At 37.3% G+C, this 72,089-nt stretch overlaps 1 protein-coding gene and 1 long non-coding RNA gene across 2 annotated transcripts; one reads left to right on the top strand and one right to left on the bottom strand.

The window, feature by feature from the left end:
* Positions 1-12,321: 12,321 nt before the first annotated feature.
* On the bottom strand, positions 12,322-67,630 carry tshz2 (teashirt zinc finger homeobox 2). The gene is made up of 2 exons (XM_082145540.1): positions 67,118-67,630; positions 12,322-16,128 (listed from the first exon to the last, which is right to left on the bottom strand). Exons 1-2 carry the CDS (start codon positions 67,155-67,157, stop codon positions 13,109-13,111), a joined length of 3,060 nt encoding a protein of 1,019 aa, XP_082001666.1. The 5' UTR covers positions 67,158-67,630; the 3' UTR covers positions 12,322-13,108.
* Positions 51,673-54,454, top strand: LOC309481054. The gene is made up of 2 exons (XR_014199880.1): positions 51,673-52,709; positions 53,206-54,454. It is a non-coding gene; the product is annotated as an uncharacterized lncRNA (long non-coding RNA).
* Positions 67,631-72,089: the final 4,459 nt, after the last annotated feature.

The following is a 72,089-nucleotide window of genomic DNA, read 5'->3' as shown; positions in this document are numbered from 1 at the left end:
GTTTCCTCGACAAAAACCCAATAGGATTTTCCCATAGGCTTTAGGATTATCGCAAAAAACAAGCTCTGTGATCAACAAAAGTTTATAATACTTACACATTTTGTCCATCAAGATAATTATCACAGATTAACACAACTTTTATGAATTTTGAAACCCTAAATGCATTCCTCTTAAGTAAAAAGTTAAAGATAGTCTATAAACGAACTACACCACGGCCGCGCAACTTCAATGTCACCATCACTAAGCTTCCGACAACCGACAGCTTCCGACAATTTTACCAGAAAGTTTAAGTTAAAATAGTTTATATGAGGACAATTATAAACATAAACGGCATAAAAGCCGTTTAATCTCTTAGACAGCCTCTGTAGTCCCATTTAGCCATTTGTTACCTTGGGAAAAGAGGCCAACTTGGCATGTCAATTTTGTAAATGGAGCTTGAGGTATGTAGTTTTAAGTTTTAGCGCCATATCGCGCCATTTCATGTTTGATTTGCATTGGCTAGTCAGTAGACATATAGGGCAAAGCAGCAAACACAGAGTGAGATGATCATGCTAAATTTAAAATTTACAATTTAAAATTGTTATAAAATAATCTTTACATATAAGCCTATTTTGTTATGCGTTTATATTTTGTGCAGGCAGTTAGCTTATTTTGTTGTGAATAAAAAGGCCAGACAATGTCACTGCTAAATATTGCTTTCTAAAAGTATTGTGGTATTCTGCCACGGCCCCATCTCGTAAACTCAGGAAAATCCTGAGCTTCCCAGTTGTTTTTATGATTTTTGGTGGCGTTCATGTGCGTTCAACATGTAAATGCGATCTTTCTGACATGACTTGAACACACCAGTAGGCTATATGAGCTATATGATTATAGATATTCCATAATAGAGTACATCATTAAAAAAAAAAAAAAAAAATTTTTTTTTTTTTAAATGCAATACAATCACGTTATTTCTGTATTCTACACTAAAAATAACTAGGTCTTCATATGTTCCTGTTTACAAGACCGTTTTGAGTCACAAATACTAAGAAATGTGAGTTACTCATGCGAATTGAAGGATTTGTGAGTTCCCAGCATGCATTGCAGCATGAATAAATTATGTGGTTACTGGTTACATTATTACAGATATTGTTTTTTGTTTGCTGACTTTATTTAAATGTTTGTTGTTGTTTTGTCATTGTTAGTTATTTGCTAATATCTACGTACAAGGTCAATAAAAAATTTGTGGAACAAGAAATGTGTAATTGCCTTGATGAGTTTATTTCCCGAATGAGGCATTTTAGGACTGTTTTTTAAAACAATATTTGAGAGAACCTAAAAATCTAAACAATCCAAAGCATTGGAAGATATTTGTATGGCTCTAAAGATGTTCATATGAAAAATGCTTATGATGTGGATGCTGCTAATACATCAATACTGTATGTTTCAGTCTAATAAGGTCATGTTGACACAAAATATGAATTTTATTGAAAAGTTTTATTAAATTCAATTAGTAAAATTTAAGCAATAAAATGGTTTTTTTTCAAAAACTGTGACTTGGTTTTAATTAATAGTATGTTAATATAAAGATACAAAAACAGAACATTTTTGGTAAAAAAAATAAATAAAAAAATCCTATAGATAGTGTAAAAAGTACCTATAGATTTGATTTGGTTTCTACTGCATTTCCATTTTGAGATTTTATCTGTGGGCTGAATCTCGGTTTTAGGTTTGCAGAAATCTTTGCTGTTCCTCTTCTACTTTCTGTCTTGTTTGCAGTGTCTGGGTGTGGATGAACTGAGATTAAATGAATCATTGTCAGTTAATATGACCACATGTGTGGGAGAAGCTGTTTTTACATCTACGTGATTTTAACACCTCGGCAGATGTTGACTCGGGTGACAGATGAAAGCTCAGCTCTTTTCTGTGAACTAAGAGATCTTCATAATCACAAACAGCTATGTCAATCAGCTATCGTTCTTTCTTCCTCCTGCAAGAAGCTGAAGTGTGAGGTCAAAGTTGAATTAAACCCATTTTATCATGTAAACATCGACAGTATTCGTGGCAGATGTCAGAAAAATGATGATCAATGAAAACAACTAAACATGTTTTACAGTAACATTTAATATTGAAGCAAACTGGGCCAGTTTCGCAAATGATTTAAAAGCAGAAATGTGTTTTGGTGAAGCACTTAAATTAATTATGTAGTAAAAACATACAATGTTCAAGTTGTTTAACTGTACTTTTTGAGTATTTTTCTAGGCAGATGAACTTCTGGTTGTGTGTTGCCGGCGTAATTCATGTAAACAATCTTGTTTTCTTATTCATCTTATGCAAAGTTAACTGGTTTCATGGATGATGAAGAGGAAAGATCGGATAAAACATTACACAAATTAGGTCAGTGATTCTGTCACACTAGTATCATGCAAACATGTGTAAAGTTACATTTTTTGGGATGCAAACTGGCTGTCAAAAATTTGGAATAATTAATATTTTTTTATATTTTTAAAGAAGCCTCTTCTGCTCATCAGGGCTGCATTTGAGTCATTCCACGAAACCGGTACGATTTGGACTTGGATTTTTTACTTATATGTATTACTTTTCTGAACACCCCACACATATCTAACTTACAGAAAAACATATTTTCCAACCTCAGGCATCAAATCCCTATTATTATTGGTAATTATTTTGAGAAATGGGCACTATTAGTCTTCAACCCCGTTATGGACACTATGGGAGCTCTCTGAATATGATTATAAAATATATTTGTAATGAAATCAACATTTTCCTAATAATCAGATGTCCCTCACACTAATTCAGTAATTGTAAATGTAAAATTTACATACATTTTACACTTATGCTATACTAAAGCCTGAAATGGGCACTTTTTGTGACAGCAACCTCATCATTTTTGATCAAAGATGTGGCTTAACTTCATAATTTGAACTAAAATCAGTATTCTTATGATTGCTCGGAACATTTCAAACTAAGTTCAACAAACATTAAATTACTTATTCATAAACTTAAAAAAAGAATGAATAAAAATGTAGGTGTGACGGGGTTGAGACTAGGGTAACAGGGTTGAAGATGGTAACGGGGTTGAAGAGACTGCAGCTTAACATATACATAGTATTTTTTTCTCTAATTTACTGTAAGATTTTGTATAAGCACTGTATTTCATTATGTAACCAAGAAAAACAACAGATATAAATTGCAATTGCAACTCAGTTTTATTAACCCGACTGCAGGAAAAACAACAATAACTTAGTAAACATTAGAACATTATAAACTGACTAAATAGGTCATCAAAATAAAACATATTACTTGTGTGTGTGTGTGTGTGTGTGTGTGTGTGTGTGTGTGTGTGTGTGTGTGTGTGTGTGTGTGTGTGTGTGCGAGCATGTGTTTGTGCACATGTGTGCACGCTTCGTGGCAAAAAAGTAACCGGGTTGAGTGTGGCGGGGTTGTGATTTTTTGCTCGAAAATGGCCACTGCTCTACATGTAGTGAATAACAGGAGAGCACATGGCATGCATGGTATTAAGAAATCATGTATATTGTTGAAATAACAAAGATCATTTTCACAAGTAATAGAATTCTATCTTTATTTGATGTAACAGGGTTGAGTCGTTGAGCTTGACAACCACAATATCACAATCCTAAATAAGTTATAGTTATAAAAGAAGGTGGTAACTTGCCTGTGTCTACACACAATGTTGTTCAGAATACTTCTATGATGTCACTTCCTGTTATTGATGTCACATAGGGATCTGTTCATTAGTTTTATGGGGGAGAATGATTTGTGTAACGGGGTTGAGAGATTACTGGACGGAACTAAATAATGTGATTTTAATGAACAATCATGAATTTACTTAGAAAAAAAAACATTACCAGCAAAAAAGCACAGATCGATATTCATGGGAATGGCAAAATGTATGGACTTTTTTCTAATTTTATTATTCATATCCCAAGTACACTTTCATAGAAGGCCACGAGAGACATGACAAAATAGGTGGTGTCAACTGAAAAAAACAAGATAATTTCTAATAAAAAGATAATATGTATGTCCTTATTTTTTTTTACTTTATTAAAGGAGACATTTCAATTGATACAACAAGCTTTTAAAAATAGATTCTGGTGATCCAATAGATAAAATACACTTAAAAAGGCCAGAGGGACTCAAATCATATACCGGTTTCGTGGAATGACTCATTTATTAGATACGAAAATACATGTAAAAATTTGAATATAGTGAAATATTATCACCTTAACTGTTTTCTATTTGAACATATTTTAAAATATAATTTATTCATGTGATGGCAAAGCCGAATAATAAAATTTTCTTGAGCATCAAATCAGCATATCAGAATGATTTCTGAAGGATCATGTGACACTAAAGACTGAAATAATGATGCTGAAAATTCAGCTTTGATCACAGGAATAAACTACAATCTCAAATCGTATTTATTCCAAACTTTTGACCGCCGGTGTATATCTTTCTGAAAGAGAAAGAATGTAAATATTTAATTGTGTATATCTGTTAAACATTAATTTTGTTAACTTTTAGCAGTGCACATAGCGTATGGATGCCCTCAAATCTACCAGACGTGAACTAAAAGCCGCAAAACTCCAATTTTGATTTCGGATGCACTTCTAAAAGCCTCTCAAAACACTTTAACTATAGACGAGGTGTTTGAAAAATAAAACTGACAGAGATGACAATCTGAAACCTCGCTTTATAAAAGTTTCAGGTAAAGGAACTCTCGCACTTTAAATAGCTCTTTGGCGTATAGAGCAATATCTGGAACAGCCCTCCATCATACCGTGTTCCTCAGACCAACAGACAGCGTCATCATTTTCAGGGCAGTCGCTATTTTCCTTTTTTCCTTTCCATTTCTCTGTCTTCCTTGTGGCAAGCTCAACTTGTAATGGTTGTCTTTAAATATTCATTCTCTTTCATTTCTGTGTTTGACGCTGGGTCGGCCCAGAAAGACACGCTCAATGATTGAGCAGCGTCTACGTTTCCTTTTTACCTGCACGAGAACGTTTGAAAGGTTTTAGCAAAGCGTCACTCACTTCCAGTCACCTTTTTAAAAGGCCGGCTGAAATAAAGTGTTGCACAGTCAGCGATAGAGAGAAGCGCGGAGGAGAGACAGTCGTGCTTTCAAGGATAGATGGGGTGTCGCTCTTCCAAAAAGAGTGATTGTAGACTCTGAGCAACTCAAGTGTTACCCATCAATGGAGATTATACAGTGGCTCTATATCAATAAGCCCCATATGAAACAATGTGTAACATGAAATTTTAATTGCATCGCTGCTGTAGTGAATTTAAAGACGCTTGATCAAACCAGGTTCCTTAACGTTTTGAATGATTGACTGGCTGACGTAGCAAACCTTGTTTTATTAGCATCGCTATTTGGCTCGCTATTGAGAATTTAAAGGGTTAGTTCATCAAAAAATTTGAATTATCCCATACTTTACTCACCCTCAAGCCATCCTGGGTGTATATGACTTTCTTCTTTCAGCCAAACACAGAGTTATGTAAAAGAATATCCTGGCTCTTCCAAGCCTTATAATGGGAGTGAATGGTACAAAAAAAATGTAAGCCCAAAAAAGTGCATCCATCCATCATAAAAGTAATCCATACGCGTTTGAACCGCGAGATACTCTCCGCGTCTACTCTCACCTAAGCTTACGCTACTCCTACATCCTACGTCAGGCGTCGGGTCAGAGGTCACTTTGACGCCGGAACTAGACTTGCGTACGGCCATTACCAGAAGCTAGTGATTATAGTTTATAAAGTTATAAATATGGATATTTTTTCCTACAAAAACGCTTCACTTTGCTTCAGAAGGCCTTTATTAACCCCCTGGAGCCATAAGGATTACTTTTATGATGGATGGATGCGCTTTTTTGGCCTTCAAAAAACAAGGTACCGTTCACTCCCATTATAAAGCTTGGAAGAACCAGGATATTTTTTTATATAACTCTGACTGTGTTTGGCTGAAAGAAGAAAGTCATGTACACCTAGGATGGCTTGAGGGTGAATAAATTATGAGATCATTTTCATTTTTGGGTGAACAATCCCTTTAAGGGGTAAGGGAAGGTTCAACCGTATCGATGCAATTACAGAAATTAATTACAGATGTAATATGCAGGTATTTATTTAAAAATATAAGTACAATGTAAAGCATGTATGGACACAGTAAGGGCATTGTATCACATGATTAATTCAAATGTTAGTACATAGCAGTTAAAGACACGTAATATAAAGTGGGACCGGAAACTCGACACAGGGAGCGCATTAAAAAAGATCCGGCTGCAAGAGAAGCATATCCTATAAAAAGAAAAGAGAGATGTGAGGAATCTTGTTTAGTAGTTATCACATAGTGTTCCATTCCAATTGCTCTGCATTTAATGTTTTAATCATTTTGATGGATGAATTTGTGATATTTTAACAAAGAAAATCCTCAACTGACTGAAGCTGATGATTCTTTTTGTGTCAATATAAAACATGACTTTCTTGTTATTCAATCGCAATCGACTAGAGTGTATCTAACCAATCTATTCCAGTTCTGAATGTGAAGTCATGTGATTATGTTTTTTATCAATTTGCTACTTTTACTTCAATAGAGCCTGTGTGTTTATATGCGAGTTAAAAACTATAATCAAGCTGTGCTTATCACGAACCATTTCTGCACTGCGTAGAGATGCATGAGGTCAATGGCGCCCTTTAATTTTTCTCTTCAAAGGCGAGTGAATGCCAATAGCACATCCGAATGAGAGAGTGTGCACTGGTTTAGGCCTCCATTATGGCCTGGATGAAAGAAGTGTGTCCCGATTGCCGGCGCTTCATCAGTATGTCTCGTGGTTGTGTCACAGCGACTAGCCTGGAGGGACGGAGAGCTGCTTCAAATTGGAGCTGACATCACCGAAATCTAAAAGCAACAAATCACACATTTTCATTGGGCACTGATCTCCTGGCCAGGCCCTCTGCCGGCGTCAGCACAATCCCGGCTGCCATGCTGATTCCTGACGACGGTCCGACTGCTCGCTCCAGCTGTTCCTGGCTAGCAAAGCAGAAATGTGCCGAACGTGGCCTATTGCCACCGACAGCAGTCCCACCCCCATGTGCGCTCCCAACACAACCATACCCGGCAGATTGGGCACTGTAGGACGATTGTACGGGAATTGTGTTAGGAGCAGATACCATCCCAAAGCTATTCAGAACAGTCAGCGGCAATCTTGCCAACGCCCTCGGACAGCTATTTTCAGTCAAGTGCAGCTTCTGTCTGCCTGAAGGGGGGGAAGACCAAAATCTCCAAAAGAGGTTGGCAAGCTTACTTCGCAGTGTCAGGTTTAACATTTTTTGAAGGAAACATGCAGGGTTTGTGTATGGAAAATTCCTCACCATGATGCTATGATGTTGTGGGTGGATCCAGGGCGTTGCTATGTGGTTTCTGAAGTGTTCTGAGTGGTGTGTAGCATGCTTTCATGTGGTGGTCGGCTGCTTGCTATTATGAAATTAGGAAAGAGACCAACAGGATGCAGTTGTAATTTGAATTTGAGATCAAATGCAATGAATTTTTTTTTTTTTTTTTGTATACATAACCCATCTAAATGAAGAATAAAAAAATCATATAAATATACATATGTGTATGTATATATATATATATATATATATATATATATATATATATACATATATATATACATATATATACGTGTGTGTGCGCATAAATTGTCGAAAAAACTTTTATATATATATGTAAATATATGTATAAAATATAAAATGTATATACAATTTATATATATTTTTTTAAATATAAGTAAAAATATGTGTTTTGTGGGTATATATATATATATATATATATATAGACAAATTTTAAAAATCATCATATATATTATATTATATAACTGTGTATGTGTGTGTATAAATTGTCGGAAAACACAGAATTGAATTTAATCTTTAAAATGGGGAAAAAATTATCTTAAAATATAAATTTTTCATTTTTGTATTAAATGCAAAAATACAAATGTTTTATTAAATTATGTTATGTCTGTGTTTGTTCAGCAACTTAATTTTTTGACGGTATTGCACTTAGTTTAATTATTTATTTATTTTATAAATAAAACACGGTAAAAAAAAAATAATCAGGGTGGGCCTGCTAACATTCATGCACATTGTTGAGATTGGACTGATGACTGTGCCAAAAAACATCCATTCCTTTCTCCCATTTCAAGTACATTTTTCTCCTCTTTACACTTTCTCTAACAGTACATCAGCAGCTTTATGTGATGTAAGAGTGATGAAGATTGTGATATGTACATGAATAAAGCATGTCAGTGCTGTACAAATGTGAGCGTGCATCTATTGGTTATGAATTGCCTTTATCAGCGGCGTTCCTGTTGCTGACAGTGGAAAAATGGAACATCAGTTATGTGTTTCCATTAAATGGAGCCCAAAAGGCCTCGGGTTACTGTTGTTGCTACATCTCAATCTATTTTGACAGTCTTGTCTATTGGCATGTGTATATCTGAGCTAATACGTGCACGAGCGAGTGTGTGTGCCAACTCCGAGCGGTCACGTGCGGGCCATCTGTGAGCACGCAAGCCAGGAGGATGTAATGGGTCCTGCTGTCAGGCCGGTAGCCCCCAGGTTATCTGTCACTCATGGAGATATGAATTAGCTGCGACTCCATCAGGATTCAGCCTTCCCCCTCATCCTGTAAACATAGCCAGGGTTCACTGACCCAAAGCTCAAAACACAGCCCATATGCCCAAAACAAACCCTCCCTCCCTATACACACTGCATGCTTAGAACAAGTTCTTCAAAGCCTTGTAAAGCCATAAGGCCCTGTTTACTCCTGGTATTAAGATGCGTTTCGGTCGATCGGATCACAAGTAGACGAGGGAGACACATTCCAGTTTACACCTCGTCTCTTTTGTCCACTTTCAACCACTTCTGTCCTGATTTCTTCGAGGGAAGGGTCTATTGGCGGGTAAATGTATGTTTTTTTTCCCAGATCTTTCAATCTAATGGACAAAATAAGTTCTCGTAATTTACACATGAACGCGACTGGAGAAGACGGAAAAACATACGGAGAGCATCAGCTTTCATTTCTGCTCTGACAGCCACAAGATCACGCCGAACGCTGTGTGTGTGTGTTAGGAATCAGGAATGGTGAGAGAACATTGTGCTTGGTATGTTTTTCATCTTCAAACCAAACTTGGGTCTCCAGTCAACAAAGTTTAAACCCCGTCTGGCTAGCGCGCTTCACATAATGTTTACGCATTAAGTCAGTATGAGTAGGCGGTTTTAGATTAAATTGAACTCGTTCCATAATTGATGAACTTTACAGTTATTGAACCAAACTGAATCAACACTGAATTGACTTCAACTGAATAATGACTGATTGAATCAGTCTTTACAGCAGATTGAATTCTGTTTGCATCATTGAATCATTATTTCCCTGTTTATCACTGTAAAGCTGCTTTTAAACAATCTGTATTTTATAAAGCACTACATAAATAAAGGCAACTTGACTATAATATTATCCAGAGATATTCTCTGCCATATTCCGCAAACAAATTTTTTTTGATATAAATTCACGATCTAATTCATAAATCAGTGACGTCCCAGGTTAAACGACGTGCCCATTTTTTAACCTGTCTTCTTAAGAGTAAAAAAAAAAACAGTGGAAATGTTCCAACACAAGTCATTTTCTGAACATTTCACTCCAGAGTCGCCCATTATTTTGCTGTTCATTTGACATGTGACACTTAACGACTCCCTGACATTTTTGCCCACAAATTTGAGTTTATTTTCAGTCCAGTTAGTGCACTTAAAATGCTTTATTTCTGTGTGGTTTAAAATCAGTGTCTGGATGCACACGGCCCTTTTCCACCGCTGTGACTTAATTAGGCAGAGGACTGACACTTCTCAAGTGGCTGTCTGACAAGATGATCCACATGGGCCTGGAGAAAACGGTACAAGCACATTTGCTAGATTAGGCATTCAGGGGGAAGCTCTATGTAGATGTTTTTTTCCCCCCACCGAAATCTTCCTTCTAAATGACTAAGACTTTAAAATGACAGAATGCAGGGGTCCAAAAGCATTCAGTGATGCGGAAGATGATAACCAGGGTTGTGTCTCAATACGCTCTCTAGTTTAGTAGCAAGTACACACAGTCCTATTTAAAATCGCTCCAGTGCAGAAGCAAATGCTTCTTAAGTCGTCAATAATTATCAAATTTGTGTTCACAATATTTACATAATAGGGAGTGAAATGAGACACATACCAGATCTTTAAAAAAAAGGCCTTTGATAATTGTCCAGGATTACTTTATCATGACAATAATGTAATAATCTCAATAAACGCTTGTTCATTTACTCTCACTATTGTTCTTTTAGCATGCTTTTATTTTTTTTTCACTGCCATCCCGTATAAACATAAGAGACACAGTTAATTAATTGCGGGGTTGTTTAAACCCCTGATTGTGTATCCGATTGGAGCTCGCCTTTAATGTGGCAATAAATCTCAAATGACTTTGAATTATTGTTCTGAATTAATATTAGAAACAGCTAATTTCCTCCCCCTGATTGCAATGACGAAAAGGATCCAGGGCCCTAATGTGAATCTCTGACATTGAGCGGCTACCTCGAAAACCATTTCAAATGTTCCCCCGTCACACGTGCCCATCCAGTGGCAGGGTCATTTCAAATTTCACCATTAGCTGCAAAGGCTAAATGACTCAATTGTGAGTTACCGCGGCCGTGGCACGCTTTCATTTGACGAGACACTTCAGAGGCACACTCTCAATTTTAATTAAGAAACACAAATGACCGGAATATTGCGTTCGTTTTGTCATATTGTTCAGCCTATCTTAAATCATCCTCAGGCTTCCATTTAAAGGAAGTTGGTATTCTGAAGCATAATGGCTCAACGGAGGGAATCAGGAATCCATCGGTGAGGCAAGGCGCTAAATAATTTATGGCTTTAATCTGTGCACTGAGGTGTGAGCTCTATGGCTGTAATTATAAATGCAAGGAGGAATTATTGCGGAATACTTTAACTGCATTAGGAGTCATCTGATGAGCTATCGTGATTGCCTGCTCATTTCCAACAATGGAGGGCACGACTGTGTCAGGATGCGCAAATCACCAGGTTCTTTCTCCCATTTACTATCAAATGTCACTTTCCTGTTATAAAACAGATACGATGGGGAGTGGTTATTGGTGGCTTGATTGCTGAAAAAATAAGGAAAACGCATAAAATGTCGCGAGTTTAGAGGGCAATTATCATTTTTCATCGCTTTGGTACTATGGGAAGATGTTGAGGTGTTTCATATGCGATTCTCTATATCCGAGTGACATCATCAGGGTCAAATGTTATGAGATTGGAGCTAGTTGTCATATTTTTTTGACTCCAGTGAGTATTTCTCAAATTATTTAGTCTTGGCTACAAAAATGAAATGAAAAATTTAACAATTCCACAATTTCCCAAAAAAAAAAAAAAAAAAAAAAAAAGATAAAGTTCATTTAAAACACATTTAGTTGGATGGGGTAAGTTGTGTCAGTGCAATCTGGAATGAAATATTCTTTGAAAAGCTTGCTTAACATTAAAACTACAAAACAATTCACAAAAGCGAGAAAAAAAGAAAAAGAAAAGAAAAAGGTTTAAAGGTTTTTGACCAACACATACTGTACTTAAAATTAATAATTGTGTAAATTTATTGCACCAATGCTACAATTTTTCTGCCATATACATGTTAACAAACAAGTATTCATTACTTCAATGAGCTCATTGTTTCTGCCTTAAATTATTACATTGTTTAAATTAGTACATTTTTAGCTAACTGTGATTTGTACATGTACATTTCTGAAATACATAACTTAAACAGTTACCTTTAATAACAGATCACTCTAAATTGTAATGTGATCTCATGCATTTTGTCTAAAGCTGCTTTGAAATGATGTGTATTGTGAAAAGCACTTCACAAATAAATGTGAATTGAATTGAATTACATTTTAAAACACATTCTATCTTTAGTAGGTTTCATTGTGTTCACTTATTCACTCATTTACGTTGGAGGACAGAATTTGTATTTAACTTTTTACTTTAATTAAATCTTATGGTTTCTGAGACCTTGTGACAACTAGCCCAAGTCTCCTGTACATGGTAAATGTAATAAAAAAAAAATCCCCCCCCCCCCCAAAAAAAAATCCTAAAAAAAAGAAAGAACATACTGAAAAATTACTTCAAAACAATAGTGTAAGTTACAATTCTGTTATGTTCCAATCAATAATAATGGATTGAAGTGAAGACTTGTAGACAGTTAGAAAATGTTAATGCTTTATTTGTAATGGTATAAAAGGTGCAGTGTTCTTTTGTCTCACTAAGCATTTCCCGATGAGACACTTTTTTTCTGCAATGCTAAATATACATTAATGTGAGACTTCCTCGTGTCAAACCTGTCCAAATCTGTAAGCCCACACACTGAATCTGCGCCTAAACGTGATTAAACTTTTATTTAAAGTGCTTTTCTGTTCTATCGTTGCGACACAAACATTTTACAGAGCAAATATACTGTACATTTCAGTAAATGTTTTTAATGTGTGTCTGGCTACCTGTCTGACCACCTGCGTGTTCACACAAGTGCATGATCAGATCTGCAAATTACAGTTAATGCATTGATCAATTTGTTGTTAAACGTAATACAGTTAAAACTTGCCATATCATACAAATAAATAGTAGTCATAGCCAGAGCTATTGCATGCAAACATCAGCATTTATGTCTCAAGCAGTAATACATTTCATTACTGGTGGTGCATTTGAACAGGGTGCAAAGACTTACGTCAATGTATTCTTAATCTTTTTATGATTATTTATTTTCTAACAGTACACTTCATTCTAACCCAGCCAGTGTGTCCATTTAGTCCTTAATATGATGAAATGTTGATTCTGAAGTTGAAGTTTAAGCATTCTACGTAATGCTACTTGAAACATTATGGAAAGAAAAAGGAGGAAGAAAAAAAAAAAGTAGACAATTTGACCCGTGTTTTATAAAAGCAGAGCAATTACAGTTATTTACCAACAAGATAACTACAAGTAGTAAAAATCAACAAAGCTACTCTTTGTCCATTTCCACAAACTGTGAATGATTCTCAGGGGATTTACTGTGAGTTTTACTTAAGTGAAGTTTGACCGCGTGATTGCTGGCAAATGTCCGACTGCAAAGCTTGCATTTGAACTTTGAGTCAGATTCCTCTTCTGTGATCTGCGAATCTGTCGGCCGGGCGTTGAGCGCCTTTGAAAGTTCGGGCTCTTTTATTTTAGTTGGGTGTTCTATGGGTAGTTTGTTCATGTCCTTGATTTGGAAACCCAGGTGGTTCTCAAGATGGGATATAAACCCAGAGGGCGTTCTGAATTGCGATGCACAGTCATTGCAGTAGAAGATCGGATGGCCAGTGTCCATGTTCTTCAAAAACTTGGTCCCTCCCGTTTTTCTAAGCTGGTACTTCACGTTGGCGAGCCAGTGGCTGATGGTGGTCATGGAAAGCCCGGTGAACTTGGAGATGTGCATCCTCTCCTGAGGGCCGAGGTCTGAGAGGAGATACTTGCCCTCCGAAGTTAGAAAAAGGCTGGAGGCGAACTGGGCTTGAAGGATGAGCAGATGTTGGGGGTTCCAGTTGGACTGTCGACCTTTACGCTTGTGAACAGAGTACATCTCACTGGAGACGTCTTCGAATCGTCGCACGTCTGTCTCCAGCTTCATAGCAGGCACTCTCGCTGGTATTGAGGGCTTTGGGGTTGTGGCTTTTGGAAGAACCTTCACCATGTCAGCAATGTCAGAGAGTGCATGCTTCTGGTGCACTGGAGTGGAGGACTGCAGTAAGAGGGAACAGTTTTGTTTGTTTTGTTTGTATTTTGTCAAGTCTATTGGCTGGTCGTCATTTGTGAACATGAAGCTATTGCTGGTCCTGATGGCAGCAGATGCTGAGAGTGCTGAAACTGGTTTCTCTAAACCTCTACTCAGTTCTGAAAAAATGGATTGTGTGCGATGAGAGAGGAAGCTTTCGGGCCGGGGCTTGTTTGCTTTACCCAAATGATTGTTCAAGACAGACTGTAGTGCGCTTAGAGGGTTTATATTAAGGACTTCCTGGGAGTCGTTGACAAGCTCTGAAGAACTGCTGTGCCCGTTGCTGGCAGGGGGGCTAGGTGATGGGTTCCCTCTGTCAGAGAAAGCTGGGCTCAACTTCCCTTTGATTGTGTCATTCTCTTCACTTACGCAGTCTGCATCTAGCTTTGAAGAGGAGGAATCATCATCTTGACAATCACTGTCATCATTCTCCGCCAGATCAAACCTACTGCTCTGGCTCTCTTTGCCGTCAGATGCGCCACTCCTCTCCTTTTTAATGTCTGAATTGTGATGTCCCTGGAAACTTTCAAGTCCTCTAAGACCCTGATAGAACTTTCCCTTGGGTGCGATGGGTCTGTGCTTGTGGTTGAGATTCTGCTTGAGCTGGATGTGAGGAGAAGAGGGAAAGGAGGCAGTCTTGATAACCCCTGATAGCTGGTACGCAGCATGAATGCTTGGGTAAGCGCTCCAGCTGGGGGTCCCTGTTTGAGCTTTATTGATCGCCGAAGCCACCGTATTCGCTAAAGACTTGAGAATGTCACCGCCTCCACTGGACCCCTGCTCAAGGTCTTCTTCTCGCAAGTACGGATACTTAAAACAGGCGTCAGCGGACTTCCGGTCCTCCTCATCTTGTTTGTCGTCCTTGTCTCCATTTTTCTCAGCTTTGTCTGGTGACATATCCCTCGGAGTAGCCCTCTCAGAGTCACCAGATGCTGTGCTTTTTGGAGAAACCTTTTCTCCTTCGAGTTCGTTCACTGCTGGTTCAGCAAGTGTCTGCATTTTCTCTATTGCTAGAGGATCGAGGGCTAGTTGTTTGCCTTTCTTGGAGGCTGAATTGGTCACTTTAATGAAGTGGCCGGTGACCATCATGTGAGTGGTAAGCTGCTGGAGTGTATCGTGGGAGCTTCCGCACTCCATGCACTTAAGGATCTGAGATTTGCATGTCTCAAACTGCCATGTGTAACTAGCACCGTTCTGATAGCCATAGCGGTTGTTGGGAGCATTGGCGAGGCCGGACAATCTTTGTGCCTCACTGTAACCTGTGGTGGAGTCAGGTGAACAAGGCCTCGTGGCTTCAAATGCACGTTTCTTTGCTGGTGGGAGTAATTTTGGAGTCATTACTGGAATAGGTTCTTTCAAAGGCACTTTCTGGTAATGCTTTGTTTTGATCATGTGGACGCTTAGGTCTTGTAGAGACTCGAAAGAGTGGCCACAGAACATGCACTTCAGCACCTTTTGTGCATCTTCCTTGCCTTCCATGTCTTGAAGGTTCCTCTTCCGGTTCTTGGATGATGAAGTGGAGGCGATGTTCTGCCTGCTGTGGTTGTCATCCTGGTAGTGGCCACTCTTGTTCATGTGTACCGTCAAATCCACCAGGGTGTCATACGCTGCACTGCAGTCTTTGCAGCGGAACCGGCTAGCTCCCGTAAAGACAGTGCCGCACGCTTTGCTACTTTGCCTGTACAGGTGGACAGAGCTGAATAGATTAGGCTTTGACATAGGTTTCGGGGACAGCGTTTGCTGCAGGGTTTTTGAGAGTGCGTCCTGGTGCCAGTCAAACTCGCTCTTGGTGCTCCCGTTGGTGCTGTCACAGTTTGCTTTGCTGCCAGTGTTTGCAACCTTCAAATCTAGTCCAATCTTTGACCAGTAGGAGTCTGAAAGGAAGTTGGCATAGGCAGCCCTCATTTTCTCCAGGCTACTGTGCATGTCATCCTTCACTTTTGAGCTCTGGCTCTCTGTGTCCTTCTGATTTCCTGGTGGTGAGGTCTTAAAGTCAGACAGTCTGTCACTGCCATCGCTCAGACGGGATTCCAGCTCAACCTCCTGGTTGGATAGGACACTGACCGGAGAGTTTTGGAAGCTGTAGCTGCTTTTGTTGTCTATGTCTTTGTCTTCTTTGTCCTTGGAAGTGGGCCTCTCAGAATTCTCCTCCTCTGTCTGCATTTCATTTTCGCCCTCCTCCCCTGTGATCGACTCTTGGACACCGACATCATCATCTGGCTCATATGCTGAAAACAGAAGAGACAGAGAAAAAGTGTTATTAGTGCTGTCAACCGAACTGTAATACAGTGATTAATGAGATGAATTCACCATATTTCCTGAGAAAACTTTCCTTCAGTTTGTAAGAATAACTTTTTATTGTATTTTTCTAGAATTAGTTATAGAAATGCATTAAAGGTATAACCTTAGATATAACTGTAAAAATCTAACTTTGAATGTCTTTTTAGTGTATATACAATACATATGTGAGCATTAGAGATTTAAAAGAAGAAGAAAAAACAGGATAATACTGTACAAAAATGAAATTGATGTAATTTATTATTAGAAATCAGTGTGCAGTACTGTCATCCTTCTGTAGCATTGTAATCCTTTCTCACAGAAGCTTGTGTGCCTGTAATCTTCTCTTGGTAATAGTGGGCAATTTGGCAGTATGTGTGATTCATAAGTCACAAGTCACTGACTTAGTTTTCTCAAGGTTTCATCTGTTTACAACAGCTGTATGGGTGCAGAGTAACAAAAGGTGATTTTCTCTAGGTGATGAGCGCTATCACAATAGTTGAGTTGTTAAACTATAATTTGATAGGAGATAAGTTGATTCCTGCACATCTCAAAACCTAAAGCTAAATCTATTAAGGAGTCTGCATGCGATAAAGTTGATCTGAAGATATATTTCACTTTAAAGCATTAAACGGTTAAAATGTGAGTTCACAATGTCTAAAAAGTTATTATTTACTGTCAATCATTCTCATTCAAAACGAGGCAAAAACATCATAAGGCCGCATAAATGCAGATAAGTTAAAAATAGTTAAATGCAACCTGGCATCCTTCTGATCCCTCCTGAATATGTGCTGGCTACAAATTAACCATTATTGACTAGATTCTAAATAATTTCCTAAATCTTTCATCACTTCTTAAACCGTACTGTATTATTTACTTAATATAAAATATACCCAAGTCCGTCAATTACATCAATCGCTGCGGTTACGGAAAATCAAGATCATCTATATTTTATGACCACATATTTGATAGCACTTTGAATTTCAAGTGCTGTTACGCACAGATGTGTTCAGTTAAATATACATAGGACCTAACAGCCCAGGCCAGGCACTTGCTTTTCATGTGGTTAATATTTTTTTTGAGCTGGTGATGCTCAATGAGGGCAACTCTTGAATATGAGGACTGAAAGTGCTACGCTGTGTAGCCCTCACCATGTCCTGTGCCTTTGGATTCTGAAAATAAGACTTTTTATCAATATTTCAAAGGTGCCTCAGGAGGAAGCCTGGAGGTGAACTGATGTCAGCAAATGGATAAAGATGGAGCTGGGATTTAGCCTTCCCAAACAAACCCAAAGAATGGGGTCCCTCAAACAAGGGGTACAAAAGTTTCCCGACATGCCACGACCTTGATCTTCCGCAATGAAGATTTCTCAAATGACTGACTACGACGGACGATTGCATCCCAGAATGCGCTCATGCACTAGCTTTTTCCAAGAGGAGAATAATGTTTTATGTATTGCAATGTGTATATATAGTTGTGACATAAAAGGAGTGAGATCGTGTGGATGGTTTCTCTGTGGTGTCTCAACTGTTTGTAATCACTCAGCCAGTCGACTGGCATCATGACAGACAGCGGTGTAGTCTTTGCTTAGCTTTAGATTGTTTACAGGATGTGTGGGATAAAAAAAAAAAAAAAAAAAAACTACTATAATTTTGAGACTGAAATTAACCTTGTCTTCCTGTACACAATTGCACAATCCCCGTTCTGTTACAATGAAATAGTTAAGTCATGGTGCAACACACTTTTTCAGAGACTGGCATGTTTCTGCATATCTCTTGTGTTTATGAGATTTTTACGATAGCTGCTCCATGAGAGTATTTACAATCTAAACAAGCAAAGTCACCATGACACCATACACCTGGAGGAATCAATCGACAGCTATTTGGAGTGCGGATGAAAGATAGACGGCTAAATGAAAAATGCATTAGTCAACCACACTACATTTTAGTGAACATGTAATACTCTTCAACCTAATAAAAAACCAGGACAGGTCTGAGGAGTGTCTCATTCAGAGCAATTAAAATGGTTTAATGCATGTTTCATAACTTGGGCACGCTGTTGGATCAGCTCAGCCTGGAAACCATGTCCTTACATTTTTCAAAACAATTAAACAAAATACTTGCCAATTTTACAGTATTTTGACATTTTCACACACAATTGTTATGCATAAAATCACCTTTGTCTTTTAAACAACTTAACTTTGTTTCACAATTAATTTAAGCGGTATTTTATTATAGATGTGATAAAATAACTGCTTGAATATATTTTTAAATGTAATTTATTCCTGTGATGCGTAATTTTCAGCATCATTCCTCCAGTCTTCAGTGTCACATGATCCTTCAGAAATCATTCTAATATGATGATTTGCTGCTCAAGAAACATTTCTGATTATTGTCAATGTTGAAAACAGTTTTGCTCAGGATTCTTTTGATGAATATAAAGAACAGCATTTATTTGAAAGCATTACAGTCACGTTTAAACAAATGTATGTGTCCTCCTTGCTGAATAATATGATTAAAATATATTAATTTAGCTCGAACAATGCAATGCAGCATACTTGCAATACTTATTATCCGTCTGATAAAACCTTGAAATGATTTACTTTATAAACCTCATCAAGCTGGAAAAGGCACCGGTTTCATAGATTAATGTGGGTGGCATTATTGCAGTCACTGTTCCCCGGGCTCCAATTTCTCCATCCTCCGAGCATCTGGGATACACATTAATACAACCACAGGCACATGTTAACCTTCCAGGCCCCAGATCTCTCCGAAATCCCTTCAAGAATGGTTACATTTCGCTTCCTTACCCATTTGTAACAGGGAGCTTGTGTTAGCCAACTTGTGATCCCTGCCAAGCGGCAGGATTTCGGAGTACAAGATCAAACACAAGGACACCACTCCCACAGACATGAGATACACCAGCCTTTCCCATAATCCACTACTGTCGACATAAGGACGCAGCCACACGAGCAGGCCAGCAGAAGTCTAATCCCACCCCCCCTCTTTGGTTATTGATGTTTGAGCCAATAGAACAACCAAAGCATAATTTGATCTCCGACGTGGGCCATTTGTATTAATTTCAGTAATATTCAATATGCATTATTTTGATTTGGTCCAAGCAGCGCATACATGAATGCTTTTTGTAATCGTGCAAGTACGGCACCTCATTCATTTAACCTCTCAGAGAAGCGAGGCACAGTTAGCAGGCTGGTACGCCGCAGGCCCGCGCACGGTTGTTGGGCTCTCTGCGCTATATCAGAGCAATGAAAACAGCCGTCGGTCCAACTAGGCTTACAAAACGAGGCACTGGCACGCCTGTGCAGAGATTTAGCATGTCATAAACTTCTGTAAACCCTCCAATCTGTGTCACAACAAATTTATATCTTCAGACAGGGATATTCAAAGGTCAAAAAACCAAAGGTGTCCATCATAAATCAGCCACTAAGTGTTTATAACATTAATCCGTTGGGAAAGACTCCTGGCATAACACAGCGGCAGCTGGATTTCAAAGAGCTGCCGGATTCCCGGCCAAATGGCTGCAGAAGAGCGAAGAGAAACGCGAGCATTAAATGCGCTTTTCACATCTGATTCATATATACAGTAGCGCTATTATTATGCTTTTTTCTTAAGAGTCTGTTCTTATTACTGTAAGTGTGATCAAAGGCTGGAACAAAACCGTTTTTAATTGTAAAAGAGACAGTGATGGATTTAAAGTTTCTTTTTTTGCACAATGGTGTCAGACGTTTTGATGAACCGTATTCTAAACCTACAAAAACTGTAATGAGTTACTGATTTTGCACTTTGATGGATCAAAGTGAGTGTAATCTGTATCATTTCCTCTGGCACCTTCATTTTAATGTACTAGTGAAAAAAATGTGCTGGCTTGAAATTTCATGCACCAAAATGAAGTTATAGGGAGTCCTCTTTTTTTTTAAGGAGTTAATGAAAGACAGTTAAAAGAGTGTGATATTAAAAAAGAAGCGAAAAAGTTGAGCGTTACAAAAAAAAAGCATTGAAAAATGTAATATGCATGTCTAATTTAATACAGTGCTTCAAAATGAGGATCCATCAGACATCTCTGTTCAACTCTTGATTGAACCAGCCTTTAAAACTAACAAAGAAATATTGAAATGACTAAGAAGATATAACTTTTAGACTTTTCATTGGGAATAGGCTCATTTATTATAATTTTTTTGTCTTTTTGAAAGATCTAGTAAAAAGCATCAGGAAGTTATTGAGCACCATAGCTCCAACTTGTCAAAACCAGTGGTTCTTAAAGGGATAGTTCACCTATTAAGTTATCATTTACTCACCCTGGTGTTGTACTATGGTCTTCTGTGCATGGCTACGTGACGCGCGTTCTTGAGACTCTATTAGTGCAGCGTTTCACTCCGACTCGCCCAGAAAAAGCACACAAGTTGTGAGAAATCAAGACTTAAATACATAACATGCAGAACAATCCATGTACCTTCTTCTCTGAGGTGAACACAGTATAACCGATGTGTTCATCGCAACATTTGTCAGCTGTCCTTCTGACTGTCATCAGACAAACAGAGTTTCAGTCCGGAGATATTCAACTCAGTAAAGAAAGTACATGGATACTTTTTGGGGGATTTATAGGCGTTGTATTTAATGTTGTGTTTTTATTAATCTTGATAAACTTGTGTGCTTTTCTCTGAGCGAGAGTGAACTGCGCCGCTAACAGAGAGTCATAAATGCGCAGTCGAGCACAGAAGACCAACGGCCAAGGTCAGGACTTTTGTAAAATAATGTAAAAAAATTTTTTTATTGTATTACCCCCCCCCCCCCCCCCCCAAAAGCATGTGTTGCATTCTGTAATACTTCTGCATGTTCTTTTAAGCTTGATGCCCGTCGCTATTAACTGGCATTAAATGGATGAGCGCGAGCGGGACATTTTGTGAAAAATAAAGAATGGCATACGGCATTAGTACAACACCAGGGTGAGTAAATTATGACTTAATTAAAATTTTAGGGTGAACTATCCCGTTACAATAGTGGGTCACGACCCCAACAGGTCGTACGTCTGTTCTAAATAGGTAATTGAAAACAGGTAAAAAAATGATGCTAATTATTAATTAATTAAAATAAATGACCATTGAGCAAAAGTGAAAAATAACAGATCTTTATCGGCCTCTAAAACATATTATAAAGAGATTAAATGTATCATATATAATTATATATACAAATAAAAAGACAAACTCTGATCATCAAGGCAACAAAAATATGCAAGCCATGTATAATCAGATATTTTTAAATATTACAAATATATTTTATTATTAATAAATATTAATTTATTTAACTTTACCTAAACAAGTGTAAGTTTATTTGATTTTTATAAAAAATATTCATATAAAATATTTTTTTATTCCTCTCTGCCAATTACTGATGTCATTTACATTGTATTATAGTTATCGAGTTTATAAATATAATACATGTAATAGTTAAATTAAAAGAAAATTGTATCATAAAATACAACTAATCATATAATCATACTTAGCTAGCATAAGTGAAATTATGAAAATTCTGCCATCATTTACTTATCCTCAAGTTGTTCCAAACCTGTATGAGTTTCTTCTGTTGTACAGAAAAGAAGATATTTTGAAAAATTTCGGTAACAAAACAATTGATGGACCCCATTGACTTCCATAGTATTTGTTTTTCCATACTATGGAGGTCAAAGGGGTCCATCAACTGTTTGGTTACCGACATTCTTCAAAATATCTAAAATATCTTCTTTTGTGTTCAGCAGAGTAATACAACAAGGTTTGGAACAACTTGAGGGAGAGTAAATGATGACAGAATGTTCTTTTTTTGGGTGAACTATCCCTTTAAGGCCATGTGTCCAATCAAACTCATGCCACCAATGGTAGATTCTAGTCAAATAAGGCCGATGCTAACAGGGACATGAACACAATAAACAGTCGTTCTTGTACTGTGTGTCAGGTCACCACTACAAAAACCAAATCTAGTGGAGCAGCAGTGCTCCAGATCATGTGCGCTAACCACTGCGGCAACAGAATTAGACACAGCTCACACAAATGCAGTGAAACTCACAGTCACAAACTCTCCACTAATACAGGGGTAACAGTAATAACACCATTAAAAACATGGCGTACGAGGCGCTGGAGTTTTCTTGGTGGACGTGTCCTTTTAGCTTGCCACTGCAGTGGGTTAATCATCCCCTTTGAGACGTGTGAGGTTCTGTTGGGGGTAAATCTGTCAGTCAGCATTCAGTCAGGGGTGTGATCTGCATTAGTTCAAGGATTGAACGTAACATTCAGGCAGTCCTTGTGCAAGAAGTTGTCACTCTCTAGTTTTCCATGCCACCCGAATTGTTTGCCGGCTTCCCCGCCTGCCCTAATGCTAATATTTCTATCAGCACATCATCAAACATTTACCCCCGTAGCAGTAACATTTCTATCATCGATCCGTTCAGCGGGCGACCAGGGAGCCAGCTGCAACATCTCCGGCCCTCCGCGAATATGCGAAAGGTAACGCTAGCGTCGCAGGAGACCCTCTAATTCTGAGGCGTTGTTGACAGGTCTGGCGGCCCGTGCCACTTTCGCCACGGATCTCCTTGCCGTCTCAGGCTACAGTTTTTGCCGTGCATGGATCGATAGCTCTTTTTACTTCTCATTGATTGTCTAGCAGCATGAGAGACCTAAGCAGAGGCTGTTATGACATTTCTAGATTTCCCCCTGTCCTTGGAACAATCAATTACACGCGCATGGCAATCAAAACCTCTTTGCAAAATGAACCTGCTCCATGACATTTTCATCTCCCGGATTTATGCCACGCTTTAAAAAAAGAGAGAGGAGGAATCGGAGAGCGCGAGAGAGAGAGAGAGAAAAGGGAAGATTTTCGTGTCCCACATAAAAAGGCTGCACACACACACACACACACACGCACACACGCGCACGCTAACGAAGCAGGTCATGTGAGTGCTGTAATCTCCACTGCAGTCAGAACTGCACAGGCAGGCCTTTGTTGGACACACTGGTTTGGCTATTGATTTTTGTCATAAGCTATGACAGCCAAGATCACTGTGGGTTTACCTAACTGTGCTCTAAATAGAGTTCAAGAGTCTTGCGGCGTGCCGAGCTGCGGCGCGCGAAGCCTTTGATAAATCGCATGTAACAGCAAGACATTCTCATTTACCAGCGCCTGCCACTCCCAACACGTCTGCAGTGTAGCACAGGAAATATGGAAGATGCAAAAGCAACGTGCTGTAACTGTTCAGACTGCGCAATCAACGCCTGCGGGCACGGCAAAAGTTGATGAGATATTTTTTACTACTAGACATTTTATTATAGTACTTTTTTTATACAATTATAGCACTTATTACTGTTTTGAGTTAGCTTTTATTCTTATTTTTTCAGTTTTCATTTTAGTGTTAGTTTGTTTCAGTAATTTTAAGTGCTTATCTACAGTATATTAAATCTAGCATATATGTATATATATATATATATATATATATACACACACACACACACACACACACTACTGGTCAACCGATTGGAAACATTAATATTTTTTATGTTTTTGAAAGAAGTCTGTATTTATTTGATCAAAAATACAGAAAAAAACTGTAATATTGTGAAATATTATTACAATTTTAAATAATGCTTTTCTATTTTAATATACTTTAAAATGTATTTCTTTTCCCTGTGATCAAAGCTGTATTTTCAGCATCAATCCTCCAGTCTTCAGTGTCACATGATCCTTCAGAAATCATTCTAATATGATGATTTATTATGTTGGAACATGATACTTTTTTTTCTGGATTTTTGATGAACAAAAAGTGAAAAAGAACAGCATTTATTCAAAATAGAAATCTTTTCTAACAATATAAATCTTTACTTTCACTTTTCAATTTAACACATCCTTGCTGAATAAACGTATTAATTTATTTCAAATAAAGAATTACTGACCCCAAACTTTTAAACGGTAGTGTATATTGTTAAACAAGATTTCTATTTTAAATAAATGCTGTTCTTTTTTTCAACTTTTTATTCACCAAAGAATCCTGAAAAAAGTATCACAGGTTATACAAAAATATTAAGCAGCAGAGCAGCAACATTGATAATAAATCATCATATTAGAATGATTTCTGAAGGATCATGTGACACTGAAGACTGGAGTAATGATGCTGAAAATTCAGCTTTGATCACAGGACAGGAATAAATTACAGTATAAAGCATATTCAAATAGAAAACCATAATTTTAAATTTTAATAATATTTTACAATATAAAAATTTTTCCTGTATTTTTGATCAAATAAATGCAGGCTTGGTGAGCAGAAGAGACTTCTTTCAAAAAAAAATTTTTTTTTTTAATAGTAATGTTTCCAAACTTTTGATCGGTACTGTATTTACCTCAACTATAGATTATAATAAGCATGCCATCAGACGCTTGGCTATTTAGTAAATCAAAGCACTGCAAGGCACCAATACCCGACTGTGCTGACGCAATGTCAATTAATACTTAACAGGCCCAATTAAATCTTTTCCCAATGTTGCGCCGCAGGCACACAGACAGAGCTGTGAACCTTCTCACATGTCAACATTTACACTAACCAGAAGACAGAAACACCAGATATGTATCAAGCACAAAAACATGTTCGTCATCAACAGCTAGAAAGATTGATAAAATACTTCAATCCTTACAATAACAAAATAAACTCTGATTATCAAGAGAAAGTGTGGGAATTTTTTTTTAAATTTATTTAATTTAAATAAAAAAATGTGGCTGCATGCTAATTTTTACAGAAAAAAATATTAATAAAAATTGTATTTATCTCTGCTATTTTACTGGAGTCATTTACATTTTAATAAAGTTCTCCTTAATTTAAAACTAGATATTACAGTATAATATTAAAATCTATAATATTAGTGACATATCACTGTACAATATTTCAGTGTTTCTGTAAACTCATTGACTGCTCCACAAACCTCTTCCAGGGCTCTGTCTGGAAACCAGGCGGCGGAGAGATTAACGTTAACTTTTTTATGCATGACGGAGATGTTACTTAAAGCACATTACTTCCTTGACTAAACAGGAGCAATTCATGCAGATAAATGCCTTGCTTTCATATACCCACGCATTAAATATTTAATGGTATAATATAATCAAAAAGAGTCTCACAATTCAGGCAGGACACAGGGAAAGTTGCAGCAATTGTGTTTGATTTGATCCGAAGCTTTTGGAGTTGTACATCACAAGACATTCTTTGAAAGGACATATTAGGGAAAACTACAAGGGAACATTGTTGAATATTCAAAAATAATTACAAAAAGCACTTTTTGGCCTTTACGGCCTCATCTGTTATAAACTGATCCTTCGCCGTTTGTGTCATAAACACCTGTGGTCCGTAAACGGCCAAACATTGGTGATCTTCTCGCTGGTAAACAAAGTGCTCCTTTGAGGGCGCTCTACCTCAAACAGACAACGCTCCTGACTCTCCTTCTGCACCAGTACACAAGCTCCGGTTTCCTCTCTGGCCACAGTGAACCAGGTCGTGCTGTACTAGGCTCTCGTCCATGATCCAGACGATGATGATGGATCCTGAGTCTGATAATGAGAGTGAGCAGTGGGAGGGGCTAAAGACTTGGACTCCTCCCCCTCTACTACTAAAACATTCTCCTGCCACGACTTTGTCCATTTACTAGTCGACTAGTCTAAGAAATCCTCAGAAGAGTCAAAAACAGTCTGTAAAAGTGATTAATTTGAAATAGCCTATACTTAATATGAATTAAACAGTCAAATACCATATTGAAGCTGCTGAAAAATGTGTACACATGATGACACTATACATTATTGAAAGGTATTTATTCGTTAGGATGTTGATATACTGTAGGATCTGTTGTGGTTAAGTAAGTTGCATTCATAATGTGTGTACAGTAGTTGACTCTCACATGCATCCCTACTGTATATTCTAAAGAGCCCAAAATGGGGCTCTAACCCAAGATCTTCACTGAAAAAACTGTTCTTAATCGGTATATTAAGCAAAAATAAATATGACCAAGCTTATTGCCTGCTAAACACAACAATGTTCAATAAATAGGGCTACTAATTCAAAATCAAGGTCAAATCTATTTCATTGTATAATATGCAGATTAGTTTACAAAACAAACATATATTTATGTAAATTTAGTAATAAGGTAATATCCTACAATCTTCATTTAAGGGCTTTTCACAGCAAATATTTATTAATTGGATAAAAAAAAAAAAAAAAAAAAAAGGTGTATGTATATGTATATATTGTAATGAATTAATGACAGCCCTATTCATATGATTAATTATTTATTATATTTTTACAAAACATAATTTAAAATGAATGAATTACATATTCAAAATGTTATATATACATATATATATACATATATATATATGTATGTATGTATGTATGTATGTATGTATATGTATATATATATGTATATTATATGTGTGTGTATATATATATATATATATATATATATATATACACACATACATACATACATACATATATATATACATACACACACACACCTAATTTTTTTAATTATAAAAAAAATCCTAATTAATAAATTAATCACATTATTAAATATTTGCAGTGAAAAGCCCTTAAATGAAGATATATATGTAATAAGGACATTTTCTACAATCTTCATTTAAAAGCTTTTTTTTTTTTACAGCAAATATTTATTAATTTGATTAATTTATTTATTGGAATTGTTTTAAATAATTGTCATAAATTATATATATATTGAAATGAAATTAATATATATACACACACACACACATATATATATATACAGTATATATATACAGTATATATATTTATTTTTTTATAAAACCCCCCAAATGAATGAATGATTAACAGCTGACATCCCTATTAATATGATTAATTCATTATTTTAATTAATTTTTTACTAAATATATTTTGAAATGAATTAATTATTTATTCCAAATTATATATATATATATAATATATATAAATATATTTTTGTCATTCCCAATAAATGGAAGCACTTGGAACATTATGACACGGGTCACGCCACTACACTGTCTCTACCTGGACTGTCAGCGGCTCCTCCAGTAAGAGTGTGATGAGGCCTGATGGAGGAGCACTGGCCCCCGCCGGCCCCTCACACTCATCTGAACCCGAGCAGTCAAGCAAGCAGGCTCCGGCTAATGAAAGATCATCAGGCTGTGCTTTAAATTTCCTGATTGAATGTCAGTCGCGAATGTTTACGTGGAGGGAAGAGAGAGAGGAAGAGAGAGAGGGCTGCACTTTTAAAGGAGCACTGTCACCTGTCATCAAGCTCTTTTGTTCAGTCAATAAGAAGTCTGCTAAAGAAGAAACAGGAGAGTTCAGATGACAGTCAGAATGCAAAGACTGCAATAAAACTTGTTAAGTGTTTGCCACTTATTTTCTATCTAAGAAAAGAGAAAGATGGGACAGGAAATTACTTGGAGAAGACCACGAACTGTCACGAACTCAATTCAAACAAATTCAGCTAATTTTGTTTGACCGTATTTTCTTTCTTTCTCGCCATATTACTTTACGGAGAAAGTGAGAGATTTTGAGAGATTACAGGAAATTAAGTGGAGAAGATCAAGAAATAAATAGTAGGGATGCACCGAAATGAAAATTCTGGGCCGAAACCGGAAATACATAATGCATTAATAATCAATTAATTATTCAAACTTATTTAATAATAAGCACACAAGTAGCAAAAACTGAGTTGTCCAAACATTTAAATTGCAGCTTTTATATAAACTTTTTAATAACAGAATTATTTCTACTCCAGTTTGTTGGAGAAATATAAACATTTAAACAACAATAAACTGTAATAACTAGTTTTCATGACAGATTTATTCATGAAGACATCACTAACAGGTTAAGTAAAAATATAATTAATATAATATAGTGCATATATGCTCTTCTCTAGAGTTATTTTGTCTAGCTAACTAATGAGTTTCTGGACATGGAATAGCTTTCTTGAGGTAAATGTAATGTTAAGTGACATTGTATAGCGTATATTGTCGATATTACATTGTATACCGAAAATAGAACATTTTCAGTAGCCGGAATTTCGGTGCATCCCTAATAAATAGGATCAGCAAAGGACAGATTCAAATCTGCATCATCTAAACTTCAACTCGGTTTATTTCAGCCCCTTTTTTGCCACTTTTATTTATAGGGAACATGAGATAGGACAGGAAACTATGTCATATATCAGGAAATAAACGATGATGTCACGAACCGAATCCAAACGCAAGTCTGAATATGCGGTGCGCCACGACTCACCAAGTATCCCAAACTAGATTCAAACTCATGCGCCCACATGAGCACATGCATTAACATATGCATGAGTTAAGTCTAAATCATTTTATATGGCTTCTTGTTATATTGCGCACTAAAAAGACATACAAAAAAAGACTCGCATTAAATCGTAATGCATGCATAATGCTAATTAGACATTCAAAATATCTTGAAACACAGAACAAAGTCGTGACATTAACAAATGTCACAGGACACAATGAGGTGTGAGAGCGTGGAACACCTCACTTCCTCTGAGGTACTGAAGCGCTCGCCACTGTCCTAAACCAAAGTAGAGGGGACGTACTGGTGGAAACAGATCCGCTGGGACACGTTCTCCCGTCCTCTGTGCTTCATAGGAACAAAGCCCTCGTGTGGCCTTTGTCACAGTCACCTTGTCTGACATATATAAAAAGCACTGAACGTACCGATGAATGCAAAGACAAAGAAGTGGGGTATTGGATCAGAGAACACATAACTCCTCTTTTTATCTATTTCCTCTGTCTATTTAGGGATTTCACATTGTAATGGGATTCAGAGGTCCTAATTGATTTTTTCGAGTTTGAGAACATGCAAATACTTAAAGAAGTGATGATCACAACCTATTTTTGTGACCGCACATCATTGAAGACAAACCAAGCCCTTTTTATTTTGACACCGTGCGAGACGATTCATATCTATAGACCGCTTTTAATTAACCACTTCTTAATATGCCTTCAAAAACTGTTGAAGACTTTGTGTAATGGCAAGAGATTTAAGCTGCAGACACTTCTCATCAAGGGTCAAGTTTAACAGATTTCAAACTTTGGATGAGAAAGAAAAAGGGAATGTTTTCTTTTGCTAACCCTCATGTTATTTCCAAATGTTTATGACAAATCAAGTACTTGAGTAAAAGTACAGACACCCTAATAAAATAGTACTCCTTTTCAAAGTACAAAAGTCCTTGATTTGTAATGCACTTAAAGGGATAGTTCACCCAAAAATGAAAATTCTGTCATCATTTACTCTCCCTCATGTTGTTCCAAACCTGTATTTCTTTCTTCTGCTGAACACAAAAGAAGATATTTTGAAGAATATAGGTGATTGACTTCCATAGTATGAAAACATTAATTCTATGGAAGTCAGTGATCAACCAACATTCTTCCAAATATCTTCTTTTGTGTTCAACAGAAGAAAGAAATACAGGTTTGGAACAACATGAGGGTGAGTAAATGTTGACAGAATTTTTCATTTTCATTTTCAAAATACTTTGTTACTGTCCACCACAGTCAATATCAATAACAAAATCTCCATATAATGCAAGTGAATGTGTCAAAAAGCACCATAAAGTATCGTACAATATCCATACAACTTATTTAAAATCTAATGATGACACATGATATTTTATGAACAGAATAAATCAAGCAAGGTGTCATTAGATGGTCTACAGATCTGCTATCACAGTGACATCAAACCTGATGCAACACGTCTAAAACAGAGAACTACACTGGGGGATTTTCATTGAAAAATTATTTTAATTGCTCTTATTTGAAGGAATAGTTCATCCAAAACTTCTGTCATCATTGACACTGTCAATTAAATTCTAACCAAATTAACTGCATTAATCAAATACATGTAAATTTAGTAATAAGGGAATTTTCCTACAATCTTCAATCTTCAAACATTTATGTATTTTATTTTTCATTTTACATTTTTTTTTGCTATCAATCACATTAATTTGCCCTAATATCGCTAATTTAAAAAAAGGCTATATTAATTTATCTTATGGGCTTAATTTTCATGGTGTTATTTTTATTGTAGAACAGGATATTCTTTAAAAACTCAACATTTGTGTCCTCTGGAAAAAAAAGTGGTTAGGATTGAGATGATGAAAGAATTTCGATTTTTGGTTGAATTATGCATTATATTCAAAGTCTTTCTACATGGATGAGTCATACAAACAATATTCACTGTGTGTTTTTGTTATGTCAGTTTGGAGTTTCCCAGTCCCCATTCACTTTCATTATATGGAGAAGAACGACCAGGATACTCTTCAAAAACTCACCTTTTATGTTGTTTGGAAGAAAGAAAGTCGTAGCGGTTTGAAACGACATGAAAGTGAGCAAATGATGACAGAAATTACATTTTGGGGTGAACTACCCCTTTAAAACCATTTACATTTTCATGTACCCTCCCTCCCCTAGCAAATATTCTATGGATCTTTCATTAAATTCTGGCCCCCCTCCAGTCGCCACTTTGCCTTATACAAGCAGTTTTGTGCCGTTTTCAGCAAAGGATGCATTTTTTATATTCCAAGTTCATTAATAGTAGATAGCCAGTTTTTCCCTTCATTAAATACAATGAGACATCCCAGTGTATTTGCAACAGAAGCGTGGGGCTGTCAGCTTCTTGTGGGACCAAAGGCTGTTTGGTGGCACAAATAAAGTGTGGGAAGACAACTCTCACGCCAAAACCTGCAACACAGCGGGGAGCGTACACCAAAGGGAGAGAGAGAGAAAGGGAAACGCTTCCAAAACAGACCCTCTGTTCATGGTTACTATTCATTTTAATGGCGAATTTGTCGGGAGTTGTTGTCAGACGTCCTCCGCGCGATGATTAGGGACCGCCGTTTGCTTGAAAAGCACTGACTTCAGGATGCGCCGGGAGAGCGTTGTCACTCGGCGACAGCCTGCGCCGCAGACAATGGCTGCCTGAATTGTGAGAAGTGTTGGCAAAGGCATTCCCTGAAAAGTTTCCCCCCTCAACGCTACTTTTCTGCTGTTGGTGGATATTTTGTTGCGTTGATATCGAGTTGTTGATTAGAATGAAAAAGGAATCCACTCAATTGAAAGGCCAAAAGCTCCCCGTAGAGCAGTGTCAGCTACTGAGAGAGATTGACAGTCCTCTTTTGAGTCAACTTTTTTTCCCCACTTCATAAAAGAGCATTGCTGCATGTGCTGTCAAAGGAGTAAAGTTGCCGTTTAAGGGCAGCGGGATTTCAAACCGCATAGACAATTTAGTTGGAAAGGAATGGAGAAACCACAACAGAAAGTACAGATTCTAACCCTGTTCCTACTGCATGAACTTTGAATAGCCCATGAAGCAGCATGAGTCACTTCCTTAAGTTTCATACTGACTTGATGGGTAAACGAGTTCCCGCTTTGAATGACTAATACGCATCTATCATGTATCAGTGGCGGAGAAACAAATAATTTGTTCCACAGAATTAAATCTTCATGGCTGTAATGATGCCGAGTAAATTATTCCAAACAAAAAATAGATGATCTATCAGACTACCCTTTTGTGGTTTTGATCTCAGACAAAGCGCAAGATGCAGTATATAGACACATTAACCACCAATTTATGAAAAACAGATTGCCATTAAATCACATTTTAATGGCAATACTACAGAGTTATGTGTCAGTTATATCTTAAAATGGGTTAAGATGTAAGCGGCATATCTATTTATATGAACAAATACATTGATATAATTAGTTTTGTAAATTATCCCTATTCCAAAAAGTTTCTTTTTTTGATACCTAATTCAGAGTGACCTGTTTTCAGCGCTATTGGTGTTAAGTTTCTAAGTGAATTACTTATCAGTCTACATAATGATCACATCCACCCCTCGGCCCTTTTGAGATTCCGGGCCGCTGAGGGGTCTTAACCAGTAATGAAGTGGGAGGGGGGGTTTTCTTGCTAGAACGGAATGGCATGGCCCCTTCCTCCGAAGCACGTCTGAAAGTGGTTAATTTATGGAAAAAGAGCGGGGAAGGGGAGGCGGCGAGATGGAACACGTACCCCCACGTGACTGGAGGTTGTGCACCAGCAGGGGGAGGAAGATGAGGAGAAAGAGAGAGGGAGACACTGAGAGAGAGAGAGAGAGAGGAGGTGAGGGAGGCGGGGACCAGAGCGACAGAGGAACGGTTAATGGAAATGAGTGACAGGCTTTCAGAATGATTTACAACGGGCGGGCGGCGGCGGAGCCCGGTGCTTTGATGGATGATCCTGAAAGACGGCGAGCGACCATAAATCATGTCTTTGAATCATTGACAGAGATAAAGGAGGGGGCGAAAAAGCAATGGCATTGACGTTCATTCTTCCAATAATGTACATTGACGAGTTACACTACCGAGCCTTAATTAAAAAGTGAACGCAGGCTCCTCTCTCTCTCGCTCGCTCGTCCCCCTTCTTCTCCGCGGTGATATCAGCGGTAATTAAAGATGCGGCAAGGCCCCGTCCCCGGTCTTGCTCCCACTTCCGCCCGTGGCTCACAGTGGCCAGATTAGATAGACGCTTGGCGAGGAGATAACGTCACTCCCCCTCCTTTCCTCTCAGCGAGGGGCCTCATTGCTCAATGGCTTTCCACTTCACGAAACACGCACAAATACACACCTGCTTTCCCTCCCGATTAGCTGCTACGAGTGTTTTCTACATCCCTACGCCGTCTGTACAGGTGTCTGACTGGGACTGCGTCTCCAAATATCCTAGCAGAGCGTGTAGCGGCACCTTTGTAAAAGCAGTAAAATGCTGTTTACATCTCAGTTTCGTCCGCACAAAGACGCTGGACAGTTTTTAAGCTACTTGGCGGTGGCGAAGAAATTTTGGAGGGCGGCCGCTTTGCAAAAGCAAAGCGACTCTTTTCTGCTATGAAGTGATGGATGTCAGGAGTAGAAAGGGAAAGAGAAAGACAGCGAGACAGGAGAGCGGGATAGAAAGATAAAGCTGGAGAAGAGATGTGCCCTGTAGAGGCGGTGGCAGGCAAACTGAGGAGGCAGCATTCCACATCAGCTGGGATCCTCCAAAGTGCATACAATGAAGCAGCGAGGTGAAAGTAATCCCGAACATCTGTCCTGGGCGGCATGCACGCGCCGCCTGTTTGTTCCGTTAGAGGAAAGAGGCATTATAGAGGGAGGATGGGATCAATTCATGCACTACTTCTCCGAGGGGATCCAAGCGCGAACTGTGCTGTGCTGTTATACATAGCCTGGAACAAGATTGAGACGGTTGCAAAGATGGGAACGAGGTGAAGTGCAAGACCCTGGGACCCAACTAAATGCTGTTCGGTCGGTGCATTGAGCGAACGCACTACATGACCTCCCTGTGGGGAGTGTGGTGTAGCAGCTAAAGCTCAGGGCCAGTAAAAAGAAGGTTGCTGGTTCAAGCCCCACAAGGAATGAACCTTGATCCATCACCATTTTGTCTTATAGCAAAGCAGAGCATTTGACGGATATGAATATGTAACAGTGTGTTTTGATATTTAATATGTGGATAGCAGGTTTGTCCACCATTCAGAATTGATTTTAATTTTAATTGTGGTATCAAACAGAATTCGTCTTTGAATGTAAGGAAGTATAATTAAAATGACAGACAGACAGATCTTCATTAAAAGTCCTGCAACCAAATGGGAAAAACAAACAAGACTTATAAACTCTAGTTTTTTTTAGACATGATTGCAGTGCATCGTCCTTATTGAAATCTTTAAATGTAAGTTGCTGTGCATAACAGTGTTACTCAATAACTTACACATCCCTCCCTTTGATGACTGCATTGTTAAGGATCTTAATAAGGGTGACTTGAAAGTACTGCATGGCTTTGACTCATCATCACTGTATGTGAGTCTAAATGTCCAGCCAGGCTTTGACGTTCAGTGAAACTGTGATCTAAACAATGAGGCATTGAGAACTCAGATGCTTCTTTTACTGTTACTTATGCCACTGTCCTCAGCTGTCAGTGCTTCAAAAGACATGGACGTGGGTCTTACGTCAGAGGCCAGACCTCCTCCTGACTTGGCCACTTAGTGCAAGTCATGCCTGAGACTGTAACCTTACACCATGGCTCTGTGGGAATTTGTGCAAGTGTGTGAGTGTAAGTGTACTAAGAGACACAGAAATCTCCCTCCAGCAGGAAGATGACATTTTGGCGGTTCCTAAAAAGAAATTGCGGCAACAATAGTGCTCCTGTGGTGTAATATTGTGGAACACACACTATTGGGGCCTAGCAAGAGGTAGAGAAAATACGAAGAAGTGTTACACCAACCATAAACCCTCTGGTCTGGGTATTCAATCTAGTAATTATTTTTTGGCGGATTCAGAAGTTGTAAATCGGATCCCATGCTGACATTTTCAAACATAGTTTGATGGACACCTGAAGTAATTACATGTCATTCCTCTGTTTGAAGGTTTCCAGGTTTAGTGCCACATCTTTTCTATCCGTCTGCTGTCGGCAACCTGCAGTGACATAACTCGAATTTGATTCTATCAAAAAAAAAAAGAAAAAGAACGGTACTTGATTCTCAACAAAGATGAATGTATGAGGAATTACATTCTGTTAAGCGAAAGCACCAAGAAACTCAATAAACTTGAGAGAGTCTCTTTGTCTTAGAGTATTTACTCGACTCTGGGCCCTGTGATCTTAAATGGTCTTAAAAGATGATCCATACAATAATGAAGTCTGCTCTCCTGTTGGCTGGCCTCCCAAATGCACAACATAATCAAAGCGAAGTCACCGGGGGATTCTATGGAGCTGCTCTGTGTTTGACTAGCAAACATTCATTTTATTTGTTTGTCACAGACCTCTCGGCACAGTCCACTAACGATGGCGGAATATTAATTGATGTATATGGAATGTAAATATGATTATGGAAGGTAAGTGCTGCGACGTCAGAATGATGTGCATGTCAAATTGATGTATACTCAACCTGAATATAACCCTGAGGTTTATCAATCTTACATCAGCAGCGGAAATCACAATGAGACCAAAGTCTTGTTCAGTCCGCACCTACCCACGCACTTGCTCCAGCGCCGATCCCGCCCTCTCCCCTGCACGTCGGGTCAGACCACCCTGTTCGCATCGGTGGCGGCTCAGGCCTCTGGACTTGCTGTCTTGTTGTTCTTGGAATGCAGTGAAAGCAAATAGCTGCTTAAATGGCCCCCTTCGTTCCCAGACAAAACCAAAAAGCTGTAGAGCCATTCATCAAAAGAGTCCGACAACCTGCTCCTCCACCTCCCCCCGCCAGGCACGGCCATATCCCCTCTCTGGGTTTTAACTAGGACTCCATATCATTCCAGAAATGACAAATGATACTTATATCTGTGGCCTGTGCCGAATCAATAGGCATGCAGAACGGCTATCCATCTTGAGAGCTATCGACAGCTGCTGCCTGACATCAGGGGAGAAGCGCCTGGTGGCTTTATTCAACAGTGAGACAAAGCTAATGGCAGCATATATTTTCCCTGAAGTTTGTAAACCGACCATCCTGTCCTCCGCAGTCCGATTTTATAGCTTTTTATTTTTTATCTTGGCTCTTTTCTATAGTATACAGTGCTAAAGTTATGACACACACACTGCTAGCACAACAGCAGCTCTCTGGCTACTAGCTTCTTTGCTACGATAGGTATATTTTCAAGATTTTTACAAAATGTATTTCTTTCAGCAAACATTATGTCCAGTTCAATTTTTTTGCTTTTATTTTTGATCCATCTGCTTTTCTATAATAAACTGCACTTTATCACAGCTAACACCACAGAAGTATTCTCCTTCAGGCTCTCTGGCTAATAGCTTAGCTTCTTTGCCACTACTAAAAGTTTTAGGAGCACTTCTTTCCGCAAACATTGTCCAAATTGATTTTATAGCTTTTTTTTTTTATCTAGTTGCTTTTCTATAATAAACTGCACTAAAGTTATGACAAACCTTGTGTTTATCACAGCTAGCCACACAACAGTATGGCACTCTGGCTACTAGCTTCTTTGCTACGAAAGGTACATTTTCAAAGGTTATTATCTAGCTACTTTTCTATTGTATACCTTGCTAAAGTTATGACAAACCTATGACAAGCATTAAAGAGAAAGTCTCCCCATGAAAGCTAGCAGTACAATTATGACCTTCTGTAAGGGTATGTAGGTTGCGCGCAAGGCTAGCACCTGCCTGTGTTTACATGGCAGTTTATGCTGCCGTGAGCTGATGGTGGAGCGATACGGGCCCGGGCTGCACAGCACCGTCTGTATCGCAGCAGCTGACAGATAGCACTTCAGTCCAGTTTTAGCTGCACCTTCTCTTGAGGGACCATGATTGATGACTAGCACTGCCACCTATATCCATTTTCCCCTCCGATCTCTCAGATTCTCTCAGGCTGAGGGTTCAGTGAGAGGCACACAAAACACATTTCTTAACATTTTTCAAACCACCTTTAAGGGCTCTTTATGTGAATGAACTTTACATGAACGTGACTTTCACAAGATATGACTAGTTGAAAACGTTCATTTTAGGATTTTTATGGAAGAAAGCAAACCTGGGGCTTAATTTACAAAGATTTTGCATTGAATGCTCTTAAATATGTACGGTAATTTCCTACGAAAGATTTATACAATGTCTGTATGCAAAATTTTTCCTAAATATAACTGGCAAATCGTAAAATTAAGTGCATGTACAGAATGGCCACAAAAATCAAAATAAAAAAAATATCGCTAAAAATGTCAATTAATTCAGCCAATCACACTTTTTAAAATTCAATACTATGGTTTTTTTATTCTAAATAAATTTAAAAGCTGAAATCAATTGTTTGAAATGCTACAAGTGAATTTAGATTTCCCAAAATTGTAATGTACAGTATGAGATAATATAAACGTTTTTAAAGATTAACTTTTAAGTGAGTGTTAGATGATGGCAAATGTGATGTAATGTAAAAATGGGGGAAATGAGCATGCACAATTAAATATGCATTTGTTTTTAAATCGCTAATATCGGCATATGCATGTTTTTCAATTAGCACATGTATAACAACATCTTCAAATCAGCTTCTGCCTTTATAAATACAGACTTTTCCCTCCCTCACTTTTAACACAGGACCGGAAATGTGCAATTCAAGATGAAGTGTGTTTTATAAACGGAGACCCAGGATTCATGTGACACTATCAAGAGAGGAAAAACAAAAAATGCAACAGCTCAGACAAAAGACAGTCCTCTGTGTTTTTTGTTACAGTCTCAACTCTTTGGGCGAGGATCTGGTGTACTACATCTTTTGAAAACCAAGCATCCAAGCCATCAATTTTAACAATGCCACCATAAACGTGTTAACGAACACTTAGCCTAGCCATCTGGAAGACAATTACACAGGAACAAACATACCAGCTCAGCAACTAAAGGTTGGGTCATCAATCACAGACAATGGTCACAATCTAGATGACTGTTTCTGCTGAGACCCAGCCTAATAACCCAATGAACTGCTGTGTCCAGAAGAAACAAGTTTTAGGCCCTTAGCTTTTCAGTATGCTAAAGGAAATAACAATGAAATAGCTGTCGCCTACGTTTTGTCTTTGTATTCAAATGAAACCACATTAATTGGTTTGTTTTACTCAGCAACAGCACTGAAATCTTGCATTCCGTCCATAAGTTACAAATGTATGCATACACTGTAGTGTATACAGTCCTAACTTAAACAGATGTGAGCGGGACACAGTAGACATCTACATCTAAACAGTCGAGCTAATTCTCCAAGGTGTCCTCCGGTCAGACGTCCACAGTTAAACCAGTCCTGCTCTTCTCTTTGAGTAGCTTAATTAATTAACATTTTCTCTTTCTAATTGCAATCATGCGCCCCTTGGGGAGTCATCAGGGGACTATAATTGCAATTACACATTTGGATGAGTTGGTAAAACAATGTCAACGTACACACCAAATCTGAAGAGATACAGAGCGAGGGCTTCAAGTGGGTTAGTTACGCTTTCTGGTGTGTGGGCTCTTTGATGGGGAGATCCTTACAGATGCTGCATATGTTAACAGCGGTAATCAAAGGACAGATCTAATGAGCTGTTTAGACAATATTACATTCATTAGTTTCAGTGTTGGGGAGTAACTAACTAAAATGAACAACACCACTCACTTAACCACATATTTTCAATACCTCAATAGTGTGGCCTATCCACTAACAGCTATTTTCGAACAAACAACTATTTTATAGCAATGTAACATGCACTACATTGGTATTTTTTAAAGGCATACTGCATTGTGCACACAAACTTACAATCTGAGGGAACAATCAAAGCTCTTCTAGAATGTCATTATATTTATATATATTTATAACACATTAAAAAAAACGTTAAAAAAAATTTGTATGATGTGATGCTGTCATGAATTGCTCACAATTAGTCTAAAAATGTGCATTAAGAAAGTAAATCGGCTTGTCAAGCTTCACTTTCAAAGTAGTTTCCTCAACACTGATTAGTTTGTATTTTATTTATAGGATGCAATGACAAATGATTTCCCATTTATCTATCTGTGATATCCTGATGTTTGATAAGCTCTCATCTCACTCTGAAGTGATTATAATGGATTTGAGTAGGATATTATTCTCCAACCATTCCTTGTGAACATGCTTCACTTGCCAGTGGTAGATTCTCATTTGATGTCTCTTTCTTCCAGTAACGCCCAGCTGAGACCACCTAAGCTGTGGATACCGTCTAATTTTTCATTTACCCCAGAGGCACCTCTGATTCGGAGTATGCCACCGTAAACCTGACAGGATACCATCCACAGTTAGGAGCAGAGATCAGGGTTTCCTGACTCAATCCCTACAACGAATCCTGATCATTCCAGCAAATAAAAAAAACACTCTGGGTAAGCCAGATCCCCGTCTGCCCTCCCCCAAAACATGAATGAGGTGGTGAGAAAGAAAGCCTGACAAGGGTAACCAGACCCCTGCTGGGTGTGATTTGTTTGTGCGATCACGAGACTCTTGGGTTTACACTTGTACACCACAATGGGAGGTTGAGATGGTGTTTTGTCTCATGTGGGTAAAAAAAATAAAGCACAACACTGTGAGCTATCACAACCTTGTCTTTGAACAATCACTTTATGTGATCAATGCTTATGAAACGTCAAAATCGTCAGTCTTCATGACAGGTGCTGAGCTTGATTGGCAATGCTGAATCTGATTACGGGCGAATGCAGCTTTTCCATTGATGGCAAAGCTTAGTTGGGAGATGGGAAAAATGTGTATTTGCAGAAAGCTTGACAGTATCAAAATGACTGTATTTGTATAAAAGATTGTATTGAAACAAATAACATGTCTTGCACTAGATTTGTACAGTTTTTGAGGAAAATAGGCCACACAAATTTTCCCACCACAATGAATATAAAACAAAGATTAGTGTCCGCCCACTTTTTCAGCTGTGCTGGTTTCAGAAGGTTTTTTTCCATTCATTTCTCCCATTGGGATTAAAAAAAAAAGTATTCATTAAACCAAGTCAATCAGCTACGAGGTGAATCATAACATTACAAACTTTGATTTGAAGCAAAAAAGAATTTGAAAATCAGACAAACGTACAAAGGTACAAGACTGTGTGCAAGATATTTTAAGTTTATTGCAAAATATGCATATATATTGAAATATTTAATTATTTTGAGAGTGTAGGGAAATCAACTCGAGTACGCCATTCGCTGTTATTCATGGGAGTGGGCGGGGCAAAAGAGATGTTTTTGGCATGTTTTGCTTGTTCCGACTCTATAAATGGTGATTTTCTGTACATGCATCATGGGTAATGCCGTTTTTCACCACAAATTGCGTTGTTAAACACAATTATTATAAAACTACATTGAAATAATGCGAGATGACGGCTTCAACAGAAGCAAAACACCTCGTAGCTCACAGTAAGGCTGTCTTTAAAGGTTTATAAGTTATCGTTAAAAATAAATTTCCCTATGGAGTTTTTACTTCCGGGAACCCGACTGTTGTACTCTATTGAAGTGCCTTTTACAAGAAAATACTTTTTCATTCTTTCTTTTTTGGTTTAATTCAATGTGTTACTTGCCATTTTTTTGTTTGCATTTGTTTGGTTGTTTGCATATTTCTATGGGTTGCTAGTGTGCTTGTTAGGTGGTTTCTAAGCGGCGTAAGTGAAAAGAGCCCGTACACCAAGTCTGTATGGTATTCTGGTCTCTTGATATTACTCTTGTTTTAATGCATATTATCGGTTGCCAGATAAAAACAGAAATAGAATAGAAAACCTCTGCTCAAAAAAGCTCACAATTTGTAGTATCCCTAGAAACAAACGGTGCGGGACGATTTATGAACCCAGGTTTTATACATATGGCGTGGGGTTTGTTCAAATCCCAAACCCCAAGTATGCAATTGCGATGCTTTCCTTAGCAAAGCAACACAAATAAAAGTGCATTAAAAAAGTGCCAACGATTCGTATTCACGGACGACAGATTAGAGATGATTTGCAGACTTGTTACTAAACTCGCACATAGCTCTGAGATAATAATCACACGAAAAGCATTTCTACCCATCACAACGCACATTTCTGCACCTCACAAAACCACCGGAGTGCTTTAAATCCTCAATTTAAGACAGTGAGGGATTGACGCAGCCAGTTCTTAAGCACACGGGGAAAAAAAGCTCCAGGAGTCACTCATATCCCCCTGCTGAAAAACCCCCTCCTTTTAATGATCCTCCACTAAGGAGAATCTACACACCTCCGAAAGAATTCAAATCCCTTTTCCCACAGCCTCTTTCAGTCCGTATGATAAATGACACCCGTCATTCCGCCGTTGCCAAACAGCACAGAGGGGAATTGTACTGATATATGATTCACAAGAACAGGAAATAAACTCTCCCTTTCTCTATCGCTCGTTCCTTTGCCAACTAGGGCGGACCTGGACAGTGTCAAAGCTCGGTCATATGAGGGAAGAGACAGCCGTGGACCCAAAAAGGAAAAAAGACAGCAGTTTTCAAGAGCGCCGTCGACCTGCGAGCAGATGTTGGACCTTCTAGTGACTCAAAAAAAATAACAACAACACACAAGTGGTGGTGAAATAAACGGTTAAGAATGTTAAAAAAAAAAAAAATGAAAAAAAAAAAAAAAATGCATGAAGGCTTGAGTGATGTATAAGTATGCAATTACGGGGGGAAAAATCTCAATGAATGAATAACCCCCCTTGCCCCCAATTATAACAAAGCAACTGAAGCTAATTACTGGTATTGTTATCTAAAATGTCTGTGTATGAGAAAGGAAAGAGACTGTGTGTGTGTGGCAGAAAGAGAGAGTGAGAGAAAAAGAGAGAGATGCCCTGTCTAAAACATAATGACATGATTTGACTCCATTTCCGTAAGAACATACTTTCCTAAATATGCATTTAAAATAACTTCCTGTTTGGTGTGCCAAACATCAAAGCTAGTACTATATAATGCCTCATAGTGCTGGTGAACTTCAGCCTTCAGATTAAGATTCTTGATGTATAAGATAAATTGTATATGTGTATGTATGTATGTATGTGTATGTATGTGTGTGTATGTGTGTGTATGTATGTGTATGTATGTGTGTGTGTGTATGTATGTATGTGTATGTATGTGTGTGTGTATGTGTGTGTGTGTATGTGTGTGTATGTATGTATGTGTGTGTGTGTATGTATGTATGTGTATGTATGTGTGTGTATGTGTGTGTGTGTATGTATGTATGTATGTGTGTGTATGTGTGTGTGTGTATGTGTGTATGTATGTATGTGTATGTATGTATGTGTATGTATGTGTATGTATGTGTGTGTGTGTATGTATGTATGTGTGTGTATGTGTGTGTGTGTATGTATGTATGTGTATGTATGTGTGTGTGTGTATGTATGTATGTGTATGTATGTATGTGTGTGTGTGTGTGTATATATATATATATCAATAATTTATTTAATAAATAAATAAATAAATATATATTAAATAAATAAATATATAATGTATTATATGTAGATTATAAGCTATTTTTATTTATAATAAAATGTATATTATAAATGTAGAATGTACTACATATAATTATATCTAAATAAAATTCTATCTATCTATCTATCTATCTATCTATAAAATATAACTGTAAATTGAATTTCAATATAATAATTTATTAGCATTTTTATATATAGTAAACAATTTTACATTTTACTTAAATAAAAAAATGTAGAGCAATGTGCAATAAATCATTGAATGAGAGTTTTGAATCAATGCACAATGTTTTTGCTACTGATATTTAGACAAATAAAAAGTGCATTTACTATACGAGAATATAATGAATTCTCAATCTTTTTGCCCATCCCTAATGCTTTGCCACTACAGTAGAAAAAGGTTTTTGGGATGCATAGTTAATCGAGATGAAACTTGACAAGAGATTTTCAAAAAACAAACAGTTCAGCGGTGCATGTGAGCTAGCAGAGCCCCCCAGGCCAGCGTTCAGCGGTGGGCCAGCGAGAGCCAGGACGAAGAGCATTCAATCACTCCGACAGCGACATCCCTTCGCCTTCACCATCAGAGTGGCCCCTATGGGGGGGAGGGGGGGGGGGGGGACAGAGATATTTATGAGCAGCGCATTTGCACACACGCCCATGCGGCTGCCATCATAGTGATATACGGCACACTGGACGCAGAGATGGAGCCTTCCAGTTCATCTCCTTCTCATTTTCGGCCCAGGCCCAGACCCTTGGAAGTGCTCCTGTGAGCTTTATAGGACGTGTCTAATGCAGGCAGCAGACACAACTCACCGCTGGCTACCCATCATGCTGATCTGCTACTCCTGAAGCACCTGGCCACACATTTTACAATCAGCCTTTTAATAGCGGGACGGGCCCTCGTTATTCAAACGCATCCATCGTTTCCTTTGAGCAACCGGGATTGTTTCTGGACCTATGCTCGGATTCGAGTGGCGTGGGTGTTCCATATACTTACAGTGATTCACTGACCCTTCCGAGATACTGGCCTCAAAACTGCTGAAAGATGGATGCTACGTAACTGCAGAGAAAAAGCCCCTGTTGCTAACTCTGAGGGAGTGTGGGAGCCTTGGCGTCTTTGTTTGTAATTTTGTAAATAAAAAAAGGAAATGAGCATGGTGAGCCATATTTGAGTCACTGCGAGCGATGACTCTGAGAAATACGCATCCGAAGGATTACAATAAATTTACCTGAGAGAAGTGCGAATTTCAACTTTTCTTCCTTTTCTCCGTCTCTCAGAAAAATAATAATTGCAAAGGAAGCCCTGCAAAGCCTCGTGGCAGATTAGGAAATGAATTGGAAATGGCTTCAAATTGTCGCTCTAAAGCAAAGAGGCTGCTTTGCACCACAAGGGGTTCCTTTCCTCGGGCGGGAGGAAGGATTAAAAGAAGCCATAAAAGAGCTCAGTAATGGCATCAGTAATGTTTCACTGCCATTAAAAAAACCGGCTAAAAAACATCTGCTTTGCATTTTTCACTCCCTCGCTGCTCATTTGTCTTCTAAACTCTCGGTGTGCCCCTTCGTCTGAGGAATCTCACCTTTCTTCCTCAAGAAGCGCTCAATGTTAAACGTCAACATCCTCCTCCAACGCTGAATTATGGATCTGAATCATCTAACCCAGCCCAGTGATTTAATGAGCGAACTGTTGTTAACTCAACCTGAAATATTATTTCGCGTCTCGTAGGGTCATTTCTCGACCGCTTTTGTTTATCTTTTAGTTAAGCTAGGGCTGGTCAATACACTTTTTTTTTTTTTTAAAGATATACTTTTTAAGACTGATGTCAGTACATTATGTATCTTTCTATGAAATGTCCATTGTTGTTATGAAATGTTTGATTCAACAAGTAAAATGAAGTTAAAATCTAGTTATAATATATACAGTATTTGTACATACAGTACACAATCTATCAGTTAAAAGTTTGGGGTCAGTAAAGAATGTTTTACTTTTTTGCTTATCAGGGCTGTATTTATTTGATCAAAAATCCAGTAAAATCTGTAATATTGTGAAATATTATTACAATTTAAAATAACTGCTTTCTATCAAAATATTTTTTTTTAAATAATTTATTCCTGTGATGGAAAGCTGAATTTTCAGCATCATTACTCCAGTCTTCAGTGTCATATGATCCTTCAGAAATCATTCTAATATGCTGATTTAATGCTCAAGAAGTGTTTATTATTATCAATGTTGAAAACAGTTGTGCTGCTTCATATTTTTGTGACAACTTTAATGCATCCTTGCTGAATAAATGTATTCATTATTTAATATATATATATATACAGGCCAAAAGTTTGGAAACATTACTATTGTTAATGTTTTTGAAAGAAGTTTCTTATGCTCATCAAGCCTGCATTTATTTGATCAAAAATACAGAAAAAAAATGTAATATTGTGATATATTATTACAATTTAAAATAATTGGTTTTCAATTTATTATACTTTAAACGATCATTTATTTCTGTGATGCAAAGCTGAATTTTCAGGATCATACACATGTGACATCCAGTCTATCACATGATCCTTTAGAAATCATTCTAATATGATGATTCATTATCAAAGTTGGAAACAGTTCTGCTGCTTAATATTTTTTTCATAACCTGTGATACTTTTTTAGGATACTTTAATGAATAAAAAAAAAAAAAAAAAAAAAAAAAAAGAAACATATACACTACTGGTCAGTAATTTGGGGGTCAGTAATTATTTTTTTATTTTTTTTATAAATCAATACTTTTATTCAGCAAGGATGTGTTAAATTGATAAAAAGTGATAGTAAAGAAGATTTATATTATTAGAAATTATTTTTATTTTTTTTGAACAACCAATTATTTTAAATTGTAATAATATATCACAATATTAAAATAAATTCAGTATTTTTGATCAAATAAATGCAGGCTTGATGAGCAAAAGAAATGTTTCCAAAAACATGGTGTTTCCAAAAACATAATGTTTCCAAACTTTTAGCCTGTACTATATATATATATATATATATATATATATATATATATATATATATATATATATATATATATATATATATAAAGCAATACACATACATATACTGACCCCAATGTTTGAACTATACAAGCATTGCACACACAATTATAAATAATTTATTTAATTTAGCTGTGTTTCATCTGCCTGGACAACCAAAAAAGCTGGTCTGTTAATGTTCTAGACAATGTTCGTCATTGGTTTAGTGAATGGAAATCAATTAAACAACCTGCTGTAATTCAGCCTAACATTGCTAATCTTTCAGCCTAAAACCTGTTGGTTAATGCATTTCACCACTGCGTGAATGTCACCTCAGACCCTATTTATCCACTAATGTTCTTTTTCTGTGGCACACGGTAAATGTGACTTTATAAATGGGTCATATTCACAAGCAGGTCACATAATGGACAGCAGTGTTGGGTAAACACCTCCGTAGCTTTACAGTCAGAGCCTGTGTGTGTGTATATCCTCGGCTAAATCCGGGACCTGCAGTAATATCTCCCCCACAAGCCCTTTAATAAACTATGGTCTTCTTCATTAGCCCGTTCCTGCTTTATGATTGATTGCTGCCAGTCAACAGAGCTCATTTCCCAGCCCACAAGCCTTCAGCCGTGCAGAATAAGGAACTTTTTCAGTCAACGCCGATCACGGCACTAAGGGAAGTATTCACTGGGAGCCAAGAAGGGAGTGGTCCAAGGTTTTGTGGGATCAGAGCTGGATGGCATTGCAACAGAGATTCTTTTGTTCGCATTTATTTAAAGGGATGCATTATAGAGACCCTGTATATCGCGACCGTATAGGCTGCCCCCTATGTTTTTTGTGTAAGGGTTACGAACCTGTTCCAGGAGAGGTCTGACGCATAACCCAAAAAAATAAATAAAAATACAGCACACAAAAGTTCAAATGCAAAACGTAATTGCACTTAATTGCTGATAATACTGATTTACCTAAAATGTGTAATTATCCTAATGTAACAAAATCCCAGACTGCCATGACAATTTGTGAAAATATGCAGTACATCAAGCTTTCTGTTCGAAACACTAGAGAGACACAGCAATATCTCAAAACAACACTAAAAATAAATAATATAACAGCAATATTTCGCCACACCTAAAGTGACTAATAACATTTACAGGCCTCAACCGAGGTTCAGGTCAGCCGCACAACTGTTTGAAAGTTGTTCAGGCCGTTTAAAACATGAGATGCTCATGAAAGAACAGCGAGACATGATGCAAATAGCCAAAGATGACAGTCTGATGGATTTCCATTTTTTTTCCATCAGCAGCACTAAAATAAACACAAAAGTGCAACATTGTCAATAATCAAACATGCAAATGCAAGATTATTTTTTTTGTAAATATTTATGCTACATTAAAACAGTCTGTTTAAATTGTATAATATTTATAGATTTTTCTATTAATTTGATTTAATTATGTTAATTATTGCTAATTATTTACCCTCTTAATAACATTTAACTTTAAAAAAATATTTATTTGTTGTAATTTGGTCTTTTAAAGAAATCTAAATATTTGATAAAATATTTAACATTTTTAAAAAACAAATTAAAAACCCATAAAAAAATCATTGGAAACACACAAGGTCTCTTTAGTTTAAAAAAAATTATATGATCAATAAGTTATGACAAAGTATCTTTTTCCATTGCTTTAACTCATCAAAATAACTTTTTTTTATAAGTTATACAAGATTCAACTAATTTTTTTAAGTCAGTTTAATGTAATTTAAGTTGAACTGACTTGTTGATTGTACTTAAAAATGTAATGCAGCAACTTTTTTTTTTTTTTTACAGTGTAATGCATTAACTAATATGAACTAACAACGAGCGAGAAATACGCTTGTTACAGCATTTATTAATCTTTATTAAAGTTAGTTAATAAAAATACAACTGTACATTGTTGTCATATTAGCTGAGGTCTCAAATAATATATGAATCAACTTTTGATTCTAGTAATATCTTAGTAAATTAGAATTAAATGAAGTGTTTTTCATTGTTATTGTATGTTAACTACTAAGTGGAACTTTCTTGTAAAGTGTTTGTTGAAAAATCCTCTAATATGAAATCTTGACGGTTCATAAAAACATATATTGCTTCTGACACTTAATTTTATAGTATGCTGCTAAAAAAAAAAAAATCTAAACTTGTCATTTTAGCCTCTGGGCCAGTGAAAATATCACCAGGGCATGTAAAAATGTGAACTGCACTCCGGCCCCTTATTGCTGAGCCCTGCGTTTAACGCAATTCATCAAGCTCCATGAGCAGAAAACAGGTTATCCGATACTACAAAGCCCTAGCCGTACGTGACAGCGGGGATAGAGAGAGAAACGGAGGTACAAAAAGGGCAAGGTGCCGAATGATGTTCGGCTAGAGTAATAAAATCAGTAATATCACTATCTCGCCCTCCTCTCCCAAGGATTGCTATAAACCTATTTCGAAAATTGCACCCATATATTTGCGCGAGACAGTTAGCTCATCCCGGTGACAGTGCAAACTTTTAGGGTGAATTATGCCGGTGTCATTCAGAGGCGTTTATCAAAACGGGTCAATTACTCACGGGCCCGAGATTTCGCAGCGTGCCAGCGGCTCATGGCGGCCCGCGGAGAAACACGTGCACGGACACCTCATTACAGGCTTAATCATTATAGCATGTAAACATACGGGCTCAAATGCCCATAAAAATAAATATGCACTTAGCACACATTCGCATTTGTTTTCAAAGAAAAGCGTCAGGCTGTAATTGCAGACAAGCAAGCAAACAAACAAACAGTCGCACATGCATGAAACTCATCCTCCCACATAAACACACGCCCGTTCTGAGACATTTAGGGTCATGTGTGCGCGTCTGACTGCATCTTTTAATGCGGGCTCTCTCTATATAAGGCAGAACTTTCATATGACTGTCTTTCATGAATAATGATCAATGTGGGCTGTTTGCAAACCGCAGTATCTGTCTGTTCAATATGCCTGTGGGCGGTAGAACATTCCTACCACTCATGATCTGAGCCTTAGGTGACTTCATCCGAGTGTGTGTGTGTGTGTGTGTGTGTGTGTGTCCGTTTGATGTCGAACACAGGGCGAAAGATTTACAGAGCCAGAGACTAATGTACATCTACACTTATAACATCTCACCGGCAGACCTTTTCAAGAGCGTTTGCATTCTCTGAACGCCAAAGGTTTAATGGCAGGATTAATCTTAACTGGTAAGTAGCAGCCGTTTGAGACTTAGCTCTTAAATAGAATACAGGATCATGAAAACAGGCCAGTAATTACAGAGTTAAGTCATCTGACTTCTTTTTTATTACCGTCAATTTCCTCCCCCCCCCTGGAAGAACAAAACGCTACACCCACCAGTGTAATCATGGGGTTTGATTCTCGTGTGTGCGGCTAATGTAACGATATCATCCCATCCAACAATGCGCAGCACATCACCTCTTTGTTTAAGATGACAGACACCAGAAAAGCACACATCAAAGAGAAATCCATCACACACAAAAATCTACATACTAATAGCAATATAGCTACTTTTTTAAACCATCTACTAGAAGAAACGTTCATGAATTTTTTTATTCTCCAATCGAGAGTGTGATACTGCGTAAACAACACAGTTGCGAGCGTTTAAATGTAGGTGACTTTCAATAACTCGCCATTTTGTACTTGTGCTTTACATGATATAATGAAACTATTTTCGCTTTTAGGACCAATTTATTCCGTCCAACAATAATCGTTTAAAAACATTGAGATTTTGTTTCTGCTTTTGCTTTCCGTAATATGATTAAAAAAATTGTGTCAGACCAACTGAGCTTTACTATTTCTTGCATCAACACAAAATCTACCTTTATTTGTGCATTTATTTCCATTTCACAACAATATTTGTTTATAAAAATACATTTTTATCTTACGATCAACAACGTAATATGGCATAAACATCCAGTTTTTTTAGTGTGGCAACGTTAACTCAATATTTAGCTGTCATTTGTCCTTTTGCTCTATGTAATATGATACGATTTAATGTTTTTTCTTGTGTCAACAAAAAAAAAATCTACCTTTATATATGCATTTATTTCATTTTGTAGTAACATTTATTTAAGGCGTAAACAAGAATTTGTATGTGTGTTCAGTTTTGGTGACATTAACTATGGGTAATAGTGTCAACACACAAAATCTACCTTTATTTATGCATTTATTACCATTTTGCAGCAACATCTGTTTATCTACAATAAAAATGTGTTAACATAAACTCGTTTAACTTATGAGCATGTTCCATTTAAATAATGTGAACTAACTAAGTCAACATTTAGCTGTCGTTTGTACTTTAGCTTTTCCCAATTTAAAACTTATTTTAAATATTTATACATCTTTTTTTCTTGTGTTATAATTAGAGCTTTATTCATGCATTTATATATGCATTCATTTCATTTTTCGTAAACAAGAATTTGTATGCGTGTTCAGTTTTTGGTAACGTTAACTAGCCTACTAGTTAACTAGGTAACTAATTAAGTCAATATTTTCGCTTTTTTTTTGTACTTTTGTCATTATTGATGTTGTAATATGGTAAAGTATTACGAGTATAATGTTTTACTTGTGCATTTTGTGATATGACACAATTAAACAGCCCAATCTTTATTTATGCCATTTCACAGCAATATTAATTTAGATAAGTACCACTTGGTTTCCCTTATTTGTTTCAATAAATAAAATAGGCCGACCATAATTTATGATTGTATTACATCTCAAAACTGCATCTGCATGTCAGTTATTTGAATGAAGGCACAGCAAGTAAACAAAGAATTGTATGAACGCTAGTGAGGTGATCTCTCATATAGGTATTTGACCCATGCTGTGTACACTATCATACTAATCCAATGCAATTACAGTGTGTTGTCACGCAAGGCGGCAGGCAGGAGGACCGGTGGGGGGAAGAAAGAGAAGCCAGCTTTCTTTCTTCATTGGGCCTAAATCAGTACAGGAAATGAATATGGATGGCCTGAGGCGAGAGGGGAAGGAAATTCAGAGGCTGATGAGGTCCCTGATGGAGGGATCTGGACACCGTGTGCTACCTCATGCCTGTGTCCCAGACACATTCTGCCAGTGAGGAGAGAACCCGCGTACACATGAGCCGACGCACAAAGAAACCGTGCAAAAGCGCAAAATACGGGGCCTTCGGAGTGACAGATGCACGAGGATCTTCATATACGCCATTAATTTGATTAATATCATGTAATTAATTCAATTTAAAACGCAAACATATCCTCACGTACGGCTAAATGCCCCCGCGCCCAAACAAACAGGAGCGATAGACGACGCGCACACGCACAGACGTGTTGTGAAGTGAGGAACATCTGTCAAGAGCCGCTAAGATGGCAGTGCTTCAGCGCGGGGGTATCGAGCAGGTGCGGAGGTGGCCACGTGTGCGCTGACAGACGCATTCGTCTCTGTGATTGATCAGCTCAAGCAAAATAGACAGGAAGCAATGAGACCTGAATCAGGGCTTCGGGAAGCTCCCATGGGCCTCTGCAAAACAGGGCCACCGGGGCCGCCGGCAGGTCAAACGTTACACGAGCGCTCTGCGAACAATCTGCAGTGAATCAAACCCACACAGAGCTCTACGCCATGATTTAGTGTTTAATCTAAATCTAGCTGGCTAATTGCTACCTGCTAATTGCTGCATAAAATCTGATATTTATAAGGGATGGGTCACAATGGTCAACTAATCATCCATCCAACATGTATGTGTACATATAATAGTATATAATGTTTCTTTTAAATATATATAATATTTATACACTAATATATATTTTTTAATTATATATATATATATATCATTTATTTTAAATATTTATATGCTAATAAATATTTTTTAAATACTTATATTTAAAATCTACTTATATTTTATTTTTAATAATACATATATATATATATATATATATATATATATATATATATGTATACATAGTTTATATGCTTATTAATATTTTTTAAATACTTATTTTCTTTTTAATAATATGAACTAAAGCTAAAACTATTAAGAATCTTTTTCAGTAAATGCATTTGAAAAGATGCATAAATATTAGATGAAAAACAAATATGCTTAAAAACATAGAAAACAAAAAAAAATGAAATGTTGCCTTGACAACTAACTGAAATAAATAAGTACTAAAATTACTAAAACTAAAATAAAAAATGAATTAAAGCTATACAGAAATCTAATAAAAACTAAAAGGCCAATAAAAATGACAAAGGCACATAAAATACATACATAAAATATTTTTTTAAAAACTGTTAAAATGAAGACTGAAAATATATAAATAAAAGCTAATTCAAAATATTACAGTAATAAACACTAATAGTATAGTATATATATAGTAATGTCCCGCATCACCTTTATAATAGGGATGTGATTCAGTAATCAACTAACTGGGGACTCATTTTGCAGTAACAAGTAAAGTAAAAGATTTTCTATAAAGAAAGAAGATTTATATTTGCATATATATATATATATATATATATATATATATATATATATATATATATATATATATATAAAGTAGATTTCAGTAAATATTTTTTGTGGCTTTTTTGGTTATGTTCTTTGCTTTTTTTGGTTACACATTTGTTTATTTAAATGTATTTAATGTTCATAAATATTAATAAATATGTTTTCTTTAATATATAAAAAAAGCAAGATTAACAGACTAGACTATAAAAAAAAAAAAAAAGGAACTTTACAAAATATTTATTTGTGCTTCACATGTGTTATGAGCATGTGAACATCTGCAACGTTATAAAAAATCCTTTGAAAACTCAATTAATCAGATCCCCGGGTCTGGATACATCAGCTTCAAGCCTCAGACGGGAAATGGATGTAGTATAAGTAGACCACGAAGGCGACGTCACTCTCATGCCATCTGCTAGCAGGTTGGCACGCGGTTCTGTGTATCTGTACAATCACCAGGAAGTCCCTTCTAAAATAGAACACATTTCTGCATTTCTCTGGTGTGTTCCAGCTCATGGGTGCACATCGCTCATGCGCGCAAAAACACAATGCAGTACATTTGCACTGACATGACGATCAAACACAATCACAGACTGCTCTCGGCTATAACGTGTGTGGTACTGATGCCGTACTGGACGGTAATGCGTTCAGATGGGCCGGGTGTTACGGGTCTGGAGGCGTCCAGCTACACATCTGACCTCTACACCATCTTGCTCTGCTGCGTGTTGTTGACCAATGAGATGGGAGGACCTTAGTCAACAAGGCCTGCGGACACCACGTCAAAGTCAAGAAGGTGTCGAGTTTCATGCTTTGGACTTTTTGCTGTTACACAGATCTTCATCATCCCTTTTAGTATTACTCATGGCACAGATTAGAATAACACAGAAACAAAGCAGGAGATTAGAAGTAAGTGTACCAAAGTAAGCCATTCTTTTTAAATCCCAGAATTTAAAAGAACTGAAATTCAAAGTTTGGATGGATGGGTGGATGGATGGATGGATGGATGGATGGATGGATGGATGGATGGATGGATGGATGGATGGATGGATGGATGGATGGATGGATGGATGGATGGATGGATGGATGGATGGATGGATGGATGGATGGATGGATGGATGGAACGATAGATAGATAGATAGATAGATAGATAGATAGATAGATAGATAGATGGATAGAACAATAGATTGATATATAGATAGAAAGAACAAGGGATGGATGGATGGATGGATGGATGGATGGATGGATGGATGGATGGATGGATGGATAGGCTGATAGATAGATAGATAGATAGATAGATAGATAGATAGATAGATAGATAGATAGATAGATAGATAGAAAAATAGACAGATGGATAGAACAATAGATTGATATATAGATAGAAAGAACAAGGGATGGATGGATGGATGGATGGATGGATGGATGGATAGATAGGCCGATAGATAGGCCGATAGATAGATAGATAAATAGATAGATAGATAGATAGAACAATAGATTGATATATAGATAGACAGAACGAGAAATAGAATGATAGACTGAGAAATAGAACGATATATAGATAGAATGATAGATAGAACAATAGATTGATATATAGATAGATAGAATGAGGGATGGATGGATGGATAGATAGATAAACCATCCAGAACAACCTGGCAACTGTAAAGCGACTCGCTAAAACACTCTCCGAAAGTGAAAAACTGACATTGAAGAAGAAATTAAAATAAACTTAAAGTGTCACTATCATGACGGATAGGAGCAATTTTAACCAAAAGACTATTGAGCTTCCTATTCAGACACTCCAATAAATTTCCAAAATGCACAAAAAAAAAATAAAAAAATTCCCAAATCATAAATCATGACTAACAAATCACACGCCTACAGTAACAGAGAACAGGGGACCATATAAAAAACCCCAGTGCGCTTTCAGAGAAGAGGCGGGCCGTGGTCCCGAACCGCTCTCGGGGGTCATCGGGTCTCATTGCAGATCTGATGGGAGTCGTCCGGCCCAAAATGAGGGCCGGCGTTCATTTGACTGTGATCTGCAACAGGATCCGCTGGCTCCTAATGACTCCCTCTGGCAGCGTAATGGCAGGTATTAAAGCGCTTATCCCAGCAAGGACCTCAGCCTCCCAGGCTTATCCCGCACATGGCTCCACTCAAGCAAACCCAGCCACTGACGGACTAACTACAGGCCTCCACGGTGGCCATCCCGGCTCTCGCTGAGCCAGCTGCACATCTTTAAACAGGGAGCCTTGGAGGGGCAGGGAGACAGATGTGTGCCCCCTGTGAGAGACCTCTCCAGCAAACAGTGAGGTGAAAAATGACTGGGGACAGAGATGAGCACGTTGAAGGAAGGATTCTGGGATTCCGGGGAGGAGCAGAGAGATAGATGGATCTGCATCCGTTTGCAATTTATATGCTGATTTGAAGCATGTTCCTTTTTGACCTCATGAAAGACTCAAATCTACTGCTACTAGGAATAACATCGAAAGCATGGGAGAGAAAATCAATGCCATGAAGGTTCGAGATGTTTTTAAACATGAAATGGCACTCGTAACACATGTAACTATTTATATTTATTGAAAATGATGTAAGGCAGGACTATCAGATTATGATATCATTGGTTGTTGTTTTCAAGAAATTTTGATTTCTCATTTCAAAACAGAAATCCCCCTTTTTTTTTGTCTTTTTGTGCATGTATTACCCATCCATATTATAAAAAAAATATCATTCAACCAATCTGCAAAAAAAAAAAATATATATATATATATATAAAATCAGAATTCATCCTTTTTGTTTTTGTGCATGATTCATGTGTCCACATTATTCCCCCAAAAACAACAAATAAAATAAAATTATAACTTGCATTATTATTTCAACCAATCCACCCCCAAACCCATTTCATTTAAAAACTACAAATATAAGTATTATAGTGTTTAAAAACGGATAACTAAAATTATTATATTGAGTCCAAAATAAAGTTTGGACTAAGTAATCTAGCAAGTAATCTACACATGCTAGCTATCTAAAGGAATAGTTCAGCCAAAACTGAAAATTCTGCCATCATTTACTCTCCCTCAAGTTGTTCCAAACCTGTATGAATTTCTTTCTTCTGCTGAACATAAAATAAGATATTTTAAAGAATTTTGGAAACCAGACCATTGACGGTAGCCATTTTTTTCTACTATGGAAGTCAATGGCTGCCCAGACAGCAACATACTGGAATCCACATGTCCCAGATGTGGCCCGGATCTGGGCCGACACTATGGTGCCGTTAACTGTGTGCTTACAAACATTCTTTAAAATATCTTCTTTCATGTTCAACAGAACAAAGAAACCCATTCAGGTTTGGAACAACTTGAGAGTGAGTAAACGATGACAGAATTTTCATTTCTGGGTGAACTGTCCCTTTAAGAAGTTCCCAAACGGTTTTACACCTCTATAATCTGGTAACTGGAAACACCAACATTTCCACACAGCTATAAAAACAAGCAATTCACAGGATGTATAAACCATCAAAACCACTCGTGAGTCAAAAAATGAATCGGTGAAATCAAACAAAACGAAGTTCAAATCCCCCTCCCCGAGAGCTAACAGTCAAAGGTCTCAGTTGGCAGCAGCTAATCTGCATTTCTCCATTCACATCCCGATAGCAGCAACTCTCACGCGTTTTCACATTAACGCTACACCCACAAGGAGGTTACTGGAACCTTCTCGCGATGACTCAAGACAGAGTGTTCAGGAAGGCCTGGCATCATGTTTTGTTTCAGACAGATGCAGTTGGCCCACAGTGAGGCATGCGTCTTCCTGTACAAAGGCTCCACTGTGTGCTATCAATCATGTGAAGCCGGCATGAAGCTATAAATCCCTTCTTTGAGGAAATCCCCCCTTTCAGATTTACAAAATGGTGAGGGGTGCGACGTGCCTGCCGAAATGTTGCTGGAATGCACGTATTGACAGATACCAGCAGATGCGGAGGGATTGGATTTGGTGTTTGGTCGACGGGTGCCACGTAAAGTTTAATGGGAGAATGTGAATGTTAATATTAGCTGTTTGTGTATAATTCAGTCATGCCAAAGGGGAAACATACTCGCAATGTCAATAATACAGTGGATTTGGCGTGGCGTGTTAGAATTCATTTAGGACACGAGTGGAATTTTTAAGCTTGAAAATACAGTCATGCTTTAGTTTAAATGGACAGTTCTCCACAAAAACAACATTTCCATCATTGTTTACCCATCTGAGCTTTTTCCACCAATGAAATTCTGAAAGATCTTCACGCAGCTCTTTTTCAATACCATAAATTTAGATCACATGACCAAAGACCAAGGAAAGTCTGTTCACTCGGCGGCCATATTTGCAACGCCTCCGGGCAGCTATTTTGCTCATACAAGAACAACTCCTATCTATTTGAACGGGGGAATAGCGAAAACTACTGGTCAAACTCACAATTAAATAACTTATTTCAAATCAGCAATAAAGTCTGACATGAAATGTTTCATAACTGTTGTTTCTTATGCTCAAATAGCGTTATAAAAGCATATATTTCAGGTTGGTCCAGCCAATGCACATGTAAAGTCTATGGGACCCGGAGCTTCTAAAGGCAGCTGCAGTGATGCAATGACTTTACTAATTGCCGATTGGCTCTTTTATTCAGAAGGCGGGACTTATTCCATCATATTGACTATGAATAGGAGAATATTTCTCCCATTCATAGTAACAGGAATGCACCATCTTTGTATATCTAAAGTCTTTGATATGACGGGACTGATGAAATTAAATGAATTTTCAACATTTACTGATACATTATAGAAATCAAAAGTTGTCTCTTGTTAATATTATTTAATGGAGCTGAACTAAAAAAAATATAAGGTTATCAAACATATACTGTAACAAACACATTGCTAATTGTTATTTAATGCATAAAATAACATTAATGGGACCTTATTGTAAAGTTTTTAGAGCTTGACAGACATGGTTGCAATGAACTGTCATCGTATGGAAGTGTTTTGTGAAGATTCCCCAAAAATTCTCCTTTTGTGTTTTATTGAAGAAGAAATTAGAAGTTTACAGTACCTGTCAAAATAAAAAAAATTCTATTGTGCTCACCAAGGCTGCATTTATTTGATCAAAATACATTAAAATCATGAAATATTATTACAATTTAAAATAATTGTTTTCTATTTTAATAAATAAAAAATGTAATTTATTCCTGTGATTAAAGCTGAAGTTTCAGCATCATTCCTCCAGTCTTCAGTGTCACATGATCCTTCAGAAATCATTCTGATATGATGATTTGCTGCTCAAGAAACATTTCTGGTTATTATCAATGTTGAAAACACTTCTTGCTGCTTAGACATTATTTAAATTTTTAGAGTGAACTATTCCTTTAAATGTAAAAATGTGTGAATTCCAGCAGAGAAGTTGATGTTAATAATGTCTATTAACATGTCTGTGGAGAGTGAAAGAACTGTGAGCCTCAGCGAGTTTCTAATCACATGAAGTTCAACTTTCTATTTGACTTGAAGTCTTGTAAAATAAGATAAAAGGAGCTCCATCACACTCATTCCTCTCGCCCTCTCAAATGATCGAGGCTTTCACAAAGTTGGAAAATGTTTCAAGAGGGTACGGCAATTAATAGGAGAAATTACATTTGCTAGGATCTTTAGCGGAGAGAGTTCTTCTTCACAGCGGAGTGTAATGCTGCATAATTTCACTGGTTTGCTCACATTTATTTTCTTTTTCTAAATTGCAATATTAGTCATACACTCATTATAGGGGCCATCAGTTCTTGGCAAATTCCTATTGCCGTTCATTTCCAGCAGAGACGATGCGGGATGTGTATTTTTTTTTCAGGCTCGTGTCGAGGACTAAATCTTTTGTCATTGTGTCACCGAATCGTTTGTCATTAATCTAACTGACAAGGCCTGTGAATATGCACACATACCTGTTAATTTTGCTCCGAAGAAATATAGATGACATTTCTTTTATATAATTGTAATGCAATGGTTGGATATGCAGTGATTTATCATTCAGCAGCTGTACAATTTTGTTCCATAATAAATTGCAATGGTAAATAGCAATACAATTAACTATTAGAATATGTACAGATAGGGCTGGATGAGCAAATATTCGCATCTCAATAGCAAAAATATCGATACATTTGATGTGTTAATTTCATTCATATGCAGTATCTGTCAAATAAATGCTGTTTATTCATCAAAGAATCCTGAATAAAAATGCATCACGTTTTTCATGAAAATATGAAGCAAAAGCTTTCAACATTGATAATAATCAGAAATGTTTCTTTAGCATCAAATCAGCATATAAGAATGATTTCTGAAGGATCATGTGACACTAAAGACTGGAGTAATGATGCTGAAAATTCAGCTTTGATCACAGGAATAAATTACATTTGAAAATATATTCATATCGAAAACAGCTATTTTAAATTGAAATAATATTTCACAATATTACTGTTTTTATTGCATTTTTAATCAAATAAATGCAGCCTTTGTGAGCATAAAAACGTATTTCAAAAACATTAAAATTGTACCGACCCCCACATTTTGACCGGAAATATAATTAACATTGATTTTTCACACTGTGTATAAGCCCACAGCATCAGCCATAAAAAAAAATTAAATAAAAATCCACCACATTGTTAACTCCTGTACCCGCACAATGCCTCTAATCATTAATATGTTCATCCAGTTCTCTTAATCAAGTTGTAAGTACAACTGAATTATTCTATATCCTGCAAGGACACCTAAGCTGTCAGTGCTGTTTAATGAGTTTCAATTAAGCTGTTAGTTTCAGGAGAACGGCGCAGCGCGGCTCGTGCGGGCGTCTACTCAGAGCTCTGCAAGGACACAAACAAGACATTTTATCATGGCAGACTTGCTCCATCAAAACCGTGTCTTTGCGATTCCAATCAGAGTGCTAAAATATGTCGACGGCGTCAAATGTTAAATTAATTGTAATTTGTTAGATGCTCCTTTGCAAAATAGTCGTACACAGTAAGTGGCATTGAGGTCTACACATGTGAGGCATCAAAGCTGCAGCCTATTGGTGGTTAACAGTCTTTAAACATCTGCAGGAACTCTTTGGTAAAAAAAGGTGCGCTGTCTAGGATAGGAGCCTATGGCGTTTTGAGTGACTGGCTACAATTAACCTGACGGCACACAAAGTTCTGTCCTGTGATTAAAGAGTAGGAAAAAGCCGCAGTGCTCGGAGAAATTCGCTTAACTGTTGTTATTTGTTATGTTCACTAAAGAGCACAGATATGTAAATGATTCACTCTAAAATGTACTCTAAAACATGCAAAAATATGCAAACGATCTACTCTGAAATGGTTCTCCAACATAAGTATGAATAACAATTGTGTTTGCATATCGCATCACGCTCACGCTCTCCTGATCTTTGTCTACAAGAACGTCCCGACTCGTACGCACAGTGCTTGAAACTCTGCAGACTGAGCTCCTGGTGACCTCTAGGTAGAAGATGGACTGAAAGGCCAGCCAGGACTCGGGAAAATCGAGTTGATTCATCAAATTAGTTCCCGTGTAATTGCACGGCATGACGTGCCATGAAACTTGTCAGCTATAAAGCTGTCGGGAAGCCATCAGCGGCCATGTTAAATGAAGACACAAGAAAAGGCCTGGGGTTTATGACTTGATGTTTGGACACCAGCCAGTGAAGGAGTGAGGATACGGACGTCTTTAAGATTTTAAACGTTTGCACTCTTATCTGTGCAAGTATTGTAGCGATCCATTTATTGCATGCATTAATCAATGTGATTTCCACAGATGCTTTAATTAAATATTCCTTTAAAACGCCTCTTAGACCAGGCTAAGGTTTAATAATAATGCGGAATTAAAATTTGATGTAGTGCCTGTAAAAATAAGATGACAAAGTTGGTAAATGTGAAAAATACATGCAATTAGATGTAATTCAGAAAGATATATAGTTGTGATTATAAAATTATATCTAGTAAAAATCTACGAATATACATATATTAGGATATGTTAAGCACTTTTCCACACACCCTCTGGCCCGAACCTAAACCGGATCTTGTGAAAGTTTGCCTTTCTAATTGGTATAGATTGTGCCATTAGCAAAATATTGTCATAGCTCCTGCCCCATAGACTGTAGCAGGCCAGGGTTAATTTGCATAATAAATCTTAATTGAGACTCATTAAGCACTTGATTGGAAGCAAATCAGGTACACTGTGGACAATTTTTAGATTAATGAAGTTTCCGTCTTTCTTGAGGTACACTGTTTTCTGCCATCTTCTCATGAACTGTAAGGAGGCCGGAGAGAAAGGAAGATCCTCACAGGAACACGAGCAACAAGAGGTCGAGTTACAGACACGTCTCACGAGACGAAAAATAACGTAATCAAACATGGTTAGACAGGCTTGCTACACACATCAACAACTGACTACACGTGAACCGAGCGTGTTAGTGTGTTATATTATCCGCTGTTATTTTATATATATATATATGAAGAGTTCAGATGCAAAAGCCTCTAAATGCCATCTGAAATTTTCTTTTTTTACATTTTTATCAAGCTCGTATATTTAAATTCAATAATTTCACTTAAATGGCAATGAAGATTACCTATTAATTGTCATTTAAGTGAAATTACTGAACTTAAATATACAAGCTTGATAAAAATGATCATTCTATAAGAAAATTTCAGATGGCATTTAGAGGCTTTTGCATCTGAACTCTTCATATATATATATAAAATATTATATATATATATATATATATATATATATAAAATATTATATATATATATATAATAAAAATATATATACAGTACTAAAATAAATATATGTAAATAAATTTAATAAATTTAATATAAATTTATATTTTAAATTGATACATGCATTTTAAATATATTATTGTTTGAATATATTAGGGAATATATTGGCTACTGAAAACTGCATTTAAAAATATAAAAATAATAATAAATAATACATATGAGTTTATTAATATATATATTATTTTTTTTATAATATTATGTATAAAAAACATAATATATGAAATATATCATATTTTATCATATTAAAATTGACAAAAAAAAAAAACAGTAACTGAAAACAGATTTTGGAGCTAATACAAAGAGAACTAACACTTCTGTGTTTATCAGCCACGCAAGTATGGTCAATATTCTCAAAGCGGCCTAATAATCGGCCCAGCCGATATATCTGTCCAGTGATGTTTATGTGGCTCTGCTGGCAAAAAAACTAAGAGAAAACATGAGTATCTTTCTAGTGTAGTGGGTACACGATGTCTGTCTGGTGCCCTTGTGATCACAACATCTTCAAAAACAGAATAAAGCTTTGTGTTCATATCAACAGGATCCTATCGCGGACGAGAGGGGTAAATATGACGGCGAGATATGAAACCCAATCCCGAGCCCCAGTTCTCGCCTGGACGTCTGAAATCCATCTGGACATGGTAATATGAGCCCACACTGATTGTTTTCAACAACTCTGGAAGCATATGGCCTGCCGCGATGAGCCGACAATTACTGAAATAAGTCCATTCACAATCTTTGTGACCGCAATGATACGGTCAGAACTGCTTCCCGAAAGAGTCAGGTGTGCTTGGCATCATTTTAACTGCCGTGGTACACTGCGACACCATCAAAATTCCTGCCGGTAATCAAACACCGCGCACACAAAAGGCGTTTTGTGTTGTCGTTAGGCCTTTTCCCCCTGTCTGACTTTCACTCGAGAAATTGACACAGATCAACTCTCCCTCTCTCTTCCTTTACCTCCTCGACCTCAATCTCCCAGACATGCTATCGGCGCAGACCGGGTACAAAATGCCATTTTGTAATTTCTTTTATACTCGGATGTCTGGCAGGAGTAATGAGTTTTAGCCCGAGAGCAATAAAGTCTCTCCATAACCTCATCATTGTTGTGTTTAATGAAGAAAAAAGCAATAGAAATAGCTTTTTGCGGAGATGATCACGTAAAAACATTATCCTCCTCGATTGTCCCGCTGGCGTATCAAATTGTGTCATTTGCCTGGAAACTGGTGCAGGTCTCGGAGGGAAGGCAAGGTGAACGCGCGGTTGCGGCTGCGGGGGAACGAGGCGACGTGGTGCACGGGTCCAATCAGGATGCGGGCTTCCCCCCCGCCCCCCCTCTTCTAAGGAGCGAAAGGGGAGCGGAGTAGAGCTCCGGGGCACAAGAGGCTTCTCCTCTCTCACCTACACACAGCACCGCCCTGTCTGACTCCAGGAGCAAAGCCTCACACACTCCACCTGCCACCGCCAGGGCATATCATGACATCACCGCCGCGGAGACAGGGTAAACGTTGCTGTGGTTTAACTGTTACAGTCATATAAACAAACACTGGGGTATTAGTATGATACGGGACACAAAGAAATAGCAAATACTGGAAAGACAGCTACATATTAATGGCGTGGCCTCGAACACTCCTTTCCAGTTAATGATATTATTTAACAAATTTTACAGGCTAAGACAAGCTTGAATTTTATATGTTTATAAAACATTGGTGGTGGTTGAGGAGATTCCCTCTTCCATGTAAAGCGCTTTGAGTGCTGAGAAAAGCGCTATATAAATGTATTGAATTATTATATATATATATATATATATACACACATATATACACTGTATGTTCAGATAATATTCATTTAAAATTGAACAAAAATAAAATATCTGAAAACAGATGGCTAACTGTGTGGCCTCTCACACTCATTATTATTAAACAACCATATTTTACAGGCTATAACAAGCTTGAATAAAAAAGAAAAATGTGATTATCATGATCATAAGATCATGTTTGAGCATTTTGTATCAAACTCAAGCAGAAGCTGAATACCGAATATGTTTCATTCACTTTCATTTGATTCAGTGCTGGGCCGTCTCTACCTGGACAAGACTATGAACAATTGCCTCCATCCACCAATGTTTCCAGAACAAACCACTTAAGAAGACTTTAGGCTAGCCAATTCCCAGAAGCCCCTGTCACTCACTTATTGGCACTGCAACACTTAATGCCTTTGTCTGTACTCCAATTTATCTTGTTAACAACAAATTGGGCTAACAGTTTGAAGCACGGGCTATTCAAAAACTGATTAGAAACATAATCCAGCGAGAAATATCATTGGAAAACTCATGCACTGCTCGCTAATAACCCCTGTACGTTCATATTTTTGTGCAGACTGGGCTGGGTGATACAGTGACTAGTATTTGTTCTGAAAGGGCGTAAAAGAGTGATTTTCTTCAATCATAGAAACCATAATTTTGACAAAACAAACATTGTTGCCAACAAGCAGATTCAAAATGCTTAATTCATTCAGTAAAAATCTAGTCATCAATAATCAAGGCATGTTTACTGCACTAGCATTACTGCATTATTTTCATTTATAATGCACCAATATATATGCATACTAAAAACTAATATTTGTCAACCCATTCTTTAAAAATGCTTATGACTGATTTTTGAGTGACGCAAACAAATAAATGAGCGTGAGTCAGATTGAATCAAAGAATCAATTCTTTGAACCGATTCACAAAAATGAATCAAACTAACCAACTCAAACGCTACTGATATTTAAATTAGACGCTACTAAATCATCATTAACACAACGCTCGCATAATCACAAAACTAATCTAACCACACAATCTTTAGGAAGCTTAATGACCAAATAAAAGAACATTATATCATAATATTCATTATGCTGCTAAATTTTAGATGTCCAGCAAAATAATCACGATACATTAACATTCAGTAATACTTAGAATATTATAATATTCAATATAATCACCATGAATTATCTATCTATCTATCTATCTATCTATCTATCTATCTATCTATACGGTGTGTATATATATCTATCTATCTATATATATATATATATCTATATATATATATATATATACATATATACATACACGTTTGTTAGTTGTGAGTTGTCAGTTCGTTATAATGGCAAAATGTATAATCTTTAACATTCTGATTTCAAACACTGTAAATCCATCTGACCTTCCAGTGACCGCTAACTCAAGTCACACAACAAATATTAATTGTGCAACCCTGCAGGGATGCGTCCTTTCTCTAAATGACCACATTTCACAGCAAAAAAAAGGATAACCGTGCCTGCCACCACATAACGAAGTGAACGCCATTTTATACCCAGAACCCAGTAGATCTTAAAAAGACTGTACGAAAAATGGAAAAAGGGGGGCGGAGTAAAAAAAATAAAAAATAAAAATTCATTCCTTGCATCTTCTCTGGTCTTATTTTAATACCTCTCCCTCTCCTTGTTCACCCCTCCACACATCATTAAACATATTATTATAACATGACTGTCAGCTTGCGTCTCTCTCGCCGCTCCATTCTTGCTCTGCCAGGTAATCAATTTGTCGTCACTCTCTGTAACCCCAGTAAAGTCATCAAGGGAAATGAGTTACAGCTGCAAAAAGCCTTCAAGAATATAGGTGGGGGTTTGAGGGGTGGGGGGGGTCAGGAGGGGGGGGGGAGAGAAATGACAACACGGGCCTGGAATATTCTGCCGCTGATAGCACATCCCAGGTCTCGAAGATGAAATATTAATGCACAATTTGTTTATCTGCGGGCCCACATCTCTCCTGCCGCCGAGCTGTTAATTTTCTATCTGCGCAGACAACAGATCAGTCAGTCATGAACTCTTCATAGCCATTACCGGGAGACATTTTGATTAAGTATTCCTAATGTAGTGGATAGGAAAGAATGAAAACACTCTGCCTGCCAACTTTTGATTGACCATTAAGCCACTGATGAATGTGCCTGTCAAAGAGGAGACAATTACCTCAACAATGAAGAAACTCTTCTGGAAGGCTTATTTCTCCATAGGGCTGACACATTTACCAGATTACAGGCGAGCAGGCCCAGAGCGTGTAAAGGGATCGCTTAGGAATCTTCGCAAAAGTTCACCCAATAATTGCGCCGCTTTTGTTAGAGGGAAGGGGCTTTTAGAGAGAGCGACGAATGTGTGTGCGCGAGGGAAAGTGACAGACAAAGTAAAAACGAGGAAGAAGGGACTTAGCGTCTTCAGGAGGTTTTAAGATCCGCCATTGCTGGCAGAGTGTGATGACCATCTGTGGGGTTTGTCTACTGTTATTATAAAGAGTGATCATCCTTCCACCTCGCAGAGAGTCCAGAGCATCTGGCGTCGATGTACGCAAAAACAATAACCTGCGGTACGCACTTTCGAAAGCAAAGTTTGGCTCCTAACAATCCTGCCATCTTTTAAACCATTGAAAATGCTGCAACTAATGGGATTTGTCTAGAAAGACAATCAAATGACAGATTCATGCTTTAACCTGTGGCGTACGGGCTGTAACACAAATGAAATATTTTGATCAGAATACAAATCTGATACATTTTATTCAATTTAAATACATATTTTAAAAAAATGCATTATTAATAATAAACTACTGCACATTAGTAGTTAAATAGTTAAAAAGCTTAACATTTTATGGATAAAAAAATTATGGGAGCTATTTTTGGAAAATGTTTAAGGGAGCATCATCAACTTTTTGTTGTAAAGTCGTTTAATAATCCGAACAGCCACCACCTGAGGTCGTGGGAAGGCTAACAAAGAACCGGTGATAAATGGATCTATTAGAAATTAATCTATCAATAAATCCAACGTGACATGAGATCAATCATATAACAAGTAAAAGCCAAAGGGGAAAAGGAAAAAAACGAAAATGTTTCAGTGAAAAGCCTTCTGGTATACAGCCAGTTGCGTTGCTGTGCATGAGAAGATTCTGGCTGTGTTTCAAAACCTAGTGAGTTGCCTACCTTAGTATCATTGATCATTATTTTCCTGTTTATTGCTGTGAAGCTGCTTTGAAATAATCTGTATTGTATAAGCACTATATAAATAAAGGTGATTTGACTTGACCGCATGTTTTTGGACACCACAGGCACTTTATATACATTATTCAAAATGATGCACGCACATGCTACCTAGGTAGGGAGCTCATAAGGATTTGACACACAGCCTAAGAAAGAAAGTGTATCGTCAACACTGCTAAGGAAGCAAAATGAAAGAACATTCATTGTTTCGGCTAAACTAAAGATGCTTCTTGATTATTTTTTGCCTAGACAGCATCACTGGTATCGTTATGAACATTACTCAAAATTACGCCCTCAAAAATGCTGTCTAGTTAGTTCAAGACAGTCTATGAGACAATATGTACTGGCAACATTGGTACACAATTAACAAGTTAAAAGCAAAATAGCAGGGCTAATCTCATCATGTTACTGAAACATAAATAAAAGATGTAATCTAAACGGCTTTATTCTTGTGTGTTTCGCGCTCTGGAGCGCGCGTCCGCGTGTGTGTGCGTGCCTGCACTCCGTTTGTGTCTGTCTGTGTGTGTGTGAGTCCGTTTGTCTATGAGATATTATGGGTTCATAGGAAGTTCAACCGATATTCGGATCCAAAGCAGCACATCTAGGCTATGCAAAATCATTCTGCATTTCCTCTCAGTGTATTTACAGAAACGCGTCACGCTTCGGTTCCCAACACAATCTGGCTAAAGTTTGAACTTTTAAACTTTGACGTCCAAAACAACTATATAACGTGTAAAATAAATACAATCCCACTAGTTTAAAATTAAAATAAGGTTAATTTTACTTCATTAGCCTATGTGAACAGCATGCCACTGACAAAAGCAATTAACTTAGAAATAGGCCAAGAAGTGAGCCTTGCCTAAACTCTAATTCACTTCGATTATATATGCAAACACATTAGGCTACTTGAAAAGCGAAACAGCATGTGTAGCCTATATATAAATATGCTACTTGTTTTAATAGAAAATCTGAAAATATAAAGTTAACTTATATTGTTAAAAAAAAAAAGAATATTTACTTTTTTTATTCAGAAACGAGACGAAAATAATGATTAAGACCATTTTCCCCACAACGTCTAAAAGACGTTACAGGGGTTACACAAGGTTCACTACTCGGTCCGTTTATAATGCTAAAAAACGTTACGATTTTCAAGCATTCCGTTCTCTAGATGATGTCAAACGAACGATGTTTACATTCTAAACACGCGTGTTGACGTTTATTTAAACGTGAAATAGTTCGTTGGACTTGAAAGTTTAAAAACTTTCGTCGGATTTTCCCGGGAACCGAAGCACAAGCTTTTGCAGTGTATCAAAGCATCATTCTCTGATATTAACCATCCTCTTTCTAAGACAGCGGTATCACTTTCATCATACTGTTTCACAAGATAAAAAGAGGTCCGTTCAGACACAAATTCGTACGCTCGTGCGACTTAAAACGCGGATGAATAGCCATATTCATGTCGGGATGAATGTAAAATGATAGGTGTCAATTTGAATCTTACCCGCAGCCCTTTTGGGTGCTTGCTGTTTCCTCCTTGGCATGTTCAACTCTCTTTAGTTCACGTACAGTGAAACTGAGCCCAGGTGAAATTCTGTAAAAGCGCTCTGATATAGTCCATACACACGCAATAGCGACTCTCTAATGCACTTCAGTTCCGTACAATCCAGTTTTTCAGAAACGCTGTCCAGAAATCAGGTGTCTCTATTTTAATATACCTCTCCTTCCTAGATAGACAGATCTATGGCGGATTGTTTTGCTTTCCTTTTTTCCTCGTCTCTTCTTCTTCTTTTCTTTTTGTGTTTCCCAAGCCAAAAGGACAAACGCTGTCAATCGCTTAGACTCCCGGTCTCGTATGAAACGTAGTAGGAAAAGGGCAGAAAAAATAGTGTATATCACACACACACGGCGATGCCAGCAGCAAACATCGATCCATAGAACAAACTGAACATTAAAAACTCCTCCTCCTCCTCCTCCTCCTCTGGACTTGATGATGGCAGCGAGACATTTGTTACACTAGATAACCACGAGTTTATTAAAGAGACAGGGGCCGGAGAAAACATGAGACAGCCCACAAGACCAGCCTCATACTGTCTCTCTGCTGCTTTAGGCTTGAGTTTACAGAGATGCTGGGAACTGAGCGCGTGAAGCAATGAATGCTTCACTGTAATGACACACTGCAGAGTAATAATAAATAACATGCGTGCAATATGTAATTATTTTTAGTAGCTGCCAGAAATGAGATATAATTGCCATTGCTGTGGTAATTACTTAAATTAACATGTATATGTGTGAGCTGTAAGCGGTCTCTGTATGCCTATAAAAGGCAGAGAGTAAAATGCTATACCTGGAAATGCGAGAATAACACATTAGTATCCATGTTACAGTGCAAAATACTTTTAGTAGCTGCTAGAAATTAAACATTATTGTTGTTGTAATCAATTAGTCTACTATAGCAATCTGTTGTGTACAGTATAAAGAATTCAAGCGTTAAATACACAAAGTCGTTGTGTGAAAACGAAGAAGTGTTCGTGATGTTTAGTGTAGTGTATATACATTCTGATAATGAACGACACATATGCAATATATAATTGTTCAGTAGTTGCTCACTGTAAAAAAAATATATATATTGTTGGTTTAACTCAAAAAAAGTAAGTTACCTGGTTGCCTTAAAATTTTGAGTTCATTGAAATAAAAAAAATTTAGTTAATACAACAAAGGAGATTGGTTTAATAAATAGAAACTCAGAATATGTAATCTGAACCACATTAATTATCTAAGTTGATTTGACAAAAGATACAAAGTTGTGATGATAAATCATAAAAAAATAAATAAATTACAATGTAGAAATGAAGCATAATTACATTGTCATTTGTTATTTTTGACATTTGCCTATTGTCTATTGTTAATTAAATTACTGTGGCATATGATATGGATAGCCTAAATACTGCAATGTATAGTTTTTGGATATCATTTCCAGAGATTATTTTAAAAAATAAATAGTCAAAAAATAAATAAATGGATAAAAAAAAAAGGTTGTACACTGATAGTAAGTAATTAGTTTTCAGTAGCATTCCACATTGTCTATACACAGCTATTATTATGCTCATAAAGTGAATAAGCAATTATATATTAAAAACATGTTATGCATCATATTACTCAGCACATGCTATCATGTGACCATGTTTTCAAAAATGTGTTTGGTTTTGAAAAGGCCTATGAAGTCATATTTTATCAGAACACAATAGTGAAGTGATCTCACCCCATCAGTCATCTCAATGTCAAAAAGTGGCCAGATTTACCCGAATTCACCCAGTATAATGACATAAGCGATTTGATTTAAACCGAAACCACAGAAACATTAAAATCTTTCAGCTGAGAAAACCTTTATGATGTCATAATAACAGCAACAATGAGCGGCACCGTACATTGTTCGGCACAGCTTTATTACAGCGTAACTGTACTCCTACAAGGTGAAGCAGAATGGTTCCCCTTTCTGAAGCGCAGTGTCTCACCATTTGTGTCCCGACCTCTCACCATCTCTGATTATTGAGGTCACAGATAAACAAATGAGTGGCCATTACTCACAGACTACAGATGACCTCAGCGCACACCATTGCCGTGTGATAAATGATCCCGCTGTCATACAGAGAGATGATGCTGCCTTTGTTAATCTGTTATGTGGTGACGTTACTCGATCCTCCTGTTTTCTCCTGTCTCCTCATGCTGATGTGCGGATGCCAGTCACCGGGCGATGACGGCGGAGACCTCCCGTGAACTTGACATGAACTCCACCGATCAATCAGTGTTGAGCTTCCACTTTGACCATACCTGTCTGACAGCTTTTAACACCCTCTGTGTATAAACGTTAACACACACACACACACACACACACACACACACACACACACACACACACACACACACACACACACACACACTATATCTCTACCTGCATGTATTGTATTGCTGGCACCTTGCCATCTCATCTTGACCAAAAGTGATTGTGTGCAGTTTCTAAGCTGTAATATCGGGGTATTTTGTCATGTGCAATGCCAATTGGCCAGTATTACGTTGAGGTGACAGTCCACAGGTGTGTTTAGTCTGGTTGTGTGGACTTGAATTTGAATGTAAAGCTGTATTTTTATTTATTTAATTTTTTACTAGAAAACATTTGAAAAAAGCCTTGAAGTTTTAAGGTTTCTTGGACAGACAGAGTAAGAGACAGAATTATTGAATGAGAAATAGAATGATAGCACGATAGCACGATAGCACGATAGATAGATAGATAGATAGATAGATAGATAGATAGATAGATAGATAGATAGATAGATAGATAGATAGATAGATAGATAGATAGAACAAGAGATAGAATGATATAACGATAGAACAATAGATAGATTGATTGATTGATAGAATGATAGACAGAATGATAGAACGAGAGACAGAATGATAGAATGAGAGATAGAATGATAGACCGATAAAACAATAGATATAGATAGATAGATAGATAGATAGATAGATAGAATGAGAGACAGAACAATAGATAGATAGAACGATAGATAGATAGAACAATATATAGAACGATAGATATATAGAACGATAGAACGATAGATAGATAGATAGATAGATAGATAGATAGATGATAGATAGATAGATAGATAAATAGATAGATAGATAGATAGATAGATGGATAGATGGATAGATGGATAGATGGATAGATGGATAGATAGATAGATAGAGACACAATAAAGCTGAATTGCTATTTAATTTTTTTACTAGAAAACGTGTCAAGTTTAAAAGGCCTTGAAGTTTTAAGGTTTCTTGGACAGATAGAATAAGAGACAGAATGAGAGAACGATAGATAGAACGATAGATAGAACGATAGAACGATAGAACGATAGATAGATAGATAGATAGAACGAGAGACAGAACGATAGAATGATAGATAGAACGATAGATTGATAGAACGATAGACAGAATGATAGTATGATAGATAAAATGATAGAACAATAGTTAGCATGATAGAATGAGAGATAGAATGAGAGAAAGTATAACAGAACGAGAAATAGAACGATAGAACGATAGAACGATAGAACGATAGATAGATAGATAGATAGATAGATGATAGATAGATAGATAGATAGATAGAACAATAGACAGATAGACAGAATGATAGATATAGAACGACAGAACAATAGATAGAATGAATGATAGAACGAGAGACAGAATAATAGAACAATAAATAAAATGATAGATAGAACGATAGAACGGCAGACAGACAGAACGGATGGATGGAAGTACAGTTATTTCCTTGTAGATTACTCTTTTGACTGGCCAGTTAAAAAAACACCAACAACAACAAAAAGAAAACACCAAGCAGTAGCATAGCAACAACATGGCAACCACCCATAACACCACACCATCCTCTTCTGAATCTCTGTTACTGCAGCTACAAATGAAGAAGTGAAACAGAGGGCCGACAGCTCGTAATACCAACAAATACGTGATCTTGTCAAAGCGTTGACACTGCTGATAGTTACGGTTGTATCGGTTCTGCATACAAGCGCTCATAACACGCCGTAAACTTAATTGTGAAGTCTGAAAAAAAGCCCTTGTAAGTTTTGGTTCGAAGCTGACTGACATAGCAAAATATTTGCAACTGTTGCCAATGAATGCGACACAGTGTTAATTCGCATGGTAGGGGTTTTCAATGTTTTGTTCCGCAGCTCTGGTGCAAATCGGCAGCTCTGCGCTGAGCCGAGAAGAGCTAATTAAAATGCACTCCCCATGATGAAAGAGTCAAGGCCTGGGGATTCCAAACCTGCTTCTGATTCAAAGCTCAAATTTCATGTGATACGGACAGGCGGTGATTGAAGTCTTGAGAGCTGTAATTTTCAAAGTAGAACAACAACATATGCATACTGTTAACAGCAGATGCTTAATTTGAAAATCTAATGCATATAACCCAATTAGAAGACGAGGAAAAGAACCACAAGTGAAATTAAACAGGCTGCCGTGCTGGTTTAAACCTTGCAAGACGAGTCTTTCAGGACGAGAATGTTTTGCCTGATATTTCCATCAAGAATCTCAACTAAGCAATCAATATTTCTGCACAATAATTAACACCCGTGCAGCTGCCGCATGCAGGATGGAAACGTGTTGCGCCACGTTCCATATTTCAGTTCCCTTAAATGGACCTGGTTTTCATAAAGTCCCTGATCGAGGAAGGACAATGGAGGAAATATTTCACGGAATGTAGGACGAGTAAAATACCACAAACGGAGACGAAAACCCATAACCGCTCCCCTGATGAACTAATAGGCTCCACTTGTCAAGGCTGCGTAACTGAGAACAGTGACCTTTTCCTGAGCATATGCAAACATATTGTTTGTGTGTGTGTATGTAAAGATGTGTGTTTTCACAGGATGTTGAATTAGCTGAGGGTGAACAATCGTGCGGTTCCAGTACCACAG

Source organism: Leuciscus leuciscus, assembly GCF_965113295.1.
Source record: "Leuciscus leuciscus genome assembly, chromosome: 18".
Taxonomy (NCBI): Eukaryota; Metazoa; Chordata; class Actinopteri; order Cypriniformes; family Leuciscidae; genus Leuciscus; species Leuciscus leuciscus.
The sequence above is the reverse complement of the archived record's forward strand: the minus strand, read 5'-3'. Positions and strand labels throughout refer to the sequence as shown.

Excerpts from the sequence above, each read along its gene's own strand:
- tshz2 (XM_082145540.1), bottom strand. The coding sequence starts at position 67,157 with ATGCCAAGGAGGAAACAGCAAGCACCCAAAAGGGCTGCGG. Across the intron at positions 16,129-67,117 it reads AGCACCCAAAAGGGCTGCGG|CATATGAGCCAGATGATGAT; the intron begins GTAAGATTCAAA and ends TTCTGTTTTCAG.